Raw genomic sequence first — 72,089 nt, 5'->3', positions numbered from 1 at the left:
TGTTGACCTGGAGCATGGAGTTGGAAAAAATTCTGAGATCTAAGGTTGGTATCAACATTTTCTGCAATGGAAACATATCTATTTTATATAGATATTTGTATATCTATATACATAAATATGCATATAAATAGGTATATCTGCTGTCATTTCAGACGTGTCCAACTCTGTGTGACCCCACAGACGGCAGCCCACCAGGCTCCTTTGTCCCAGGATTCTCCAGGCAAGAACATTCGAGTGGGTTGCTATGTCCTTCTCCAATGCATGAAAGTGAAAAGTGAAAGGGAAGTCACTCAGTTGTACTGATCTATTTGTGACACCATGGACTGCAGCCTACCAGGCTCCTCTATCCATGGGATTGGCCAGGCAAGAGTAATGGAGTGGGGTGCTGTCACCTTCTCATATATAAATATATATATATATATATATATATATATATATATATATATATATATATAAAATATATATATATATATTTTCTATATGAGTATTTTTTCATTAAACCTGGGCAAACTTTTGAAAATTGGTAGGTATTTATTAAAAGGAGAGAGGGGAGTGGTATAAAAGAGTCCTTATATGTTAGATGTAGCCAATAAAACATATTTTGAAGTATTTCCACTTACATATATTTAATAACTGAGTAGAGTCTTGAGTCATTCTGCATTTGGGTTTTAATTTTTCCATGTTGTTATACCTAATGGGAATTAAAAGTCAATGTGATTTTTTTATACCCAAACTCATACACACATGGGTATGTATGTGGATATGTCAAAATAAAATTTTAGGCAACATTATTCAGGTGGCCAAACACTTTGCTTGCTCCCAAGATCTTAAATGAACTGTTTGGGAAGCCCAACATTGCTTAATAAATTACTGGCTGAATGCTTTAGATACTGTTGCTGAAAGGCTCTCCTTTAATCTAGTTCGTCTTCCACTATTGTTTCTGTAATAAGAGATGGCGTTCTTACATATGAGGAAACCTTGAGGCCATACAATTGTTACTCTCATTTGCTTAGAGATATTGTTTGAAGAAAGCTGTTGTTCTCCCCACATTGGATACAATTTTAAACATTCAAGTCTGTAATAACATAGGAACATGTTGGAACCACATGCACAATGGTCAACTAGCTGGATTTAGGATAACAGCTACCCACTTAATGGCTAAAAGAGATGCCAAGGGCATTGTGCATAGATCATAGACAGGCTCTTCTGACTAGCTGAACACTGAAATTATATGAGGTGTACATCAAAATTACTTCTCCATAATTCAGTATGTAAAGTTTTCTTTCATCACTTTCAACTTCTGGTAACAAATATTTCAATAGAAATCACTGATGATCAAAATTTATCTTGCTTCATGCCACCGGGGTTCAGCTTCCTGCCCCCATCCACATCATTTATCTTGTTCCTTGTCCTGCTTTGTATTTTTGAGGTAGCCACATTAGAGAAAATCTAACTAGATAACAAAAATAGTCTCAATATATTATGTTAATGGAAAAATATATTATAGGCTGTGTATTTTGCAATATTTTACCCAGTTGTCACAGAAGTATGGCACAAATGCTCTAACAGGCAACTTAAAACCAGCAGTATAATATATAATAGGTAACTATCATAGAATATTCTCAGAAAACAATTTCTTATTCAAAACATTGAGGGAAAACAAAGGTATGAGAATACAGTAATTCTCAGTGTTCATAGGAAAACATAGGGTAAACAGTACATTTGAATTCTCTGCTGCTGCTGCTAAGTTGCTTCACTTGTGTCTGACTCTGTGTGACCCCAGAGATGGCAACCCACCAGGCTCACCAATCCCTGGGATTATCCAGGCAAGAACACTGGAGTGGGTTGCCATTTCCTTCTCAGTATTACACAAAGTAAGATCATGACATCCGGTCCCACACTTTCATGGGAAATGGAAGTGGAAAAGACAGAAGCAGTGACAGATTAGCTCTTTTGGCTCTAAATTCACTGCAGATGGTGATGGAAGCTATAAAATTAGAAGACAATTTCTTCCTGGAAGAAAAGCTGTCACAAATTTAGAAAGCATGTTAAAAAGTGAAGACATGACTTGATTAATGGAGGCACTTTGAGTCACATCTATGGTCTTTCCAGTAGACATGTACAGATGTGAGAACACCAAACTGCTCTGCTAGGAATGACTTGTGTGTATCCATTGAATTGCAAGGACATAAATCCAGTCAAACATAAAGGAAATCAACTCTGAAGAAGAATTAGAATCACTGATGCTGAAGATGAGTCTTCAAAGCTTTGGCCACCTGAGCAAAGAAATGACTCAGTGGGAAAAAAAAAAAAAACCCACTGATTCTTAGGAAACGATGAAATCAGGAGAAGACATGGGTGAGAACGAAGGAGAAGGTTGTATACCTTCACCCATTCAATGGATATGATTTCAGGCAGACCCTGGGTGATGCAGAGGGCAGAAAGCCCTTGTGTGCAGTCCAAGGGTTCACAGAGAGTAAGACATGGCTTTGTGACTGAATAACAACAAGATTTCAGTTAATAAAATGGATCTTCCAGGGTCATGGTGGAGGTCTCATAATGTTAGAGGAATAGGAGGCACAGTCCACTTTCTCCCCCACAAATCCATCAAAGGATCGACTGCACATGCACCACCTTCCAGAAATCAACTTGAACGATGTTGATGGTCCCTAGAAACCAAGAAATGAAAACCCATCTCTTAAAAAGGAGGTAGGACAAAATAAGCGATGGACATGAAGAAAAGGTTTTAGGGAACGAGACTCCCCTTGGAGAGGGAGTCGTAAAGGAGGAAAATTAAAACAAGATAGGAAACCCTCTCTCAAAAGTGTCAGTGGGAGGAAAAAGAAAAAAACAGAACCAGGGGAAAAAGAACAAAAACACAGATTATGCCAATAAATGCAATTACTAGCCAAAAAGTCACTCAGATTCTTCTGTCCACAGTCATACATGAGGTCTGGGAGGAGACCTGTGGTGTATCAAACACAGTATTGTTAGAACCAGGATTTAGTGCCCTGAGGACAATCTGATGGATCTAATGTGACAAAGAACATAAACCATGGGAAAACTAGAGACAGCCATTTTAGAAAGGACTTTTCCTACAAGAAGGCTCTAAGTCCACATAGTGAACCATGGAACACTCACAGACCAGAAAACTAGAAAATACCAAAGAAGACCAAGCCAGCTTCCATTGAAGACCCTTTCTTCCATGGAGGTAGAGAGGAATGTATATGACTGCCAGAGGCAGAAGCAAATAGGTTACTAGTAACTTGGTCCTACAGACATCCCCTACCAAGCTCTAAGCTGGTTGAAATTTGCTAATGATGAATTCCTGAGTTCATGGACAGTTCACATAGGCCGGGATCATGACAGCCTGGGGTCAGCTACCCTGAAGAGACACATGGAACACCTGAGGCTGTGGGCTCTGGCACAGGTAGCAAACTGTGTGGTTGAGACCAGAGAGCTGCATAAGGAATGGGCCACCTAGGACTGTGTCTTGTCCTCCAACCAGCCACCTGAGATTTTTGACTTGTGAAGAGCAAAAAGCACCAAGCCAATCATGGTCATTGCCCTTGCTGAGCACCTAAGTGCCTGACTGGCTGGGAAGTGCATGAAACACACGACCCACTTGGGACCATGCCCTCACGTATCAACAGGGAGGCTGAGCAATGTGGACCCAGGAAGAACATGTCACATTTGTCAGTGGCAAGCCCAATGTGGTCAATCCACCTCAAGCACCCGCATATCCCAGAGGTATTTGTTTTCAGTGTCCCACCTCACCACCAAAACACCGAGCAAGTGAGATCAAATAAGAGGCTACCACACCCTCGTTTCATGTTGAAAGCCAGATATGGAGAGGCTTTCAAATAAAAGAAGGAAATATAAACAAAGGAGCATAAACCAACCCAGAAGTGATAGGTTCAACAGCATAAATCTTCAATTAATTCCAATTAATTCAATTAATGTTCAACTGAGGTACAATAGTAGAATTTTACAACAAGTACAAGCTTCAACTAGGGACCATCTGACACTGTACTGACACCAAAAAGCAAATTTTTTTTTTAATTCTGAGATCTATTTCTATATGATTTCTTTAACTTTTAACAATGCTAGGCCTTTTTAATACCCTAAAATTTTATTTCTGTTAACTATTATTACCTTTCAAATAAAAACAACACGTCTGTGTTTTAAACACTTGTTATATATATAAGAATGAATTCGACCTCCGTTTTCTTTTCTTGTACTATTTAAATGAGTTTAATTTTTATTCTTGGTTCTTAACTTTTGCTTTCCAAAAATGGTTATCAATGTTGTAACTTTAGGAATACAATTTTTAGGATCAGATTTCACTTATGAGGGCATCAGATTTCAGACACGCTGAAACCATAATCTCAAAAACCTAGCCAATCTTGTCACATGGACTGCAGCCTTGTCTAACTCAATGAAAGTAAGCCATGCCCTGTGGTGCCACCCAGGATGGGCGAGTAATGGTGGAGAGTTCTGACAGAATGTGGTCTATGGAGAAGGGAATGGCAAACTACATCAGTATTCTTGTCTTGAGAACACCATGAACAGTATGAAACACATGATAGGATACTGAAAGAGGAAATCCCCGGGTCGGTTGGTAGGTATCCAATATGCTACTGGAGATCAGTGGAGACATAACTGCAGAAAGAAAGAAGGGATGAAGACAAAGCAAAACTAATATCCAGATATGGGTGTGACTGGTAATAGAGGCAAGGTCTGATGCTGTAAAGAGCAATATTACATAGGAAATTGGAATGTCAGTTCCATGAATCAAGGCAAACTGGAAGTGATCAAACCGGAGATGATAAAAGTGAACGTCAACATTCTAGGTATCAGCGAACTAAAAGGGACTGGAATGGGTGAATTTAACTCAGATGACCATTATATCTACTACTGTGAACGGGAATACCTTAGAAGAAATGGAGGAGCCAGCATGGTCAACAAAAGAGTCTTACATGCAGTACTTAGATGCAATCTCAAAGATGAAAGAATGATCCCTGTTCATTTCCAAGGCAAACCATTCAATATCACGGTAATCCAAGCCTTTGCCCCAATGAGAAATGCTGAAGAAGCTGAAGTTGAATGGTACTGTGAAGACCTGCAAGACCTTTTAGAACTAATATCCAAAAAAGATGTCCTTTTCATTAAAGGGGACTGGAATGTAAAGGTAGGAAGTCAAGAAATACTTGGAGTAACAGGCAAATTTGGCCTTGGAATACTGAATGAAGCAGGGCAAAGGCTAATAGAGTTTTTCCAAGAGAACACACTGGTCATAGCAAACACCCTCTTCCAACAACACAAGAGAAGATGGTCAACACCAAAATCACCAAAATCAGATTAATTCTACCTTTGCAGCCAAAGATAGAGAAACTCTATAAAGTCAGCAAAAACAAGACCGGGAGCTGACTGTAGCTCAGATCATGAACTCCTTTTTTGCCAAATTCAGACTTGAATTAAAGAAAGTAGGGAAAACCACTAGACCATTCAGGTATGACCTAAGTCAAATCCCTTATCATTATACAGTGAAATATAGATTTAAGGGACTAGATCTAATAGACAAAGTTCCTGATGACCAATGGATGGGTATTTATGACACTGTACAGGAGACAGGGACTAAGACCATCCGTGTAGACACGAAATGCAAAAATGCAAAATGGCTGCCTGAGGAGGCCTTAAAAATAGCTGTGAAAAAAAGAGAAGCAAAAAGCAAAGCAAAGAAAAGATAAATGTATCTGAAAGCAGAGATCCAAAAGAATAGCAAACAGAGATAAGAAAGCCTTCCTCAGAGATCAATTCAAAGAAATAGAAGAAAACAACATAATGGGAAAGACTAGAGTTCTCTTCAAGAAAATTAGATACAAAGGGAATATTTCATGCAAAGATGGGTTCAATAAAGGGAAGAAATGGTAAGGATCAAACAGAAGCAGAAGATATTATGGAGAGGTGGCAAGAATACACAGGGAAATTGTACAAAAATGACTTTCAAGACCCAGATAATCACAATGGTGTGATCACTCACCTAGAGCCAAACATCCTGGAATGTGAAATCGAGAGGGCCTTAGAAAGCCTCACTATGAACAAAGCTAGTGGAGGTGATAGAATTCCAGTTGAACTATCTCAAATGTTGAAAGATAATGCTGTGAAAGTGCTGCACTCAATATGCCAGCAAATGTGGAAAACTCAGCAGTGGCCACAGGACTGGAAAAGGTCAGTTTTCACTCCAATTCCAAAGAAAGGCAATGACAAAGAATCCTCGAACTTCTTCACAGTTGCACTTATTTCACACGCTAGTAAAGCAATGCTCAAAATTCTCCAAGCCAGGCTTCAGCAATACGTGAACTGTGAACTTCCAGATGTTCAAGCTGGTTTTAGGAAAGGCAGAGGAACCAGAGATCGCATTGCCAATATCCGATGGATCATCAAAAAAGCAAGCGAGTTCCAGATAAACACCTATTTCTGCTTTATTGACTATGCCAAATCCTTTGACTGTGTGAATCACAATAAACCGGGGAAGATTCTGAAAGAGACAGGTATACCAGACCACCTGACCTGCCTTGGAGGAACCTATATACAGGTCAGGAAGCAACAGTTAGACCTAGGCATGGAACAACAGACTGGTTTTGTATATGAAAAGGAGGACATCAGGCTTTGTATTATCACCTGCTTATTTAACTTGTAGGCAGAGTACATCACGAGAAACGCTGGGCTGAAAGAAGCACAAGCTGGAATTCAGATTACCGGGAGAAATATCAATAACCTCAGATTTGCAGATGACACCAACCTTATTGCAGAAAGTGAAGAGGAACTAAAACGTCTCCTGATGAAAGTCAAAGAGAAGACTGGAAAATTTGGCTTAAAGCTCAACATTCTGAAAACGAAGACCATGGCATCTGGTCCCATCACTTCATGGGAAATAGATGGGGAAACAGTGGAAAGATTGTCAGACTTTACTTTTTTGCGGCTCCAAAACCACTGCAGACGGTAATTGCAGCCTTGAAATTTAAACACGCTTACCCCTTGGAAGGAAAGTTATGCCCAACCTAGATAGCATATTAAAAATCAGTGGCATTACATTGCCAACAAAGTTTGTCTAGTCAAGGATCCGGTTTTTCTAGTGATCATGTATGAATGTGAGAGTTGGACTGTGAAGAAAGCTGAGTGCTGAAGAATTGATGCTTTTGAACTGCGGTGATGGATAAAATTTTTGAGAGTCCCTTGTACTACAAGGAAATCCAGCCTGTCCATCCTAAAGGAGATCAGTCCTGGGTGTTCATTGGAAGGACTGATGCTAAAGCTGAAATTCCAATACTTTGCTCACTCACGCAAAGTGTTGACTCATTGAGAAAGACCCACATGCTCGGAGGGAATGGGGTCAAGACGAGAATGGGACTACAGAGGATGGAAGGCTGTATGGCATCACCAAATCAATAGACATGAGCGTGAGTGAACTCAGTGAACAGGTAGCCCTGGTGTGCTGCGATTCATGGGGTTGCAAAGAGTCGGTGATGAAGGACCAACTGAACTTAACTGAGAAAGGAGGATATAAATGAAACAGAGTGTGGTGCGGGGAAAAAAAATGAAAGAAAGAAGGAAACCAGGAAAAGGTCTGATGTAGCAATGATAGATGCCCCACAATGAGAAATGTAGGTGTCTAGATGGAGAACACCAAAACTAAAAGGGTTGGGGTACATGGGAAATCTTGAGGAAATAAAAGTTGGAATCACCCTTAAATGAGTCAAGACGCAAGAATTGGATCGGGCATGGACAAATTGACCACTTCAAAAGTGAAAGAAGAGTGACAAATCTCTTTACTGTCACTTGCTTACGTGAATCATATGCAGAATATACTATTTAAATACCAGTTGAGTGAATCAAAAGCTGGCATCAAAGTGGCTGGGAGAAACAGCAAAACACTCACATATATAGATGTTAACGCAAAAAACAAAGAGAAAGTGAAGAGGAAATAAAGAGCCTTTTCATGAGGGTGAATGATTAGAGTGAAAAACCGTGCTGAAAACTCTACATTCATAAAAACAAAGATAAGGGCATCTGGTCCAATCACTACTTGCAAAATAGAAGGGGTAAACATGTGGAAACAGTGACAAGCTTAATTTTCTTGAGCTTCAAAATTACTAGGAATGGTGACTGCAGTTATCAAATTAAATGTCACTTGCTTTTGGATGTAAAAGTTATGACAAACCTAAGCATTGCATTATAAAGAAAACACACCACTTTACTAAATTGTCAGTAAATAAAAAATGTCAATTATGGTAAGAGTGGAGACTCTCGGATGTTTTTGAGTAACTTATATGGCTTTTGATTGCTAATTTATTTAGCATCTTTTCATTGTTAATTCAGTAAGTACTTAAAATACATCATTTGGCAGGCACTATGTCTTAGCTGATGTGCAAGATACATAAGGAAACTTGTGTAGACATGAAACACATAGAAGAATTGAATATCTGTGATTAACTTGGTAGGAAGGAAGACAGTTTCTTTCCAATCCCAAACAATGCTTAGGAAAAATTGTGAAAAGTGGCTTATTATGACTGAAAATATTTTGCCTAATGTATCTCTAGAAATTCAATAAAAACATAGATAATGAAGCTACGAAGGGAAACACAACATATGTCTTCCAAGAACTGATTACCGTGCTGAGATGCTGCATTCGCCACAAGGATTTAAGTCTGTCTTTGGAGGAGCAGGAAAGCAACATCAAAATATCCACTAAGAAATATAGGTGGTGTCTTGGTGGGAGAAAATAAAGGCATAATATAAAGAGAGTAGAGCAAGAATGACCTTTTATAATACTACTTGTAAAATGCCTAACTTTTGCTGACTTTGGTGTAATCTTTGAATATATCAGTCATGTTATGATAGTGATCGTGATTTCTGAGTAGGCTGCATCTATACTGTCAAGTATGAAACATATATTTATATATATTTTCAATGAATAAAACCTGCTGTTTAAACTCTTAGCTTTCTTCCCAATAATGGACATAAAATAATAAAACTGAAAAAGCACTAAAGTATATACTGTTCATTTGCTTTCTCTAAATGGGATTTGTATTGTTCCTTCTCCCATATCATCCTATCAGCCTTTGGCTGATCTCCACATTTCCTTGCCCCAGCCATTTATGAGATAACTATTCCAAACAACCTCGGAGAAGAACAGGCCCACTTAAGACAGTGGCTTTCCAAATATATGCCTATATATATATTTACTCTTGTCTTGGGTTAGTGCAGCAGCTCACTAATCTGACTGCTGCCCTTTCTCACCTTATTAAAGGTGATCTGTTCCTGTAAAGTGCTGGTCTCATTCTTTTTCTGAACCTTGCCTTCTCTGACTCCCTTATGCTACAGACAAACTGAGTGGTTGACAGGTACATAAGATGCATGACCTACCCTGGAGGTGCCTTTCCTGCCATCCAGATGCCTGAGCAGTTTGGAACAGGGAAGGAAACAATGCACATAGCCAATGGAGTTCAGTGCCCTTGAAGATCACCTAGGAGCCTGAGTGGCTTAGACTTGGGATGTGCATGAAACACAGGGAACACTTTGGGCAGTGCCATCGCAGATTACCCAGGAACCTGAGCTGGGTGGACTGAGGAAGTACATGTCACCTATGACAGTGGCAAGCCCACTGTGCTCCATTCACCTTAAGCACCCTCACCCACATATTCTTCAGGTGTTTTTTGTTTTTGTGTTTTTTTTTTGAGTGTGCTCCTCCTCATCATTGTACCACTGATACAAATAAGGGCCTGCTGTCCCCTTGTGTTATGGTGCAAACTGGTCTTGTGTAAACATGTCACAGAAGAGAATTGCAAAATGAGGAAGTAAAAATAAGCAAAGAAGGGTGAACTAGCCCAGAAGTGACAGAAGCTACAGATTGAAACTCTGAAGCTAATGTAGAAACTGTGCAATTCAAGGACAGCAATAGTATTGGACAACAAGTAGAAGCAGGAAAAAGAGATTGTCTGACACTGATCTGGCACCACTAAACTCACAACAATTTCTCTAGAGAAATTGGTAGATTATTCTTTACTGTTTTCATGTTTTTTAATTAAACACTCTTTTGTTCCTTATCATTCCCTTTAATCTCATTTCTATATACCACAATATAAATGTTTGATAATTATTTTGACTTCTAAATTTTCTCCAGTAATCATAGGAGTTTAAATCCTATTCTAGGTTCTTAATCTTTGATTTTGAAACTTTTTATTAATAAATGTTTATCCTTTAGGAATTCTGTATTTAGAATCTATTTTCACTTATTAATTTAATTCCCAGTTGATCGCACTCTTGCCTTTTTACTCTCCCTTTACTCCTCCTAGAAACCTTTATCTCCCTCCTCAGTTTGCTCTGATCCATATAACTCTGTCAATTCCTTTAACTGTTTTTGATTATGGAAAATTGCTTCACCATCAACCTTGGGTTTTCTCCTCTGTTCTGAGGATGCAGAATTCTTAATGTGACTGTAACTCAGCGCCAAAATGCAGAGGCCATGAAGTTAATCCAGAGCTTTAGATCATTGTTGAACTCCTGACACCAATGAACTTTAAAAAAGAAGCAAAGTCAAAAGGTTCCATGCCTACATGGAAATGAAGCCCCAAGCTGAAACCAGCAGTTTCAGTGCAAGACAACTCACACCTATTCTCCAGCAAAGCAGCAACACAAAAATGAACATTATAAAAGGTACTACCTGAAGCCGTACCAAACCCACAGACACCACAATGCACATTACAGGACAATTCATTGCATTTCATAGAGAAGTGATCCAGCACCACCTGACAGACCACAGGCACACAATATCCCAAACATTAAAGCTTGAAAACTTACAGGTTCAGTCCCACCCACAAAGATCAGATTCCACCACAAACTGGATCCAAAATGCTGTGGCCTGCAGAAAGGGGACCAAAACCACTGCGATCTAAACCAAATGAAGCTTTTAAGTTTAATAAGGTCCCATTTGCTTATTTTTGCTTTTATTTCCAATATTCCGGGAGGTGGGTCATAGAGGATCCTGCCGTGATGTATGTCGGAGAATGTTTTGCCTATGTTCTCCTCTAGGAGTTTTATAGTTTCTGGTCTTACGTTTAGATCTTTAATCCATTTTGAGGGGCCTAATTAAACTTAAAATATTCTGCACAACAAAGGAAACTATAAGCAAGGTGAAAAGACAGCCTTCAGAATGGGAGAAAATAATAGCAAATGAAGCAACTGACAAACAACTAATCTCAAAAATATACAAGCAACTCCTACAGCTAATTCCAGAAAAATAAACGGCCCAATCAAAAAATGGGCCAAAGAACTAAATAGACATTTCTCCAAAGAAGACATACAAATGGCTAACAAACACATGAAAAGATGCTCAACATCACTCATTATCCGAAAAATGCAAATCAAAACCATAATGAGGTACCATTTCATGCCAGTCAGAATGGCTGTGATCCAAAAGTCTACAAGCAATAAATGCTGGAGAGGGTGTAGAGAAAAGGGAACCCCCTTACACTGTTGGTGGGAATGCAAACTAGTACAGCCACTGTGGAGAACAGTGTGGAGATTCCTTAAAAAGCTGGAAATAGAACTGCCTTATGATCCAGCAATCCCACTGCTAGGCATACACACCCAGGAAACCAGAATTGAAAGAGACACGTGTACCCCAATGTTCATAGCAACACTGTTTCTAATAGCCAGGACATGGAAGCAACCTAGATGCCCATCAGCAGATGAATGGATAAGCAAGCTGTGGTACATATACACAATGGAGTATTACTCAGCCATTAAAAAGTACATTTTTTTTCTCAGTTTTCTGAATGTTGAGCTTTATTTATTTTTTTTAAACTTTACAATATTGTATTAGTTTTGCCAAATATCAAAATGAATCCACCACAGGTATACCTGAGTTCCCCATCCTGAACCCTCCTCCCTCCTTCCTCCCCTACCCTCCCTCTGGGTCATCCCAGTGCACCAGCCCCAAGCATCCAGTACCATGCATCGAACCTGGACTGGCGACTCGTTTCATACATGATATTATACAGGTTTCAATGCCATTCTCCCAAATCATCCCACCCACTCCCTCTCCCACAGAGTCCAAAAGACTGTTCTATACATCTGTGTCTCTTTTGCTGTCTCGTACACAGGGTTATTGTTACCATCTTTCTAAATTCCATATATATGTGTTAGTATACTCTATTGGTGTTTTTCTTTCTGGCTTACTTCACTCTGTATAATAGGTTCCAGTTTCATCCATAATCAGTTCTAATGAGATGGAAAATACATGGGGAAACAGTGGAAACAGTGTCAGACTTTATTTTTTGGAGGGCTGCAAAATCAATACAGTTGGTGATTTGCAGCCATGAAATTAAAAGACGCTTACTCCTTGGAAGGAAAATTGTGCACCACCTAGATAACATATTCAAAAGCAGAGACATTACTTTGCCAACAAATATCCGACTAGTCAAGGCTATGGTTTTTAAAGTGGTCATGTATGGATGTGAGAGTTGGGCTGTGAACAAAGCTGAGCACCAAAAAAATCGATGTTTTTGAACTGTGGTGTTCAAATGACTCTTGAGACTCCCTTGGACTGCAATGAGGTCCAACCAGTTCATTCTAAAGGAGATCAGTCTTGGGTGCTCATTGAAAGGACTGATGCTAAAGCTGAAATTCCAATACTTTGGCCACCTCGTGCGAAGAGTTGACTCATTGGAAAAGACTCTGATGCTGGGAGGGATTAGGGGCAGGAGGAGTAGGTGATAACAGAGGATGACATGGCTGGATGGCATCACTGACTCGATGGACATGAGTTTGAGTGAACTCCAGGAGTTGGGGATGGATAGGGAGGCCTAAAATGCTGTGATTCATGGGGTCAGACACAACTGACTGAACTGAACCGAACTGAGAAAGGAGGGAATAAAGAAAACACAGTGGCGTGTGTAAATATATATTTTTTTAGAGAAGGAAAACATTAAAAGCTCTGATAATTCTTAGACAGTATCAAATGCCATACTGTGAGGATATCCACATGGAAAAGACCACAAAAAAAAAAAAGAAAGAAAGAAAGAAAGAAAGAAAGAAAGGAAAAAAGAAAAAAAAAAGGTGTTTGTGTGCTTGAGAAAATTCTTCAAGAGATAAAAGTTGAAAACCTCCATTAAATGGGCAAGGAAATAGCTCCTTGAGTCCCAACACAGCATGTCCCAACAAACAGGATGAACCCAAAGTGAAATATCCCACAACAATATTTTAACCAAACACTGAAAATTTAAACACAAAAAAACAAACATTAAGAGCAGCGAGAGTAAAGACATAAATATACTGTCAGATCCCCATAAAGATAGCAGCTGAACTTTCAATAGAAACTCTTCAGGCCAGTAGAGCATGGTAGAACATTCTCAAAATTATGAACAAGCCAAAACCAACACCAACACGGATCTTATTCAGATATGAAGGAGAAATCAAATGGTTTAGGCAAAAGTTTTAAGCAGTCATTAACATGAAACTGCTAGACTCTTAATGATATGGTGAAACTGGGACACTGAGTTCATATGTCATCAGATTTGCAAAACTCATCAGTGGACATGAGTTTGGAAAAAGACAGTTTTCATTCACACCAAAGGTAGGTAAGGCCAAAGAATGTTTAAACAAGCATGCGCGGTTGCTCTTTTCACATGTTAGCTGGGTAAAACTCAAAATTCTACAGCAGTACATAAACTAAGAACTTTCAAGGGGAAAGCTCGACTTGGAAACAATACATGAACCAGGGAACAATTTGGAAACATTCATTGGATCCTAGAGGGAACCAGGACTTTCAGAAAATCATTTACTTCTGCTTCAGTGACTCCACTAAAGACATTGACTGTGTATATCACAGTAAACTGTGAACAGTTTGAAAGAGACAGGAATCATGGACCTTCTAACCTGTCACATGAGAAATGTGTATGCCATTCAAGATGTAAGAGTTGGAACAAGACATGGAAAAATTGATCAGTATAAACCTGGGAAAGGTGAGTGAAAAGACTGCATATTATCAGTCTTCTTATGTGAAATATATGCAGACTATACTATTCAAAAGGCCAGGCTGGGTGGATAATAAACTAGAATCAATGTTTCTGGGATAAACTTCAACAACCTTAGACAGACAGATAGAAACACTGTAAAAAGAGAAAGTGAAGAGGAGCTAAAGAGGGTCTTGCTAAGGATGAATGAGGAGTGTAGAAACCTCGTTGAGAACTCAATAGTCAAATGAACAACACAAGGTGTCTGGTCCCATCACGACTTGGCAAATAGAAGGGGAAAACATGGAATAAGTGATTAACTTAATTTTCTTGGGCTCCAAAATCACTGTGAATGGTGACTGCAGGCATGAAATGAAGAGACACTTTCTTCTTGGAGAAAAAACGATGGAAAAACCTTGACCTTGTATTAAAAAGAAGAAAGACGAGCTTATTAACAAAGGTCTCCTCAGTCACACACCCCTATCGTTTATCCATTAGTCATGTAAAGGTGTGAGAATTGGAATCTAAAGAAGGCTGAGAGCTCGAGAACTGATGCCTTCAAACAGTGATGTTGGAGAAAACTCTTAGGGGTCCCTTGAACTGCAAACAGATCCCGCCAATCAATCCACAAGGAAACCAACCCTGGATATACATCTGAAGCACTCATACTGAAGCTGAAAGTCGAGGATTTTGCTAAACTAATTCAAAGAACCAACTCTGGAAAACACCATGACACTGGGAAAGACTGAGGACAGGAGGAGAAGGTGCTGATAGAGGATGAGATGTTTGGAGGGCATCACCAGTTCAATGGACATGTGTTTGAGCAAACTATGGGAAACACTGAAAGAGAGGGAGGCCTGCTGTGCTACAGTCACAAAGGGTTGGACATGACTCAATGAATGAAGAACAGCAATTAAAATATCTAGAACTACTTCTAGGCTAACAGAGTTTGGCCAGGAGAATGCACTGGTCATAGCAAACACCCTCTTTCAACAACACAAGTGAAGACTCTAACATGAACATCACCAGATGGTCAACACCAAAATCAAATTGATTCTATTCTTTCCAGTCAGAGATGGAGAAGCTCTATACAGTCAGCAAAAACAAGATCAGGAGCTGACTGTGGCTCAGATCATGAACTCCTTATTACCTAATTCAGACTTAAATTCAAGAAAGTAGGGAAAACCAAACTCTGATAGCCTTTTCCCTGCTTTATTCTGTATTAAAGGCTAAATTTGCCTGTTATCACAGGTGTTTCTTGACTTCCTACTTTTGCATTCCAGTCCCTTATAATGAAAAGAATTTCTTTTCGGTTGTTAGTTCTAAAAGGTCTTGTGGTTCTTCATAGAACCATTCAACTTCAGCGTCTTCAGCATTTCTGGCTGGTGCATAGGCTTGGGTTACTGTGATTTTGAATGGTTTGCCTTGGACAAACAGAAATCATTCTGTCGTTTTTGAGATTGCATCCAAGTACTGCATTTTGGACTCTTTTGTTGACCATGATGGCTACTCCATTTCTTCTAAGGGATTCCTGCCCACAGTAGTAGATATCATGGTCATCTGAGTTACATTCACCCATTCCAGTCCATTTTAATTTGCTGATTCCTAGAATGTCGATGATCACTCTTGCCATCTCCTGTTTAACAACTTCCAATTTGCCTTCATTCATGGACCCCATATTCCAGGTTTCTATGCAATATTGCTCTTTGATGCATCGGACCTTGCTTCTGTCACCAGTCACATGCACAACTGGGTATTGTTTTTGCATTGGCTCCATGTCTTCATTATTTCTGGAGTTCTTTCTCCACTCATCTCCAATAGCATATTGGGCACCTACCGACCTGAATAGTACAGGTTTAAAAGAAACTGGTCCTAAGGGCTTATTTACAAACAATGGGATAACCAATTCAACTTCTTCTTCTTCTTTTTTTTTATTAATCTGTTCGTTGTTTTTTTTTTTTTTTTTTCCCAGTATATAAAATTGTTTTAGTCACTCTGTTATTCTAGCAATTTGACTGCTTCACATAGTTTGAGACATTTATTAACAGATATTCCTGTTGTAAATACCCAAATTCCTCCTTTTTTAGTATGTTTAGTAGCAATGGCATCTTATTCATTCTCATTTCAGTAACTAAATCTGCTCTTTTCGTTTTTTAGTTTACCTAATATTCTTTTTACTATCTTTGTTTCATGTTCAATTTTCTGTATTCTTTTTCTATTAACTTAAAACCATACTAATATTTGTTCATTTCCTCTTTCTTCTTTCTGTGAAATTAGATTTTTTTTCCAGCTTTTAAAGAAGGCATTACCTTCTCCCCAGAATTGAAGAGCTTTCTTTTTATGTAACCTTAAATATATATGGGTTCTTCTTCTGCTGTATCTGATGACTTTCTACATTGGGTTTTCATTTTAAATCACCTTAGAATATGTTCCCATTTCCCGTGTGAGTTATTCTTCGCCTCATCGAGCCCTTCAGAATGTGTTGTTTAATTTTCCATGCATTCAGTTCAGTCGCTCAGTCATGTCCGACTCTTTGTGACCCCATGGATTGCAGCACACCAGGCCTCCCTGTCCATCAAAAACTCCCAGAGTTCACTCAAACTCACATCCATTGAGTCATTGATGCCATCCAGCCATCTCATCCTCTGTCGTCCCCTTTCCTTTGTGCCCCCAATTTATCTCAGCTTCAGTAGTTTCCAGAGTCAACTCTCGAATGAGATGGCCAAATTACTGGAGTTTCAGCTTTAGCATCATTCCTTCCAAAGAACACCAAGGTCTGATCTCCTTTAGAGTGGACTGATTGGACTCCTTGCAGTCTATGGTACTCTCAGGAGTCTTCTCCAATGCCACAGTTCAAAAGTGTCAATTCTTTGGCACTAAGCTTTCTTCACAGCACAGCTCTCACATCCATACATAACTACTGGAAAAACCGCAGTTTTGACTAGACGGTCCTTTGTTGGCAAAGTAATGTTTCTGCTTTTGAATATGCTATCGAGGATGGCCATAACTTTCCTTCCAAGGAGTAAGCGTCTTTTAATTTCATGGCTGCAATCACCATCTGCGGTGATTTTGCAGCACCCTCCCCCCCCCCCCAAATGAAGTATGACTCTGTTTCCACTGTTTTCCCATCTATTTCCCATGAAGTGATGAAAACCGATGCCATGATCTTAGTTTTCTGAATGTTGGCTTTTAAGTCAACTTTTTGAGGTATGACCTAAATCCAATCCTTTATGATTATATAGTAGAAGTGAGAAATAAATTTAAGGGACTAGATCGGATAGAGTGCATGATGAACTATGGACAGAGGTTTGTGACATTGTACAGGAGACAGGTATCACGACTATCCTCATGGAAAAGAAATGCAAAACAGCAAAATAGGTGTCTGTGGAGGCCTTAAAAATAGCTGTGAAAAGAAGAGAAGTGAAAAAGAAAGGAGAAAAGGAGTGATATAAGCATCTGAATGCAGTGTTCTCAAGAGTAGCAAGGAGAGATAAGAAAGCCTTCCTCAGCGATCAATGCAAAGAAATAGAGGAAAGCAAAAGAATGGGAAAGACCATCCCCTCAAGAAAATTAGCAATACTGAAGGAACATTTCATGCAAAGATGGGTTCTATAGAGGACAGAAACTTTACGGACCTAAAAGACTCAGAAAATATTAAGACAAGTGGCAGGAATACAGACTAGAACTGTACAAAATAGATCTTCAAGACCCAGATATTCACGATGGTGTGATCGCTCACCTAGAGCCAGACATCCTGGAATGTCAAGTCAAATGGGCCATAGAAAGAATCACTCCGAATAAAGCTAGTGGAGGTTATGGAATTCTAGCTGAGCTATTACACATCCTGAAAGATGATGCTGTGAAAGTGCTGAACTCAATATGCCAGCAAATTGGAAAACATAGCAGTGGCCATGGGACTGAAAAAGATCGGTTTTCATTCCAACCCCAAAGAAACACAGTGCCCAATAATGCTCAGATTACCACACAATTACACTCATCTCACGTTCTAGTGAAGTAATGCTCAAAGTTCTCCAAGCCAGGTTTCATTAATACATGAACCGTGAACTTCCAGATGTTCAAACTAGTTTTAGAAAATGCAGAGGAACCAGAGATCCAAATGCCAACAATCTTGCATCATTGAAAAAGCAAGAACGTTCCAGAAAATTAAAAACAAACAAACCAAAAAACACCTATTTCTGCTTTATTGACTATGCCAAAGCTTGAATTGTGTGGATCACTAGAAACTGTGGAAGATTCTGAAAGAGATGGAAATACCAGACCACCTGGCCTGCCTCTGGAGAAACCTATATGCAAGTCAGGAAGCAACAATTAGAAATGGACATGGAACAACAGGTGGGTTCCAAATAGAAAGAGGAGGATGTCAAGGTTGTATATTGCCACCCTGCTTATTTGACATGAATGCAGAGTACATCATGAGAAACTCTAGGCTGGAAGAAGCAGAAGCTGGAGTCCAGATTGCCAGGAGAAATGTCAATAACCTCAGATATGCAGATAATACCACACTTATGGCAGAAAATGAAGAGGAAGTGTCAAGCCTCTTGATGAAAGTGAAACAGGAAAGTGAAAAACTGGGCTTAAAGCACAACATTCTGCAACGAAGATCATGGCATCTGGTCCCATCACATCATGGGAAATAGATGGGGAAACAGTGGAAACTATGTCAGGCTTTATTTTTGGAGCTCCAGAATCACTGCAGATGGTGATTGTAGCCATGAAATTAAAAGACATTTACTCCTTGGAGGGAAAGTTATGTCCAACTTAGATCTCATTTTAAAAAGCAGAGACATTACTTTGCCAACGAAAATCCATCTAGTCAAGGCTATGTTTTTTCCAGTGGTCATATATTGATATGAGAGTTGGACTGTGAAGAAAGCTGAGTACCAAAAAATTGATGCTTTTGAACTGTGGTGTTGGAGGAGACTCTTGAGAGTCCCTTGGACTGCAAGCAGATCCCACCAGTCCATCCTTAAGGAGACCAGTCTTGGGTGTTCTTTGGAAAGACTGATGCTAAAGCTGAAATTCCAGTATTTTGGCCACCTCACGTGTAGAGTTGACACATAAAAATCTCTGATGATGGGAGGGATTTGGATCAGGAGGAGAAGGGAATGACAGAGGAAGAGATGGCTGGATGGCATCATCGTCTCGATGAACTTATGTTTGCCTGAACTCCAGGAGTTAGTAATGGACAGGGAGGCCTGGTGTGGTGTGATTCATGGGGTGACAAAGATTCGGACACGGGCCTGTGACTGAAATGAAATGAGTAAATTAACTGTTTTGTTGTTGTTGTTGTTGTTGAGCATGTCATTGGTAATATATGAAAGGAACAAGTGTAATACATACATACATACCCGTTCAAGTGATATTTCATGTGTTACGTCACTACATTCCTGTCTGACACTCTGTATCACACAGACTGTCACCATAATGTATCCTCAATGCATGGGATTCTCAAGGTGAAAAAGTAGGAATGGGTTGCCATCCTTAGTTCCAGGAGATCTTCCCAACTCAGATTGAACCTGCCTGTCTTATGACCTCTATGTTAGAAGACAGGTTCCTTAGTACTAATACTACCTGGGCAACCATTAGCTTATATATGGCTACACATATACATGCATATGTATATGTTGAAAGTTTGGGTATATAATTTTGCTGTCTACAGGTAGCAGTATATATTTTGCAGGAGGTATATAACTGCAGGTATGTCCTTTTGCAGGATCTAATGATTTGCTAAAAGTGGTTTCACTTACATTCATGTCAGAGAATTATATAATTTCCCTTGTGACTTACCCTTTGAAATATTGGTTCTTTAGGAATATCTTGTATAATTTTTCATACATTGACAAATTTGCAAACACATATCCCATTTTTAAATTTTAGCTTCACATCTTGGTTTTCAGAGAATATACTTGGTATTATGTAAAATACTAAGACTTGTTTTATGCCTTAATGTGAAGCATATTTTTGAGAATATTTCAAAGAAAGTTCAGGTACAATTGAAAATATGACATACACACACACACACACACACACACACACACACACACACAGTATGTGTTTATATGCCTATTTGAACATATTAGTGTAGGTACATAATTTTAAATATATATATATATATATATATTTTTTTTTTTTTTTAACCCTTCTTTGATCTTGAAGTGTTTTGGGTCATGTTCCTCAGATTTATAGTTTGCTTTCAGTCTCCTCTCTTTTGGGGATTTATATTAAACCTGTATTAGGTATTTTCACATTACTTTAGGTCCTCTGACTCTGATGCTGGGAGGGATTGGAGGCAGGAGGAGAATGGGGTGACAGATGATAAGATGGATGGATGGCATCACCGACTCGATGAACGTGAGAGATGGTGATGGACAGGGAGGCCTGGCGTGCTGCGATTCATGGGGTCGCAAAGAGTTGGACATGACTGAGCGACTGAATTGAACTGAACTGAACTAATGTCCTATTCAGGCAGAAGCCCACAGTCAACTTCTTTGAGAGTGTAAGAATCTTTCTAGAGACAGTATCTTTCTGAGGTGGTAGAGAATAGAGCACACTGTGAACCAAGAAATTTGCCAGCCATATCAGTAAACAAATGATGCTGCAGGCATCAAGTCATAAGCCCTTGAATCTATCCATAAACGTAAAACCTGGGGGAACTCTTGATGAAATCAGTTTGCCCACTATCAAGTCCTTAGTTACTGCACTTGAAGCTGGCGTGGCCTGAAGAACTGACTTGAGACAGAAAGAATAGATACTAGCCCTAGTTAAGGTGATTATCAAAGGAATTATTTCAAGGAGCCCAGATTCTTGCATCTACCATAGGTAGAAAATATTTAAATCCATTCACTTGAGGTGTCCAGTTTTTCTTTCGTTAACCATAATATTCAGACATTCTCCATACCTGATCATTGTACCAAAATTTCTGTAAAACTTGGATCCTCCTATCCTTCGTTAGAGCAGTCTTTTTGCGATACTTGAGAAGTCGCTTCTCATGATTAAATCCTTCTTAGAATGAAAGGCTTGATGAAGAAAACATAATTCTCCACTTTTGAGCTATGCATTTTTCCCATTAGGTAGCACACATTCTAGAACTGCAATATAAGGGATTCTTGTGCAGCACCTCACTGTTAACTTATGTTTACTAATTCCTACTTCCCAAAGTTTTGAAAGTCAAAGGTCAGCTATTACTTGGGGCTGGTGCACTGGGACGACCCAGAGGGATGGTATGGGGAGGGAGGTGGGAGGAGGGTTCAGGATGGGGAATACATGTATACCTGTGGTGGGTTCATTTTGATATATGGCAAAGCCAATACAATATTGTAAAGTTAAAAAATAAAATTAAATTTAAAAAAATAAAATTAAACTTGAGGGGATTCATGGTTTCATAAACCGGTGACATCAGTTTATGAAAATATATAACCATATATGTTTACTTTACTTTTAGAAAGCCGTTCTTTACTTTTGGAAACAATGGAAAATTAGGGAAGTGAAGGGACACAAGTATAGAGTCTGAATTTATTCTGCCCAACATAGCTCTGCATTTAAGTTTGTCTTTTTTTTTTTTTTGCTTTTTCTTTGCCTATACATACTAAAGCCATCCTGGGTACACATTTTAATTGACATGCAGTGATGCTTTACTTGTCACTAGCACAAATTAGACAAAGACTGATTTTCTTTCCTTACAATGTTGTGTTAGTGTCTGCTGCCCAGCAAAATAAATCAGTTATTAGTAAATACAGGTGAGCCTCCCTTTTGAGCAGTCCTCCGATCTCCCACTTGGGCCTCCTCTCCTACTCCAAAACCAATTCCACTAGAGCACTGCATAGCAATAGCTATCTACTACATACTTGGTATGTCCTTCCTGCACTGTGTCCACAAGTCTGTTTTCCATGACTGCATCTCTTCCTACACTCCAAATGGTTTACTCAGCATCTGTTTTCTGGATTCCACTTAAATGCATTAATATGCACACACATATATTTATTACTTCTTTATTTGGTTGCCACAAACCTCAATCGCTCTGTGTGGAATTCAATTCCATGACCAGGGATCAAACCTGGGACCCCTGCATAGGGATCATGGTGTCTTAGCCACTGACCAACAGGGCATTCCCCTGTTGTTGTGTTTTCTTTAAATGATGGCCATTTGGAATGGTGTGAGGTGATATGTTGTTGTACTTTTGATCTGTGTGCCTTTGTTAAGTTGAGGTCGTTTTTTCTATGTTCAGTTTTTGAAGAGCTTCTATCACAAACACTTGTTGAATTATTTCAAAAACTTTCACCAACTATTGAGGTAATCATATGGTTTTAAACCTTGACTATACATTGATATGCAACTATTGAAGAATGTTTCCATATCTTGAATAAACCCCACACTTAATTATGGTGTCCAATCCTTTTATGGTATTGGTGGAATTTTTTGCTCATATTTTGGTAAGGATGTTTGCCTCTGTTCATCTATGAGATATTAGTCTCTAACTTTCTTTTTCTGTGTTATCTCGGGGTTGATATCAGGGTGATGGTGAACTTGTAAGATGACTTCTGGGTTTTCCTTCCACTCTAGAGTTTTGGAAGCGTTTCAGAAGTGCATGTGCCAGCAGTTCTCTGACTGGTTCATAAAATTTCCCTGTGAAGCTTTCTGGAGTTTAAGTTTGCCAACTGGAAATTTTTTCATCACAGTTTCAATCTTAGTGCTTGTAATTGCTCTGTTCATATTTTCTGTTTTTTTTTTTTTTTTTTCAGCTAAAAAAAATTTAGCTGAATTTCTTAGTATTTGTCCATGGCTCAAATTCTAAATTTTATTGACTTATAGTTGTTTGCTGTAGTCCCTTATGACTCTTTGTTATTTCTGTTATATCAGTCATAATGTCATCCTTTGTCATGTCAAATTGATGGATTTGTTGTCCTCTTTGTCTTGATAAGTCTGTATCATGATTTGTCTATTTTACTTCTCCTCTCCAAGAGACCCTTTTTAGTGATACTGATTTTGGCTATTGTTTTTATCATTTCTTTTTTTTAAATTTCTGCTTTGATTTTTATCATTTTTTCCCCTTCTATTCACTTTGGGGAATTTTGCCTGATTTTTCTTCTTTCTCTAAATGCTTTAGATTGTAGGTTATGTTGATTACTTGAGATGTGTAGAATTTATCAACTTCACTCTTTTACTGCTTTAGCATGCTCCATAACTTTTGGATAATCATGTTTTAAATATTATTTTCTTTTAAGATTTTTCTTTCATTTTCTCTCACATTTCATGAGTGATCTCTTGGCCATGTACAGGTGTATTTATTCATCTACATGGATTCATGTTTCTCACAGTCCTCACCTGCAAATTCTGCTATGTAAATCAAAACATTGTGGTTAAAAAAAAAAAAAAGATTAATACCATTACCACTATCTCAAATTTATCAAGGCTTGATTTGAGATCCATTTTGTGATATATCTTGAAGATATTTTATTTTCACTTTAGAAAAAATGTGTATTCTGCTCTGCTTCAGTGAAATGTACTATACGTATCAATTTACTTTGTCTGGTCTTGTGTGCCTTTGAACACTTGTGTTTCATTTTAAACTTTATTTCTAAATTGGAGGATAGTTTCTTTCCAGTGTTGTGTTGGCTTCTGCTGTACAACAGTGTGTATTAGCATATAGGAGGCCAAAGTCTTTTTGTGTGTGTGTGTTGTTGATTGTCTGTTACTTATTCATTTTTCTAGTCCCTATAGAAATGTTTATCGTCTTTTCCCCATTCCGTTTCTAGAATGTTTTATCACCTTTACTACCACAACATCCAAGTTATTTTCAAGGAGCCTGCCTACTTTTTCTTTCATTATGTTTTGAGTTTTTACCACATTCCTTTGCCTACAACATATTTCTCTGGCTTCACATTTCCCTACTGCGTTCCTCATCATTTCTTCCCAAACTTCTGCGTAATAGTTATTGCTCCTCGTCTCCACTCCAAGTTGATAAAATTAGTTGAGTGTCTAGTGTGGGCTTTGCAGTTGGAGAGACTGACAACTATGTTCTTGAATCTGCAGTTGAGTCTTCCGTCTCTAATGGTGATACCATATCTGTTCATGTCATTTGTAGATGTCTATAGAATTAGTCTGACATGAGGCAGTCTATTTGCTGAAGATTGGTTGCGTTTTTCTGTCTTGCTTGTTGTGTAGTGTGAGGCATCAGCCCTGGGTTGTGTAGGCAGTTGGGTGCAGTACATCTGAGATTAAGAAAGAGGCCTTCAACGAGACTGTCACCAGTTAATAATCAGTGTAGACAGGAATTCTCTAGTGTCCCATGATCCTGGTCTCAGTGTGAAAGGTTGTAATGGAATGCAAAGAGCTGGGATTCTTGGCCTCCAGAGGAGAGGAATTCAATCTGGGGCCAGAGATAAGGCTGGATCACTCAGAGCTTTGTATAATAAAATTTTATTAAAATATCAATGAGATAGAGAAAACTTCTCATATAGGCATCAGAATGGGGCAGAAAGAGTACCCTCCTGCTAGTCTTCAGCTGGATATTATATAGTCACTAGTAGTCTGTTAATGAAAGAAAGGAATGTTTTAAAACTCAGAGTGGTACCAGGCCCCCTCACACATAAGATGCATTTTGGGATAATCTTGGCATCAGATGATTCATCCAGGGCCATAAAATGATTGTCTTGAAGAAGGATAGATTACCATACAAATGATTCATTTACATAGATTAGGGAAATACTATCTGAGTATGACATACTGGTTTGTCAAGTAGGTTCTGAGCCATTAGGAGGAACTGACTTAAGAACAGAGTTTGGGGTAAAAGCATAGTACATTAGCATAGTTTAAGACAAACATTTCCATAAGAAAAATGCATTGGTTATCTCAAGGTTTGAGAATAGTTAACTTCAGATGAAACCAGGTGTCATTCTGGCAATATAACATTTTAAGAGAAACCTCCTTTTAAATTTGTATAAAGACAGAAAAAAAAAAATATTGCTAGTTTGTTTCCTCCTGCTACTTAAGAGAGATAAAAATGTCTGATACTTTCAGGCCAAATCCTTCATTTGGAGACCCCAGCCTTCCTGCCTGTTACCCTCTCAGATGATGACAGCAGAAAATATCAGGCCCAACTTATGCCCAGAGAACTACAATACCATAGTGATAGATTGAGGAGATTAAAAAAGTAACATAGATAAATGGTAAATAAATAAGTAAAAGGTGCCACAAGCAATAAACACTACAGAGAAGACAACAGATTCATAATGAGAGCCAATCAAGTAAATCTCAAGGCAAAAAACACCACCAGAGTAGAGTGCCAACTGAAAAATAAAGAAAGCAAATCTGACAAGAAGAGCAGGACAGCCCCCACAGAATAACAGGAAACCACAGTTAATATAGAAATGCATACCCATGTTAAAGAATGAAGTGATGCAACAGCAATTAAAGGCACAGAAAATAGGAAACCAAAGTAAAAGTAGAAATAGCTATACAAAAAATAAAAATATAGTTGAAATAATCTTCAAGATCAAATCAATGTGTAGTAACAAAGAAACATACAACTGAGAAAAATAGTGCACAAACAACACAACAATTCAATACATCAAAAGAATAATACATATTTCCTTGTGTCTCATCTGTGAGTGTCCTAGTGCTCAACATGGGCCAGAGGACAATTACACCTCTTTGGGAAGTTCTCCAAAGATGGAGAGAACTGGATTCTGGATATCTCTAAGGGCACCTCAGACTCAAAACTGCTATAATTCCTGTGCGTTCTTATAGCTGCCTGAGCCTGGGCATTTTTTTTTTTTTTTTTTTTACCTCTTCTCAGCTTTGGATGTAATCCGTAGACACAGGGTCTGCATCATTAATCCTGTGTATTTAATCTGCAGCATGCACAACTGGATGGAAGATTCATAATCCTCTTTCTTAATGGCTCTGTCCCTGGGCCTCAGGTGTAAATTTCATCCTTGCTCACATGTGGTCACCAAATGTGTCTGACTTGAGACACTTGTGGTGCACTGGGGTCTGCCATGATGAGCACAGAAGGTTAAGGTACAGCTGCTTGGAATTCTGGAAACATGGTGGTGCTAGTTATGAATAGGAGCCAGCAGCCATAGGCAGAAGAGGTTTTGCCTGAATGGGATCCTTTTCTAGCCTGTGTTTGCAGGAGCATGAGTGGTACTTCTGCTGGTCTTTCTCTATTGCCTTATAGTAGGTGTTAACAGGTGGGAAGGTGAGGCGCTACCAAGGTATCTCTGCCTCCTGAGTGTGACACAGTACAGTCGCTTTGGCAGTTTGGGAATTCTCAAAAGGTATTCCCTGCTACACAACGACTTGTACCTGCTCCGTCAGGCCATTTCCACATAGTCAACAGCAGTCCTCTCCCAGGATCCCTCTAAATCCCTTCTTAATTCCTTTTCACTCAGGTATGTCTGGAACCCACATGGGACACTCTGGTGAGCAGGGCATTCTGCTATTTGATGCTGTGGGAGAACTATTGCCCTTGCAGAAGTATTATTTGTGATCCATTTATTGAGAGAGTTGCATTTCACATCTGCCTACATTTCTGCCTTCTTGGAACTTCTCAGTTTTTCCTGGAAAGCTCAATTATTATTTTTTCCTTGACAGAAAAACATGAAACATTAGTTGCCATGAATCAATCTGTTTGATGGGACATTGCTTACGTACACACGTAACTGGTACTACTTTGACTTTCAATATGCAATCAAGCATATTGTGTTGTCTTTTTTTCTTTCCCCCTTGGAAATTTCTCTTAATGAGGAATTGTCATCAGCATGAAGAAATGCAGAACTTTCCACATAAAATATAATAGCAAAATTGGGCTCAAAAAGGCAGCACTTGAATATCTCTAGCTATTTTTTGAACGTTCCTGACATTTTCCCAGCGTACAAATGTCTAACTTCAGATCTCAAAGCGCAATTCCATTCAGTAGATATCAAAGGTGAGACTTCCATGGGCATAATTTAATTATTGTATAATAAGACGGCAAGTTCATAGGAAATTACCAGTTGGTACTTGACTACTTGAAAAAAGAGAGAAAACGACAGCAATGACCAAAAAATAAAATTGAAAAAAAAAAAAAACAAAACAAAACAGGAATGTGTAGTTAGTTATTTAATTATAAGAGGTACACATGAATTGATGTTTGTATCACAGAATAAGCAAGGAGATAGCATACAATCATCTATATCTGCTTAACTGTCTCTGCTAATGACTTGGACACTGTGGATCACACACAAACCAAAAAAAAGAAATAAAGAAAGAAAGAAACATAATTTTGTAAAATTCTTAGAGATAAGAATACAAGAATACCTTATATGTCTCCTGGGAATCGTGTATGCTAGTAAAGGTGCAGCAGTTAGAATTGGACAGGGGACAATGAACTAATTCAAAATTGGGAAAGGAACAAGTCAAAGCTATATATTGTTGTCCTGATTATTTAACTTCTGTGCAGAGAACACCATGAAAAAATAAAAATCTAGATGAATCTCAAGTTAGAAACCGAATTTATGTGGGAGATATGAATAACCTTAGTTATCCCAGTGACAACACCAAAATGACAGAAGAAATATAATAATTAAGGTGCCTCTTGATGAAAGTATTATCTGTTTCAAATATAGACATCTGAAATGAGATAGTCCTACATAAAAGATGAAATTCTCAGTTTCACATATGAAAACCTAGATAAAGATTTCAGGGTGTGAAACATGAAATTCTCCATTATTCACATATACAAATCTGGAGAAAGATTTTCCAACATAAAGTACGAATTCTCTGTACATCATACATGAATGTACGGACACGAAATATTCTGCAGAAAATGTGGAATTTTTTTACATTAGAGTTATGAAAATATGGATGCAGATTCTTTGACAGGAAATACAAAAATGTCTGTTTCACATATCCACACATGGTCACATGAAACATGAATTTTTTCATATTTGTCATTTGAAAATATTTGTGAGGTCTTTCCTTCATGAAATATTGAATACTGTCTATTTCACATTTGAAAAACCTGTGTTAATTTTCCTACAAGAAATATAGAATTTTCCCACAGATTTTCATGCTTGGGCTCTGAAATTCTCTATCTTTTCATCAAGAATGTTTGGAAGGTATTCTGATATGAGATTCGGAATTCTGTGTATTTCCCATTTGACAATCTGGGGAGAAATGTTCTCATATGAAATATAAATTCTCAATTGTTCACATGTGAAATATTTTCCAGATTTGTACACATGAAAGAGAATTTCCCGTCATTCAGAAATTAAGATCTGAGCTAAACCGCAAACATCAAACAGCTATATTTCATGTATATCCTGAATACCATATAGAGTTTTCTGTATTTCTTTGATAAAAATCTGGGTGAAGATTTCCCTATAAGAAATAGGGAATAATATATTTTACACATGTAAAATCAAAACCCTTATGATTAGACAGTGGAATTGATAAATAGATGCAGGGGATTCTATCTGACAGATGAGTGCCTGAAGACCTATGGATGGAGGTTAGTGATATCGTATAGGAAAAAGTGATCAAGACCATCCACATGAAAAAGAAATGAAAAATGGTAAAGTTACGAGGCCTCACAAAGAGCTGAGAAGAGGAGCGAAGCTAAACAAAAAGGGGAAAAAGAAAACAATAACCCTGTATCAGATCAGATCAGATCAGTCACTCAGTCGTGTCCGACTCTTTGTGACCCCATGAATTGTAGCATGGCAGGCCTCTCTGTCCACCACCAATTCCCGGAGTTCACTGAGAGGAGACAGCAAAAGAGACACAGATGTATATAACTGTCTTTTGGACTCTGTGGGAGAGGGAGAGGGTGGGATGATTTGGGAGAATGGCATTGAAACATGTATAATATCATATATGAAATGAGTCACCAGTCCAGGTTCCATGCACAATACTGGATGCTTGGGGCTGGTGCACTGGGATGACCCAGAGGGATGGTATGGGGATGGAGGAGGGAGGAGGTTTCAGGATGGGGAACACATGTATACCTGTGGAAGATTCATTTTGATATATGGCAAAACTAATATGATATTGTAAAATTAAAAAATAAAATAAAATAAAGCAAACCTTAGAGGGAAAAATGAACATTCACAGTGTTGTGTAACTATTGACACTATTTCTGGAATGTTTTCATCATTCTTCCTGCCAGCCATGTTAAAGGACAATTTTGCAACACCTATAAATGTTTTTATTTTATTTTAAAATGCAAAATATTTTGATTCATTGTTTTAATCAATTTGGAACATGTGTTCAAATAGAAAATAAATGTTAACTGCTTCCTCTCAATCTGTATTTATATAATAATAAATCTGGATAGCACATAAAAAGAAAAGAAAAGAAAATTATACACATTTGGATGAAGATCCCCAAAGAATTGCAAGGAGAGGTAAAACCACCCTCAGTTATCAATGTCAATAAATAAAGCAAATCAATAGAACTGGAAAGTCTACTGATCTCTTCAAGAAAATCACAGATACCAAGGGAAAATGTCATGCAATCATGGGCACAATAAAGGACAGAAATGGTATGGATGTAGCCAAAACAGAAACTATTAAGAAGAGGTGGGAAGAATACATGGATGAAATGTGCACAAAAGATCTTCATGACCCAGTTAAGCACGATGGTGTGATCGTTCACCTGAGGACCCGATGTCCTGGAATGTGAAGTCTAGTGGGACTTAGGAAGCATAACGACAAACAAAGCTTGTGGAGGTGATGGAATTCAGTTGAGATATTTCAAATTCTAAAAGATGATGATATGAATGTGCTGCCCTCCATATGCCAGCAAATTTGGGAGACTCAGCAGTGGCCAGAGGACTGGAAATGGTCAGTTTTCATTCCAACCACAAAGAAAGGCAATCCAAAGAATGTCCAAACTACCACTTAATTGCACATGTCTGACACACTTGCCCAGAACTGCTCAGAATTCCCCAAGCCAGGCTTCAACAGAATGTGAACCATGAGCTCCCAGATGTTCAAGCTGGATTTATAAAGGGCAGAGGAACCCGAGATTCAATTGTCAACACCCGTTGGGTCCTCCAAAAGGCAAGAGAACTCCAGGAAAGCAGCTACTCTTATTTGACTATGCCAAAGACTTTGACTGACACAACAAAACGACACACACACAAAAAGTCACATCAAAACGTGGAATATTCTTCCAAACATCGGAATACATGCCTCCTGAGAATTCTTACATCCATGTAAATAAAATAAATATTTATCAACTTGGAAAATTTTCTCAGTCAATAGGAAAGGTGAATTATGACAGTAGTGCAGGTTATAGAATGTTGTTGAGTAATGTGTAGAGCATTTGATTGGTTATTACATTTCTTTATTGATAATTCAGTAAGCACTTAAAATGTGTCATTTTCAGGCTCTATGTTTCAGCTGTTGTGAAAGATACATAAAGAGGGTAGACCCAAAACACATTGAAGATATCTGTACTCTCCTTCGTAGGAGGGCAAACAGTAGTTCCTTCCAACCGCAAGAAATAGTTGAGACAAAGTTGTTAGAAGGGGCTTAGCATAAGGTAAGGTAAGGTTAGGTAAGTCACTTCAGTTGTGTTTGACTCTAGGCGACCCCATAGACGGCAGCCCAACAGGCCCCCACATCCCTGGGATTCTCCAGGCAAGAACACTGGAGTGGGTTGCCATTTTCTTCTCCAATGCATGAAAGTGAAAAGTGAAAGTGAAGTCGCTGAGTCGTGTCCGACTCTTAGCGACCCCATGGACTGCAGCCTACCTGGCTCCTCTGACCATAGGATTTTCCAGGCAAGAGTACTGGAGCGTGGTGTCATTGCCCTCTCCGAGGGCTTAGCATGACTGAAAATAATTTGTGATTGTAGCTTCAGAAGAGAAAGATAATGAAATGACTAAGGAAAACAGATATCATGTCTTCCAAGAACTTTGTAACCATGCTGATGTGCTGCAGTAATGACCAGGAATTTATTCTGTCTCTATGGGGACAGATAAGCAACATCTAAACATGCATTTGAAATTATAGGGTGGAATCTTGGTGTCAGGAAATAGAGACATGGCTTAAGGACAGCAGCGCAAAAATGACCCTATAGAATACCACTTGTAAAGTACATAACTTGTGCTGACCATGGGCCAGTCACTGATTATATCATGCTATCTTTTCTATCACAGTGATGGTATAATTGTGATCATGATTTTGGATGTACTACAATATCTATATTTTCAGGGACAAAATTAATTTCTATAATGAAAACAATCTGCTGTCTAATCTTTAAGACTCTACCAGTAACTAATAGAATATAATATGTGAATGTGCTGAAGATCATACTGTGTATTTTTATTTATCTAATTTTATTTGCATCTCTTTCTTCACCCATACCATCCTAATTTAGACACCCCTTCATTTCAGCAGGGATGATTTCAGAAATCACTTTACATCCATTACCTCTTTTCCCTTGCTTCTCATTTTCTTGCTTACAAATATTATATCAGGTGTCATTTACCTAGGATGCATAACGAATGCTTTCTTGAACTGAAGAGTTTGGAATACCATGCAGTAAAATAGTAAACCAATGAACTAAAGCCTCATTTTCTCTTCTTTGTTTAAAAATTGAAAATGAAACTATGAAGATGAACATGTAAATTTATTGTTCAAATACAGGAATGGTAGGTATTTGTTGACATCTCCCAAAGTAACGTTCAATCTTCCTTAGGCTCCATAATCTGACACGTATTTGGTAGGTCAGTTTTAATTAGCATGGTTTCCATATAATGGTGATTGTTGATGAGTTGACTTGAAAGAGAGGAAGCAGATGTGTAAGTGCTTGTTGGCACTGAGAACCACGAGTTGCCTGTCTCTTGCAGGTTAGGAAAAGGATTGTCATGGCCTGACATATCGCTATGCCTGACTGGAAATTTAGAAGGCTCCACCATCAGTCCAGAATAAGTGCTCTGTAATGGGGATACAATGTGGTTCTGAGAAGTAGATGTAGTTGTAGTAGCAAAGTCCTCAATGGGGCCATTTACTTGAGTGTAGCTGCTATGTGAATGCCAATTAAAAATGCTCAACTTTTTTAAAACAGCAGGTTGATTTACCAAAATCTGTTCTGTTTGTCTAACCGATATTGGTGATGGGTGGTTAGGTAAGTCACATGGAGATAGGGCATTTGTATTAGTGACAATCTGGATGGTATGAGGCTTTTGTATGAAAGGCACAGGTAAACGTGTGGAGGCTGAAAATGCGCTCTCTCTACTAATTTCTGGAATAAATTCAGAGTTACGATCATCTTCGTTGACACTTGCTTTAACATGCTTCTTGTTATCTTGCACTAATGAAGATATTTGAGACACATTATTAATCCCAACTCTTCTTTCTCTTCTTTGCACTCTTAATAAAAGTTGAGGATGACCTCTTTTGAAATTTGGATTATAGTAGGTCTGTAACTAAAATCAAAGGATTACATTATTTAGTTTCTTTATAAACCAAGGTAAAACTGACAAGCAAAGCTAAGTTATAAAAATGTATTCCTTTAATGAAACCAACTAAATAGCATCAAATAAAACACCTCCATTAGTAGTTTAACAGGTAACATGTTAGAAAGAATATGATCCTCAATGAAAAATATATTTTATATATACAGTAAATACCACTTTAAGTTGCTTCAGGACTTATATCTGGTTTCACAGTGCTAGGAAAGTTTGTCAAACATCCAATATTTTAACATATCCAGCTGTTCTCAACTTCAAAAAATAAAACTTTTTAACGATTTGTTAGCTCAAGTTTAAATTCGGTTTTAGCTACATATGTAAATGCGCTTTCTAGGTCACATGATTTCATCTTACGTATTGCCAATAAGTGAAAATGTTGGAATACCTTACTCAAAAGAGAGATGTTGTTTTCTTCTTCCAGAAAGACAGGTAGTGAAGCAGATCTTTGAAAAGTTTGTCGCTTTTTACTAAATCCATAAAGGTTAAGCTGTCGAATTAAACTCTTCATACTCTTGGTTTCAAATATTCTGAAAGGTGCCTTTCTTTCCAAGACTTCTTTCTTAAAGAGTTCTTCGTGGATCACTATACATGTGCCTCTCTCATCCCACCAAATAGATTCAAACTGATCACTTTCAACTATATTCCAAAGTTTTTGTGGAAAGGTGAGTGAAAGAAAATTAGTCACCTCATCTGTTTCAGATACAGAATATTTGTAGCATGGCCTTTTTATCACAAGATCCTCAGACAAAGCCTGAAAAGCATATTCTTCAATCATAGATCTCAAAACTGAGTCCCTAGTAAGTGTATAATCATACAAAGATCTAATGGAGGTTTCTGAATCAGTTGATTCATCCTTAGGAGGCCCATCTTGAATTTCTGAAGGTATATGTGCCATCTCAGAGAAATCTTTCTTCAGATCCTTTACTCATTTGTCTGATTTTACTGACCACTACTTCAAAAATTGCTTGGCTGGCCAACAGAGAGAAACTCTCTAGACCATCGCAGAGGTCCTCAAAGTCAAAAGGCTGTGACATCACAAAATCACTTGTCTCCTAGCAATCAAAGGGTAGCTGTGACATCACAAAATCACTGGTCTCCTAGCCATTGAAAGGTGATGTTCAGCTAGGCTTTACTTCAGCATCAACTTAAAAATACAGCCTGCTTACAGAAATAGTAACCCAAACCATGAAGCATGCAAAATCTCATTCCTAAAGAATTTTTACACAGAAAAATCACATCAATAAATCTACTTGGTTTCTGAAATACAAGTGATTTATCACCCTTCTATACACACATTTTTCATATTCAGTACTGTTACCCAAGCAAAATTGGTCTACTGGCCTCTGCAATAAAATCTTTTAACTGTCTGGTTTCAACTACTCTGTGGTCTCTGTACTTAACTTTCAGGCTGGCTGGGGCTTTGGCATCTCTAAAACTGTTCATAGGATAATGCTCAGGATGTTATTGATGGCCCTTGAGGAGGAACTAAAGACCCTTGAATTTGACTAATGGCTAAATCATTATTATTCTCTATCACTTGATTATTATCCTTAGATTCTGTCTTTTCTAGCCTCACTGTTTAAAATTACTTTTTTTTATTGTTTTGTGTGTATTTTATTTTATTATTTTTTATTTGATTTTTTAACTTTACAATATTGTCCTGGTTTTGCCATACATCAACATGAATCCGCCACAGGTATACATGTGTTCCCCATCCTGAAACCTCCTCCCTCCTCCCTCCCCATACCATCCCTCTGGGTCGTCCCAGCACACCAGCCCCAAACATCCAGTATCGTGCATCGAACCTGAACTGGTGACTCGTTCATACATGATATTATACATGCTTCAATGTCATTCTACCAAATCATCTCACCCTCTACCTCTCCCAAGAGTCCAAAAGACTGTTCTATACATCAGTGTCTCTTTTGCTGTCTCATATACAGAGTTATTGTTACCATCTTTTAAATTCCATATATATGTGTTAGTATACTGTATTGGTGTTTTTCTTTCTGGCTTACTTCACTCTGTATAATAGGTTCCGGTTTCATCCACCTCATTAGAACTGATTGAAATTTATTCTTTTTAATGGCTGAGTAACACTCCATTGTATATATGCACCACAGCTTTCTCATTCATTCATCTGCTGATGGACATCTAGGTTGCTTCCATGTCCTGGCTACTAGAAACAGTGCTGCGATGAACACTGGGGTACATGTGTCTCTTTCAATTCTGGTTTTCTCAGTGTGTATGCCCAGCAGTGGGACTGCTGGATTATAAGGCAGTTCTATTTCCAGTTTTTTAAGGAATCTCCACACTGTTCTCCATAGTGGCTGTACTACTTTGCATTCCCAGCAACAGTGTAAGAGGGTTCCCTTTTCTCCACATCCTCTCCAACATTGATTGCTTGTGGACTTTTCGCACCCATTCTGACTGGTGTGAAATTGAACACCAGGAGGTCTACAATCTCCTACCTCTTTCTCTCGGTTTTCATACTTTTCAGTCTTCAGAAGGGACTGCTTAGAACACGAAAGGAAATAAAGTGTTGGACTTAGAACTCAATCATAAATGTGACAGAAAATCTCAGTTGCAGGTTCGATTTCTTTTTCAGGTTTTCCAGCTCTTGGAGTGTTTCAATCAGCAACAACTTTGGCTATTTCCTGCTGAGATGGAGCCTGGAGTTGGAAATAATTCTGAAATCTAAGCTTGGCATCAATATTTTCTCTTATGAAAATATACTTCTATATTTTATATATGATATATATGTATATATAAGTCTATATCTGTCTATTTTTGTCAAAACTGGACAAAAATTTGAAAATTGGTAGATCTTTATTAAAAGCAGAGAGGTGAGTGATATAAAAGAGTCCTCATATTTTACATTCAGCCAAGAAAACATATTTTGAAGTATTTCTGCTTACATATATTCAACAACCGAGTCGACTTTTTAATCATTCTTCATTTGGGTTTTAATTTTTTTCCATTTCTATTAAATCTAACAGGAGTTAAAAGCCATTGCACCTTTTTTATACACACACTCATACACACAGGTGTATATATGTCAAAATATAATTTTATGCAACACTATTTAGGTGGCCAAACTCATTGCTTGCTCCCAAGATCTTAAATAAACTGTTTGGGAAGCCTTACATTACTTAATAATTTTCTGGCTGAACAATTCAGATCCTGTTGCTGAAAAGCTCTCCTTTAATCTCGCTCATCTTCCACAATTCTTTCTGTAATAAGAGGTAGGGCTCATACTTATGGGGACACCTTGAACGCATAAAATCACAACTCTCATTTACTTAGATATATTGTTCAAAGAACGCTGTTGCTCTCCTCACATTGGACACAACTTTATTTTATTTATTTTCAATATAAATATATGTATTTTAATTGGAGTCTAATTGCTTTACAATATTGTACTGGTTTTGCCATACATAAATATGAATCTGCCACAGGTATACATGTGTGCCACCTCCCTCCTCATATCATCCCTCCTGGTTATCCCAGTGCACCAGCCCCAAGCATCCTGTATCATGCATTGAACCTGGACTGCCAGTTTGGTGACCTATGTTATTATACATGTGTCAGTGCCATTCTCCCAAATCATACCACCCTAGCCGTCTCCCAGAGCTCAAAAGACTGTTTTATACATCTGTGTCTTTTTTGCATTCTCGCATACATGGTTATCATTATCATCTTTCTAAATTCCACATATATGTGTTAGTTTATTCTATTGGTGTTTTTCTTTCTGGCTAACTTCATTCTGTATAATAGGCTCCAGTTTCATCCACCCCATTAGAACTGACTGAAATGTATTCCTTTTAATGGCTGAGTAATACTCCATTATGTATATATCCCACAGCTTTCTTATCCATTCATCCACTAATGGACATCTAGGTTGCTTCCATGTCCTGGCTATTAGAAACAGTGCTGTGATGAACATCGGGGTACACATGTCTCTTTCAATTCTGGTTTCCTTGGTGTGTATGCACAGCAGTGGGATTGTTGTGTCTTATGGCAGTTCTATTTGAAGGTTGTTTTTTTTTTTTTTTAAAGAATCTAAACAGTGTTCTCCATAGTGGCTGTACTAGTTTGCATTCCCACCAACAGTGTAAGAGGGTTCCTTTTTCTCCACACCTTATCCAGCATTTATTGCTTGTAGACTTTTGGAGCACAACCAATCTGACTGGCATGAAAAGGTACCTCATTGTGGTTTTGATTTTCATTTCTCTGATAATGAGTGATGTTGAGCATCTTTTCATGTGTTTGTTAGCTATCTGTATGTCTTCTTTGAAGAAATGTCTGTTTAGTTCTTTGGCCAATTTTTTCATTGAGTCGTTTATTTTCCTGGAATTGAGCTTCAGGAGTTGCTTGTATATTTTTGACATTAATTCTTTGTCAGTTGCTTCAGTTCAGTTCAGTTGTTCAGTCATGTTCGACTCTTTGCGACCCCATGAATTGCAGCACAACAGGCCTCCCTATCCATCTCCAACTCCTGGAGTTCAACAAACTCACGTCCATCGACTCGGTGATGCCAACCACCATCTCATCCTCTCTCGTCCTCTTCTCCTCCTGACCTCAATCCCTCCCAGCATCAGAGTCTTTACCAGTGAGTCAAATCGTCACAGGAGGTGGCCAAAGTACTGGAGTTTCAGCTTTAGCATCATTCCTTCCAAGGAACACCCAGGACTAAACTCCTGTAGGATGGACTGGATGGATCTCTTACATCAAGAGTCTTTTCCAGCACTACAGTTCAAAAGCATCAATTCTTCCATGCTCAGCTTTCTTCACAGTCCTACTCTCACATCCATACATGACTACAGGAAAAACCATAGCCCTGACTAGATGGACCATTGTTGGCAACGTAATGTCTCTGCTTTTGAATATGCTATCAAGGTGGGTCACAACGTTCCTTCCAAGGAGTGTCTTTTAATTTCATGGCTGCAGACACCAACTGCAGTGATTTTGGAGCCCCCCAAAATAAAGTTTGACACTGTTTCCCCATCTATTTCCCATGACATGATGGGACCAGTTGCCATGATTTTCATTTTCTGAATGTTGAGCTTGAAGCCAACTTTTTCACTCTCCTCTTTCACTTTGATCAAGAGTCATTTTAGTTCCTCTTCACTTTCTGCCAGAAGGATGGTATCATCTGCATATCTGAGGTTATTGATATTTCTCTTGGCAATCTTGATTCCACCTTGTGCTTCCTCCAGCCCTGTGTTTCTCATGATGTACTCTGCATATAAGTTCAATAAGCAGGGTGACAATATACAGCCTAGACATACTCCTTTTCCTATTTGAAACCAGTATGTGTTCCATGTACAGTTCTAACTGTTGCTTCCTGACCTGCATATAGGTTTCTCAAGAGTCAGGTCAGGTGGTCTGGTATTCCCATCTCTTTCAGAATTTTCCACAGTTTATTGTGATCCACACACTCAAAGGCTTCCACATAGACAATAAAGCAGAAAGAGATGAATTTCTGGAACTCTCTTGCTTTTTCAATGATCCAGCAGATGTTGGCAACTTGATCTCTGGTTCCTCTGCCTTTTGTAAAACCAGCTTGAACATCTGGAAGTTCACAATTCACATATTGCTGAAGCCTGGCTTGGAGAATTTTGAGCATTTCTTTACTAGCATGTGAGATGAGTGCAATTGCATGGTGATGTGAGAATTCTTTGGCATTGCCTTTCTTTGGGATTGGAATGAAAACTGACCTTTTCGAGTCCTTTGGCCACTGCTGAGTTTTCCAAATATGCTGCCATATTGAGTGCAGCACTTTCACAGCATCATTAAAAGGGGCCAATAGCTCTAAATAGACATTTCTTTAAAGAAGACATATGGATGTCTAATAAACACATGAAATATGCTTAACATCATTCATCATTAGATAAATGAAAATTAAAATTGTAATGAGCAGTCATCTCACACTGTTCAGAGTGGCCATCACCAGAAATTCTACAATCAAGAAATCCTGGAAAGGCTGTGGAGAAAAGTTAACCCTAATACACTGTTGCCCGTAACACAAACTGGTACAACCTGTATTCAGAACAGTTTGGAGATTCCTTGAGAAACTTGGACTAGACCTGTCATATGACCCAGAAACCCCACTTCTTTGCATATACCCAGAGGGAATTAGGATGGAACATAACACATGTACCCCAATGTTTATTGAAATTGCCTTTACAATAGCTATGGCATGGAAGTAATCTAGATGCACATCAGCAGATGAATATATAAGGAAGTTGTGGTATATATACAAACGAAATATTACTCAGCTACAGAAAGGCATATATTTGTGTCACTTTTAATGAGGCAGTTCAACCTACAGCCTATTATTCAGAGTGAAAAAAGTTAGAGAGAGGCAAATATTGCACATTAATGCATATAAATTGGATTTAGGAAGACAGTAACAATAACCCTACCCACGTGGAGGCTAGTAAAGAAGACCCACATATAAATAACACTTAGACTGGGATGATTTGAGAACATAGCATTGGAACAGGTATATTACCATATATAAAAGAGATGATCAGTGCAAGTTCAGCATATGAAAGATGCACCCAACTCTTGTGCTGTGGAAGAACCCAGAATCATGGTGTAATAAGGAAGGTTTGAGTTGTGTTCAGGATAGGGAGATACATATTTTCATGTGGCTGGTTCATGTTGATCTATATGTCAAAAACCATCACAGTAATACATAGTAATTCTATTCCAATTAAATAAATCATTTTTGTAAAAAGAAATTAGAAGAAATTTTAAAAAATGCATTTAGAAGTAGCATGGACATAATCCAGAATACAACCTCAACAGTTGTTTTATACCTACTCAAGAAAGTGCTGTGATGAACATTGGGGCAGCACTGTTTATAATAGCCAGGACATGGAAGCAACCTAGGTGTCCATCAGCAGATGAATGGATAAGAAAGCTGTGGTACATATACACAATGGAGTATTACTCAGCCATTAGAAAGAATAAATTTCAATCAGTTCTAATGAGGTGGACGAAACTGGAGCCTATTATACAGAGTGAAGTAAGCCAGAAGGAAAAACACCAATACAGTATACTAATGCATATATATGGAATTTAGAAAGATGATAACAATAACCCTGTGTACGAGACAGCAAAAGAGACACTGATGTATAGAACAGTCTTATGGACTTTGTGGGAGAGGGAGAGGGTGGGAAGATTTGGGAGAATGGCATTGAAACATGTAAAATATCCTGTAAGAAATGAGATGCCAGTCCAGGTTTGATGCACGATACTGGATGCTTGTGGCTAGTGCACTGGGACGACCCAGAGGGATGGTATGGGGAGGGAGGAGGGAGGAGGGTTCAGGATGGGGAACACATGTATACCTGTAGTGGATTCATTTTGATATTTGGCAAAACTAATACAATTATGTAAAGTTTAAAAATAAAATAAAATTAAAAAAAAAAAAAAAAGAAAGTGGACTTAGGGCCCTTCCCCCCAGCCCATGACCCGCCTCCGGCCCCCGCCCTCCAAGTCCAACCTCCTATCTGTTTAATAAGAAGGCGCCTGTGTCTGGCAGAGCTGGTGTGAGACGAAGAGTCAATCCTTCCCAGCCACCGGGATAATCAAGAGTTTGGCGGGACCTTCAAGCACACACCGAAATAGTGAGGAGCCAGATGAAAAGCACAGACTCTGGCGCTGAAATGGATTAATAAGGAACTTAGTGATTTGGCCCGTGACCCTCCAGCACAATGTTCTGCAGGTCCAGTTGGGGATGATATGTTTCATTGGCAAGCCACAATTATGGGACCTAATGACAGCCCTTATCAAGGCGGTGTATTCTTTTTGACAATTCATTTTCCTACAGACTACCCCTTCAAACTACCTAAGGTTGCATTTACAACAAGAATTTATCATCCAAATATTAACAGTAATGGCAGCATTTGTCTCGATATTCTAAGATCACAGTGGTCTCCTGCTTTAATTATTTCTAAAGTTCTTTTATCCATTTGTTCACTGCTATGTGATCCAATCCCAGATGACCCCCTAGTACCAGAGATTGCACGGATGTATAAAACAGACAGAGATAAGTACAACAGAGTATCTCGGGAATGGACTCAGAAGTATGCCATGTGATGCTTAAAGTCAGACTAACCTGCATTATAGCTGGAATAAACTTTAAATTACTGTTTTTTTTTTTTTCTTATCTGGCTGCTCCCCTATCAGACCTCATCTTTTTTAATTTTATTTTTTGTTTACCTCCCTCCATTCATTCACATGCTCATCTGAGAAGACTTAAGTTCTTCCAGCTTTGGACAATAACTGCTTTTAGAAACTGTAAAGTAGTTACAAGAGAACAGTTGCCCAAGATTCAAAATTTAAAAAAAAAAAAAAAAAAATGGAGCATGTGTATTATGTGGCCAATGTCTTCACTCTAACTTGCTTATGAGACTAAAACCATTCCTCACTGCTCTAACATGCTGAAGAATCATCTGAGAGGGATGGAGATGGATGCTGAGTTGTCACATCAAAGGAAGCAGCATTATTCTAACAGCGTCCATTCTTTTTTAAGCCTTCCACTGTTAGAGATTTGAGGTTACATGATATACTTTATGCTCATAACTGATATGGCTGGAGAATTGGTATTGAATTTATAGCATTAGCAGAACAGAAAATGTGATGTATTTTATGCATGTCAATAAAGGAATGACCTGTTCTTGTTCTACAGAGAATGGAAATTGGAAGTCAAACACCCTTTGTATTCCAAAATAGGGTCTCAAAACATTTTGTAATTTTCCTTTAAATTGTTAGGAGGCTTGGAGCTATTAGTTAATCTATCTTCCAATACACTGTTTAATATAGCACTGAATAAATGATGCAAGTTGTCAATGGATGAATGACCAACTAATAGCTCTGCTAGTAATTGATTTATTTTTCTTCATTAAAGTTGCATAAACCAAAAAACAAAACAATAAAGAAAGAAAGAAAGAAAGTGGACATAGGAGGGGCAGACCATGTGTGCTGGTATAGAGGCTGAAAGTCAAAGAAGATAAGCTTGAGATTGCAACTATGTTTTTGCAGCATGACCTCAGTATCATAGTCTAAGTAGTGGAAGATGCATGTGGCAGAATGCAAGCTTAGTAGATCGGCATGCCTACTCTGGAACAGAGGTTCAGTAGGAGTTAAATGCATGCACTTGAGCGTCGTTTCAGGAGTGACGGTATATGTGTTTCAGAGTGAAGATAAATAGGTGCAGCAAAAGTGCTCTAAAATGTTGGGAAATACTTGTAAGAAGGCAGGTTCAGAGTGGAAGCTCAGTATTTGTGTGACTAATGTTATAGACTTAGACTTAAATTGAAGAAAGTAGAGAAGACCACTAGATGATTCAGTTCAGTTCAGTCGCTTAGTTGTGTCCGACTCTTTGTGACCCCATGAATCGCAGTATGCCAGGCCTTCCTGTCCATCACAAACTCCCGGAGTTCACTCAGACTTATGTCTATCGAGTCAGTGATGCCATTCAGCCATCTCATCATCTGTCGTCCCCTTCTCCTCCTGCCCCCAATCCCTCCCAGCATCAGAGTCTTTTCCAATGAGTCAGCTCTTCACATGAGGTGGCCAAAGTACTGGAGTTTCAGCTTCAGCATCATTCCCTCCAAAGAAATCCCAGGGCTGATCTCACTCAGAATGGATTGGTTGGATCTCCTTGTAGTCCAAGGGATTTTCAAGAGTCTTCTCCAACACCAGAGTTCAAAAGCATCCATTCTTTGGTGCTCAGCCTTCTTCACAGTCCAAGTCTCACATCCATACATGACTACTGGAAAAAGCATAGCCTTGACTAGATGGACCTTTGTTGGCAAAGTAATATCTCTGCTTTTGAATATGCTATCAAGTTTGGTCATAACTTTCCTTCCAAGGAGTAAGCATCTTTTAATTTCATGGCTGCAATCACCCTCTGCAGTGATTTTGGAGCCCCCCCCCCCCCCCCCCCAAATAAAGTCTGACACTGTTTCCATTGTTTCCCCATCTATTTCCCATGAAGTGATGGGACTGGAGGCCATGATCTTTTTTTTTTTTTTTTCTTTGAATGTTGAGCTTTAAGCAAACTTTTTCACTCTCTACTTATGATTCAGGTATGACCTAAATCAGATCCCTTATGATTATATAGTGGACATGACAAAAGATTTAAGGGAATAGATTTGATAGAGTGCCTGAAGAACTACAGATGGAGGTTCATGAAATTGTACAGGAGGCAGTGACCAAGAACATCCCCAAGAAAAGTAATGCCAAAAGGCGAAATGGTTGTCTGAGGAGGCCTTACAAATAGTTAAGTAAAGAAGAGAAGCAAAAGGCAAAGGAGAAAAGGGAAGATATACCCATATGACTGCAGATTACCAAAGAATAGCAAGGAGAGATAAAAAAGCCTTCCTCAGTGATCAATGCAAAGAAATAGAGGAAAACAATAGTTGGGAAAGACTAGCGATCTCTTCAAGGAAATTAGCGATACCAAGGGAATATTTCATGCCAAGATGGACACAATAAAGGACAGAAATTGTATGGACCTAAAAGAAGCAGAAGATATTAAGAAGAGGTAGCGAGAATCTATACAGAAAAGATTGAAGAACTATACAGAAAAAATCTTCATGATCCAGATAATCATGATGATGTGATCACTCACCTAGAGCCAGACATCCTGAAACATAAAGTCAAGTCAGCCTTAGGAAGCATCAATACAAACAAAGCTCGTGGAGATATGGAACCCCAGTTGAGCGATTTCAAATCCTAAAAGATAGTTCTGTGAAATTGCTGAATTCAATGTGCCAGCAAATTTGGAAAATTCAGCAGTGGCAACAAGACTGGAAAAGGTCAGTTGTTCCCGTATATGTATTTTAGAGCTTGTTCTCTGTAGTGGTGAAATGTGTCCCACAAAGTGTTAGACAGGACTGAAGCAAACGAGTGCAAAATGTTGCAAGTTTTTTTTGTTTGTTTTGTTTTCACCTGTGGCAGCTTTTCTCCAGTGAGAGTTAATTGTGAAAGTGGAGCAGGTGCTTGGCTTTCAAGGACCCTGGTGGTGCCAAGTGTACAGGGTTCAGGGACACAGAACTGACTAGACCACAGGAGTTATGACCCTATCAGAGTCTTTTTTTGAGCTTCTTGTAGCTGGCGATCAGAAGGCCTCTTTTGCCAGTCTTTCTCCCTAGTTCCACCCATTGAGGCACTTAGAAGGCTTCGTTGCCTGGAATCCTTCCCTGTTGTTCAATGTGTCAGCACATAGAGATACCTCCCTGGCTGGGGTCCTACTCTGTAGATCAGTGCATCAGGCACTTAAAGAAGCATCGTGAGTAGGGTTCGACTCTAGTTTTGTGCATCAGGCACTTAAAGGAGCACCTGGGTGGTGTCCTGCTCTGTATTTCAGTGTGTTCAGCATTTGATGGGTCAGCCTCACTATTGTAGTAACTGCTGATGCTATCATGTGGAGAGAGAGAGGCTATGGTGATTGCTCCACCCGCATACATGTGACTCAGTGATATCGCCTTGCTTCCTTGGCTGCCTGGCTTTCCTCCACAGGCGTATCCTAGCACAGTTTCCTCCCTCACAGCCCCTCTCTCCATCTCGCCACAGTAAACAGCAGCCTTCGCCCAGGAATCGCTCCAGAATCCCTCAATTGCAGCTCCCAGCCACTGTGCCTTTCAGGAGACACATATCCTTGGCTGGGGTATGTACAGCTGTAGCAAGGACTCACTGATTCTCATTACATCTAGTTATCCACAGATCAGTGGTCTCACTCTCAGCTTTAAATGTTTATTCTATGATTCAGACAAGCCCCCCAATATGGGATTAGACCCCTCCTTCACCCACTCAGGGCTGATTCAGTCCTAATAAGACTCATGATTTTCCCCCCAGTTCTTTCATCCTACTGAGTTTTGCGTGGTTCTATATATTCTTTTCCACTGGTCAGGCACTCCTGTCTGCTTTCAGCTGATGTTTTGATTACTTGTCTGTGTCTGAAGGTGTATGCCTGATGTATCCACAGAGAGATGTATTCCACATCTACCTACAGCTCCACCATCTTGTTCTCTCATCTCAAGATAGTTTTAGAGCACAGAATCCACAGTGGCAGTAGGTGTGCTATAAAATGTGAGTTCAGACATACACCTGAGGGCAAGCTTAGTGATTTTAGCACAGCTGATCTAAAGCATTGATTTACTATTGGCCAGACACATGGCTCAAATATTATGAAAATTATTTATGGTGTGCCAATTCTAGAGCACAAGATCAGTCGTTGTGTAACATTTGCTGTAGAATGCAAGTTCAGTTGTGGAAAGAGGTATGCTCCACAATGCAACTGAGACGTTTTAGTCATCTTGTGGTAGAGTACATGCTCAGTAATGGTAGGAACTGTGCTCTAGTGTTCATTCAGTAGTGGCTGGAGGCATGTTGCCATTGCCAATGGGATAGCTTCAGACAGCCTGTTCTAAAATGCAAGCACACTAGTGGCAGAATGTATGCTCCAGATTGCAAGCTAAGTAGTTTCAGTACTTCTATGCTAGAGCTCAGACACAGTAGTGATGTATGCAGGCTGCAAACTGCCATCCTACTATTTGTGTCATGTCCGCTCTGGAATACAGTCTTAGTACTGGTGGGGAGAATCCTCAAAAGTACAATCTCACGAGACAAAGAACAAGTTCTCTAAAGCAAAGATTCAGTATTCGAACCATACTTGCTCTAGATCATGGTTCTGTATTACCAGGGGTGTGTCTAAAGTGTGCTTCAATGTTGAGATGCATGCTGAAGAGCTAAGTTCAGCAGATGAAGCATGCCTGCATTACATGTGCTTCAGAGTGTTGTCTCAGGAGTTGCAGTACACTTGCTTAAGAGTGCACACTCAGTAAGTGAGGGACATATTCTCTTGAACGCTGGGTTTTTATTTTTGGATGCATATCCAGAGATCAAACTGAGAAAATGTGATATGCCTGTTCTGCCACACAAGCTCAGTAGTGGGAAGATAAGTCCTCAACAGTGCAAGCACATGGGTTGTGGCATATGTGTGTTGTGACACATGATCAATTGAGGCAGGAAATATGAAGTATACACCAAGTCTCTAGTTGTGGAAGATCATCCATAGATGTAGCTGTGGAACACAGGTACACTACTCACAACTTATACAGTCTAGAGTGCTGGATGGCTAGCAGCATAATGGCTGATATAAAATGCCACTGGAGTGATGGTTGCACACACCTTCTAGAGCAATACTTCAGGGAAGTGACTTTAATGCTTCAGAATTCAAAGTCACTAGTGGTGACACAGTTGATCTAGAATGACGGTTCACTCGTGGGTAGGATATGTGTTTTATAATGCAACCTCCACTTTCCTGGAATAGGTCCTCCAGAGTGCAAATTCAGTAGCTGGGACACATGCTCTAGAGTACAGGAAGAAGAGTTTGGGGAAATATGCAACAGCGGGCAAGCCAAGTCATTGGCAAATTTCAGCTGCAGAGTGTGGGATCACTACTTTAAGCTCACAGGCCATGGGGCAAGATTAGTAGTAGTGGAACTCATGGTCTATAAGGCAGGCTCAGCAGTGATTAAATAGTGTAACAGGGTGCAAAATCAGTAGCTGAACCGCTTACAAGTGGCAAGACACATGCTTCAGAGTGCAAAATTAGTATTGGCCACACACATGCTCTAGGCCACATGCTCACTAGCTGTGCCATGCCTGCTTAGTGTAAGGACTCAGAAGTCACAGGTGTGCTATAGTACTAGGATTGATACTGCCGGGATGCATGATTCAGTGTGCAGGTGTGTAGCTCAGGCATTCTTACTCTACAGCATAGTCTCTGTAGTGTCAGAACATTGGCTCTTGAAGGCACACACAGTCATGATGGGAGATATGTTCCTGAGTAAACCGCAGTAGTGCAAAACCCATGATAAAATGTGTGCACTCTGTAGTCATGAGAGCTGTACTCCCAATTGCAAGTTCAGTTACTGTGGAATGTGTGAAACTAGAGCATGTTCTCTGCAGAGCCCGGATGCCTGCCCTTGAACTCATGCTCAGTAGAGGTGTACCATGTCCTCCAGTGTTCAAACTCACTATGTCCATAGGAGTGCTGGCTCAGGTGTGTCCAGAAGTAAACAAACATCAGAGTGCAAGTTCAGTAATTGTTTAGGCACACCTGAACTACAGCGCAGGTTGAGTAGTGGCCTGACTTACCTATAAAGCAACAAGCTAATTATTGTGATTTTTATTGTTTAGAGTGAATATTCAGCAGGCAATGAACTCTTGTTCTGGAAGGCAATTTCAGTAGTGCAGGGATGCAGAATCCAGAGTGTAATATACCAAAAGTGTATGTGTACTTCCAACAGGCATGTTTTAGGGACAGGCTCAGTAGTGGCAGGCCATATTCTCAATAACCCGGGTTCAGGAGTGATGGGATGTATGCTCTACTGTGCAGTCTCAGTGACAGCAAGGCACTTGTTCTAAATTTTGTCAATAATCTCAATAGTGGCAGAAAGGGTAATCCAGATTAGAAACTAAGTAGTTCTAGCGTGCGTCCTCTGATGGTGGTCTCAGTATTGACAAGCGCATATTCCAGAGTGCAAAAGTCATGTTTGTAGCATGTGTGCTTTGAAATCGGAGAAGGAAATCGCAACCCAGTCCAATATTCTTGCCTGGAGAATTCCATGGACAGAGGAACCTGCTGGGCTGCTCTCCATAGGTTCGCACGGAGTCGGACAAGACTAAAGCGACTTAGCATGCATACATGCATTGGAGAAGGAAGTGGCAACCCCCTCCAGTATTCTCGTCTGGAGAATCCCAGGGATATGGAATCCTGGTGGGCTGCTGTCTATGTGGTCACACAGAGTCGGACACTACTGAAGTGACTTGGCGGCAGCAGCAGCAGTGGTTTGAAATCAGGGGTCAGTAGTTGTGAAAAGCTTCTTGCATTTTCAGTTGTTACGGCATCCCAGGTCCAGAGTGCAGGCACACTTGGTTGTGATACTTATGCTCTAGAGTTGTAATGTATGTTCCAGAGTGCAAGCTAATTAGTATACCTGTTCTAATTCAATTCTCAGTAAAAGCAGAATGCAAAGTCCTGATTTCAACCTCAGTAGTTGCTGCATGCATAATCAGAAGTAGTGCTTCATACACTCATGAGTGCCAGATCATGAGCTGCAGCATAATTGTCACAGAGTGGGGCACAAGTAGTTGCTGGATGCATACTACAGAGGGTGAGCTCAGTAGCTTCGTTACATCCATGTTTCACACTGTGAGCTCAATAGTACTCGATGGTACTACATTGAGAGTATTCCTACTTTAGAGTACTTGCTTAACAGGGGCAGAATGCATACCTTTGAATATAAACTCGGTAGACTCGTCCTAAGGTGGCAGTGACATATGAGAAGGAGTTCAATTTTTCCCCAGTAAATACCTCAACGGATTGTCAGGATATGGAGTAACTTTCACTAAACCGTTTCTATATGCTGGCAGAGGACACCAGAAAGGCCAATCAATTTGCTCATAATGAGGGAGGAGAAGAGATAAACAAGAAAAGAGAGACAAAGGATTTAGGGATAGAGACTGATTCTAGAACCAGATACGCAACAATGGACTGGTTCTGAATTGTAACCCTGCTTATTTAAATTAGATGAAGAGCACATCGTGTGAAATGCCAGACTGGATGAAGCACAAGCTGGAATCAAAATTGCTGGGAGAAATAGCAGGTAACCTGAGATACATAGATGACAAAACCCATATAGCAGAAAGTGAAGAGGGACTAAAGAGCCTCTTGATGAAAGTGAAACAGGAGAGTGCAAAAGCCAGCTTAAAACTCAACATTCAAAAATTAAGATCATGGCTTCTGGCCCCATGATTGAGAGATTTCACTTTTCACTTTCCTGCATTGGAGACGGAAATGGCAGCCTCCAGTGTTCTTGCCTGGCGAACCCAAGGGGCAGGGGAGCCTGGTGGGCTGACGTCTATGGGGTCACACAGAGTCGGACACGACTGAAGTGACTTAGCAACAGTAGCAGCCGCAGATGGGGAAACAATGGAAAGGCTGAGAGACTTTATTGTCTTGGCTTCAAAATCACTGTAGATGGTGGCTGCAGCATAAAATTAAAAGATACTTGCTTCTTGGAAGAAAAGCTACGACCAACCTAGGCAGGATATTTAAAAACAGAGATATTACTTTGCCAACAAAAGTCTTTCTAGTCCAAGCTATAATTTGTCCAGTAGTCATATATGGATGTGAGAGTTGGACTATACAGAAAGCTGAGCCCTGAAAAATTGATGCTTTTGAAGTGTGGTGTTGGAGAAGACTCTTGAGAGTCCCTTGGACAGCAGGGAATAAAATTAGTCAGTAAGACATTCAGTCCTGAATATTTATTGGAAGCACTGATGCTAAAGCTGAATTTGGCCACCTGATGCAAATAACTGATTCTTGCAAATGACCCCAGTGTTGAGAAAGATTGAAGGCAGGAGGAGAAGCAGAAGACAGGATGAGATTGAGTCCATCACTAACTCAATGGAGATGAGTTTGAGCAAGCTATGGAAATTCGTGATGAACAGAGGAGTCTGGTGTGTCACAGTCCTTGGGGTTACAAATAGTTGGACACGACTGAGAAACTGAACTGAACTTGTGTTGGGGAGAGAGAGTCAATTCCTATGCAGATTGATAAGACGTTTGGCCTACCCAAAGAAGAGAAAAATATCTGGATTCTTGAGGAGGAGATAGGGTTCTGGAATTCTCAAGGAGGAGAATTGCTTGCTTGTTTGTTTTTCTCTATATTCATTAGTCTTAGTCACATAAAATGTTTTGTTTTGTTTTTTCTTTAAACCTTGAAATGATGATTACACAGCAAACAATTCAGTTTAAACTCTGTAATTAGAATTATATAGCAACAGTGTATCATGCTTGAGGACAGTTTCTCCTCCCTGAAAACCTTCTGACGAATCCTTATATTTTAGAAGCTATATTATGGGAGTGGGTCTGGTAGGATCTTTCTATTGTTAACTTCTAATCCTGTTATCCTAAAATATAAATTGTGGGAGTAGGTCTGGTAAAATTTTCACAAATTTCAGACATGCTTTTGATGTATTATAATAACTAAATTAAAATGTATGTAACTCCCTGGCTAACACTAGCAAGGGGGGCATTCTCTGGCCCCCTTCTGATGTCCATGTCAGAAGCTTTCTCTGTTCCTTTTCTTACTTTAATAAAACTCTGATATACAAGAACTCTTGAGTGATCAAGCCTGGTCCTTAGTCCTGAAGTTAAATCTTCTTCTCAGAGATCATGAATCCAGCACTATCCATCTTAAGCTTTTAGAGAAGGAGAAGTTTCCATACCACAGGAAACCCTCTCAGAGGTTGATTCAGTGGGCCTCTTTGGAATCTCAGAGGGTGGTATAGCCACCCCACACCACCCCAAATCCAGCACTATCCACCTTAAGCTTTTAGAGAAGGAAAAGTTTCCATACGACAGGAAACCCTCTCAGAGGTTGATTCAGTGGGCCTCTTTGGAATCTCAGAGGGTGGTATAACCACCCCACACCACCATCTCAGAATTCAAGCCAAAAAAGCAATTTTTAGTGGGGAATTGCCTCACAGTCTCATGTCCACCCACAGTGAGTGGGGGCTTTGTACAGGGGCGCCCTCTGCATCTTCAGTCCTTAGAATAAAGATGGGGTTTGAATGCTCTACAGACACTCTGAGAGAACTAATGTGATGTAGCAGGCGGAAGCACATAATGCCAGAGAGAGAAAAATAAACAAAGAAAAGGAATGTTCCCACGGGAAGGCTCTAAGACCACACTGCAACCCCTGACATGCTTACAGAACAGACTATGCCCTAGTATTTACTGAAGGAGAGCACACTAGCTTTCCTTATGGACCTCCCAGGAGGCAAAAATTCAGAATGTTGACAACCAGAGGCAGAAGGCCATAACCTTTTAGGCCCAGGAGACTGCATCTCCTGCCAAGCTGTGAGCAGACTCTATTCATGAGCAGCCACTAACCATGACTTCCTGAGATCTGGGACAGTTTATGGCTGCCAAGAGTGTCATAACCTGAGAGCAACTCCTCTGAGGAGATGCACAGCTCACCATGCATGGACTGTATCCTTGTGGAGTATCTGAGAAACTGACCAGAATGAACCTGAGCAGTGCACGAAAAACATGGTCCACCAGGAACTATGACATCACAGCTATCCTGAAAACCTGAGTGGCTCTCTGGAAGAGTGTACTCTGGAACATTCTGGAACCTGAGCAGCTTGGACCTGGAAAGTGCATTAGACAAAGGGCCCACCCGGGACTATGCTCTGGCAGAACACCAGGCCACTTTGGCCTGGGAATAGCAGGAGATGCATGGCTCAACTGGGACTGGGCATTCATAGAACACCCAGAAGTATGAGCAGCTTGGGCCTTGGAAGTGCAGGAGACAAAGAACCCACCTGGGACTGTGCCCCAAACAGAGAACTGGGGAGTCTGGACTGCTTGGGCCTGGGAAGAGCAAGAGATACATGGTTCAACTGGGGCTGAGCCTTCATACAACACCTGGGAATCTGAGCAGCTTGGACCTGGGAAGTGCAGGAGACACACAGCCAACCTGGGACTTCACGCCTAGCACAGGATGGACCCTAGGTAGCTTGGGCCTGGGAAGTGCGTGAGATCCATGGCCCTTCTGTAACTGTGCCCTCAAGGGACACCCAGGAGCTTGAGTGGCTGGATCTGAGAAGTGTACATCACCTTGGACTTTGGCAGACCCTGTGCTGTCCATTCACAACAAAGGCTACCCACAAATCCCAGTGGTATTTGTTTGCAGTGTTCCTGCCTCTCCACAGCAAAACAGAGCAAATGACCCTGAATAAGGGTCTATTGTCACCTCTTCCTATCAGGGCTCAGATTAGACATTGAAGAGACTTGCAAGCAGAGGAGGCCAGCCTAAGTAAAGATAAGACAGGGGAACCACTCAAGAAGTGGCAGGTGCAACAGATTAAAATTAAGCACTAAAATTGCATTTAAGGACAATCGTGGACTTTGAGAAAAAGTGCAAGCTAGAACAAGGGATAACCTGACACTGAACTGACCCCAGAATATTTTTTCTAATTTTTGTGTTCAATTATGTTTCAGTTTATTTTATATTGTACATTTGGGAGTTCAAATTCTAGTCTAGGTTTTTTAATTTTTGCTTTCTGGAATTTGTTATGCATTTTGTAGTATTAAGAGTCTATTTTTTAATATCCATTTTCACTCAGGGATTTGATTACAGGCTTAATTGCTCTCTTTCCTTTTGACTTTCTTTTCTCCTCCTGATCACCTCTATCTAGCTCTTCCCTCTTCTTTTCTATACATAATGCTGTGGATCTCTTTGACTGTCCAGGATGTGGAGTTATTTCACCACTAACATGGGGTTTTGTCTTCTGTGCAATGTTGAAAGTGTAGTCTTGAGGTTACTGCAAGAGGGGGACCAAAAACCAGAGGCAGGTAGCTCAGCTCCAGAACTTTGGATCATCATAGAACCCCTGGCCCGAGGGAAGAGTGATAGACAATATCCCATCCAAAAGGATACACGCCTACACTGAAAGCAAGCTCCATCCAAGAGCAGCAAGCTCCAGTGCAAGACAACCCATGCTAATCTTCCAGCAAAACAAGAACACACTCAAGAAAATTACAAGGCACTTCTAAATTCAGTCACTCAGTTGTGTCTGACTCTTGGCAACCCCATGGACTGCAGCACACCAGGCCTCCCTGTCAATCACCAACTCCCAAAGTTACTCAACTCATGTCCACTGAATCAGTGATGCCATCCAACCATCTCATCCTCTGTCATACCTTTCTCCTCTGGACCTCAATCTCTCCCAGCATCAGGGTCATTTTAAATGAGTCAGCTCTTTGCATCTGGTGGCCAAATTATTGGAGTTTCAGCGTCAGCATCAGTTCTTCCAATGAATATTCAGGACTGATCTCCTTTAGGATGGACTTGTCGGATCTCCTTGAAGTACAAGGGCCTCTCAAGAGACTTCTCCAACAATACAGTTCAAAAGCATCAATTCTTTGATGCTCAACTTTTTTTTTTTTTTCAAATTTTATTTTATTTTTAAACTTTACGTAATTGTATTAGTTTTGTCAAATATCAAAATGAATCCACCAGTGGTATACATGTGTTCCCCATCCTGAACCCTCCTCCCTCCTCCCTCCCCATTCCATCCCTCTGGGTCGTCCCAGTGCACTAGCTCCAAGCATCCAGTATAGTGCATCGAACCTGGACTGGCATCTCATTTCATAAATGATAGTCCAACTCTCACATCCATACATGACTACTAGAAAATCCATACCTTTGACTAGACAGACCTTTGTCGGCAAGATAATGTCTCTGTTTTTTAGTATGCTGTCTAGGTTGGTCATAACTTTCCTTCCCAGAAGTAAGCATCTTTGAATTTCATGGCTTCAATCACCATCTGCAGTGATTCTGGAGCCCTTCAAAAGAAAGTCAAACATTGATTGCCCTTCAATTTGCCATAAAGTGGTGGGATCAGATGCCATGATCTTAGTTTTCAGCTTTAAGCCAACGTTTCACTCTCCTCTTTTGATTTCATTAAATGACTCTTTAGTTCTTCCCTTTCTGCCATAAGGGTGGTGTCATCTGCATATCTGAGGTTATTTCTCCTGGAAAACTTGATTCCAGCTTGTGCTTCATCCAGCACAGTGTTTCTCATGAGGTACTCTGCATAGAAGTTAAATAAGCAGAGTGACAATATACAACTTTGACATATTCCTTATCCTATGTGAAGCTAGTCATTCCATGTCCCGTTCAAACTGCTGTTTTCCAGCCTGCATAGAGGCTTCTCAAGAGGCAGGTCAGCTGCTCTGGTATTCCCATCTCTTTCAGAATTTCCCAACATTTATTGTAATCCACACAGTCAAAGTCTTTGGAATAGTCAATAAAGCAAAAGTAGATCTTTTTCTGGAACTCCCTTGCTTGATTGATGATCCAGTGGATGTTGGCCATTTGATCTCTGTTTCCTCTGACTTTTCGAAAACCAGCTTGAACAGCTTGAAGTTTACGGTTCATGTATTGCTGAAGCATGGCTTGGAGAATTTTTAGCATTACTTTACTAGCATGTGAGATGAATGCAAATGTGCAGTAGTTTGAGCATTCTTTGGCATTGCCTTACTTTGGGATTGGAATGAAAACTAACCTTTTACAGTCCCGAGCCACTGCTGAGTTTTTCAAATTTGCTGACATATTGAGTGCAGCACTTCCATAGCATAATCTTTTCGGATTTTAAATAGCTCAACTGCAATTCTATCACTTCCACTAACTTTGTTCATAGTGATGCTTCTTAAGGCCCACTTGACTTCACATTCCAAGATGTCTGGACCTAGGTGAGAGATCAGATCATCATGATTATTTGGATTGTGAAGATCTTTTATGGACAGTTCTTCTGTGTAATCTTTGCCAACTCTTCTTAATATCTGCTGCTTCTGTTGGGTCCATACCATTTCTGTCCTTATTGTGCCTATCTTTGCATGAAATATTCCCTTGGAACCTCAAATTTTCTTGACGTGATCTCTAGTCTTTCCCATGCTATTACTTTCCTCAATTTCTTTGCACTGATCACTAAGGAAGGCTTTCTTATCTCTCCTTGCTATTCTTTGCAACTCTATATTCAAATGGCTATATCTTTCCTTCTCTCCTTTGCCTTTCCCTTCTCTTCATTTCACAGCTATTTGTAAGGCTTCCTCAGGCACCCATTTTGAGTTTTTGCATTTCTGTTTTCTTGGGGATGATCTTGATACCTGTCTCCATCCATGGTTCATCAGGCACTCTATCACACCTAGTCCCTTAAATTTATTTCTCACTTCCACTGTATAATCATAAGGGATTTGATATAGGTAATTCCTGAATGGTCTAATGGTTTTCCTTACTTTTTTCAATTTAAGTCAATATGTGGAAATAAGGATTTCCTGATCTGAGCCACAGTTAGCTCCTGGTCTTGTTTTATGCTCTCTAGGAGGAGTAAGCATCTTTTAATTTCATGGCTGTAGTCACTATCTGCAGTGATTTTGTAGCCCCCCACCTCCCCAAAATAAAGTCTGCCACCATTTCCTCTGTTTGTGCATATATTTTCCATGAAGTGATGGGGCAGGACGCCATGATTTCAGTTTTCCTAATGTAGAGCTTTAAGCCTACTTCTTCGCTTTCCTCTTTTATTTTCATCAAGAGATTGTTCAGTTTCTCTTCACTTTCTGCCATAAGGGTGGTTTCATCTGCATATCTGAAGTTATTGACATTTCTCCTGGCAATCTTGATTCCAGTTTTTGTTTCTTCCAGCCCAGCATTTCTCTGCATAGAAGGTAAATAAGCAGTGTGACAATATGTAGCCTTGAGGTACTCATTTTCCTATTTGGAACCGGTCTGTTATTCAATGTCCAGTCCTAACTGTTGCTTCCTGACCTGCATACAGGCTCCTCAAGAGGCAGGTCCGGTGGTCTGGTATTCCCATCTCTTTCAGAATTTTCCAGTTCATTTTGATCCACACAGTCAAAGGCTTTTGCAGAAGTAGATGTTTTCCTGGAACTTGCTTGTTTTTTCAAAGATCCAGCAGATATTGGGAATTTGATCTCTGGTTCCTCTGTATTTTCTAAAACAAGCTTGAACATCTGGAAGTTAACACTTGATGTATTGCTGAAGCCTGGCTTGGAGAATTTTGAGCATGACTTTGCTAGCATGTGAGATGACTGCAACTGTAGGGCAGTTTGAGCATTCTTTGGCATTCCCTTTCTTTGAGATTGGAATGAAAACTGACCTTTTCCAGTCCCGAGCCACTGCTGAGATTTTCAAATTTCCTGGCATATTGAGTGCATCACTTCCACAGCATCATCTTCTAGGATTTGAAATAGCTCAACTGGAATCAAAGCCATAATAGAACCCCCTAATTCTCTCATGAACACTGCATTGCCTCTCAGAAAAAAATGAGATCCACAGCCATCTTCTATAACAACAACAAAATAATTCCTTCAACTAGAAAACCTTCACAGTCCACTGGTCCCACCACATTCACTGGGAGGAGTCTAACCAATTAACAGCAACGATGACCCTCCCGTTTGCAGAAAATAGACCTCAAAGACAGCCATCTAAACAACATGAAAAGACAGAGACATATCCAGCAGGTGAAGGAACACAATAAAAATCAACAAATCAATGAAAGAGGAGGAGATAAGAAGTCTACAGGAAAAACAATTCAGCATAATAATAGTCAAAGTCTTGGAAATAAATGGAGCTACAGATAAATAGACTTTAGACATGTATTGAGAAGATCAAAGGGGTGTTTTAAATGGACCTAGAAGAAGTAATGAATAGTCAATCAATAATGAACAATGCAATAACTGAGATATAAATCACTCTGTACAACAAAAACAGTAGAGTAACTGAAGCAGAAGAAGGACTAAGTGAGCTGGAAGATAGAATGTTGGAAATAAATGAAGCAGAACAGGAAAAAAAAAATAGAGAAATGAAGACAGCCTCAGAAACTTTGGGGACAATGTTAAATGCCCCACATTTAAATCATAGGTTTCTTGGAGAAAGAAGACAAAAGGAAAGGGCATGAGAAAATATTTGAGGAGAAAATAGCTAAAAACTTCCCTGAAATAGGAAAGGGAATAGACATCTAAGATGAAAAACCCCAGAGTGTTCCACAGGGATAAATCCAAGACAAAACATATCAAAATACACATTAATCAAAATAAAAACAAACAAATAAATATACACAATGAACAAATATTCAAGGAAACAAAGGAATAACAACAAATAACATAGACGGGAATCCCCATAAGCATAACAGCTGATCTTACCCTAGAAACTCTTCAGCTTAGAAAGGAGTGGCAAGATATACTTAAAGTGATGAAAGGCAAAAACCTACAGCCAAGATGACTCTATTCAACAAGGATAGCATTCTAATTCAAAAGAGGAGTCAAAAGCTTAACAGACAAACAAAAGCAATTAGAATTCAGAACCACCAAACCAGCACTTCAGGAAATGCTGAAGGATCTTATCTAGATTGGAAACAGAAAAGCTTTACAAAATAAATCCACAAAAATATATAGTAAATGGTAACAAGATCATACTTAGCAACAACTACCTTAAACATAAATGGGCTAAAAGCTCCAATGAAAATACAAAGACTGGCTGAATGAATATAAGAATATACTGCCTGCAAGAAAACCACCTCATAATTAGGGACACGTACAGAGTGAAAGTGATGACCAGGAAAAAGCTATTTTGTGAAAATGGAGAGCAAAAGAAAGTGGGAGAAGCAATACTCATATCAGATAAATGGGCTTTAATCAAAGACCACTATAGGAGACAAAGAAGGTTGCATTACCTAATAATCAAGGTATCAATCCAAGAAGAAGCTATATGCACCCCATGTAGGAGCACCTCAATACAAGAGACAAATGCCAACAACTATTAGAGCAGAAATAGACACTAACCAATAGTATTGGGTGATTTTAATACTTCACTCATAACATGGACAGATCATCCGGACAGAAAATCAATAAGGAAAACTCATGTTTTAGATGATACATTAGACCAGTTTGACCTAATTGATATCTACAGGGCATCCCACCCCAAAAGAATAGATTTCACTATATTCTCCTTATTCTCAAGTGCAAATGGAACAGTATCTTAAGACAGATCACATCCAAGGTCACGTCTAACCTTGGTAAACTTCAAAAAATTATAATATTTTCAAGCATATTTTCTGATCACAATGTTGTTAGATCAGATATCAACTACAGGAGAAAAACATAGAGGAAACACAAACAATTTGGAGGCTAAACAGCTGCTGCTGCTAAGTCACTTCAGTCGTGCCTGATTCCGTGCGACCCCATAGACGGCAGCCCACCAGGCTTCCCCGTCCCTGGGATTCTCCAGGCAAGAACACTGGAGTGGGTTGCCATTTCCTTCTCCAATGCATGAAAGTGAGAAGTGAAAGTGAAGTCGCTCAGTCGTGTCCGACTCTTAGCAATGCCATGGACTGCAGCCTTCCAGGCTCCTCCGTCCATGGGATTTTCCAGGCAAGAGTACTGGAGTGGGGTGTCATTGCCTTCTCCAAAACAGAAGAAAATTCAAATTTGAATTCAATAAAATTCAGAGATTTTTATGAAAAAAAAAAAAAAAAACTCTGCCAAAGTAGTCATAGATGGAACATACCTCAACATAATGAAAGCCTAATATGACAAAACCACTTCAAACATTATTATCAATAATGAAAAACTTGAAACATTTCCTTTAAAATCAGCATTAAGACAAGGGTGCCCATACTCATCACTACTAGTTTTGGAAATTCTAGCCACACTTTTCAAAGAAGAAAAAGATATAAAAAGAATCATGATTGGAAAAGAAGAGGTAAAACTCTCTATATTTGCACATGATATTATCCTTTACACAGAAAACCCAAGAGATGCCACCAGAAAATTACTGGAGTTAATCAATGAATAGAGTAAATGTGCAGGGTATAAAATTAATACACAGAAACCCTTACATTCCTATACACTAACAATGAAAATTCAGAAAGATAAATTAAGGAATAATCCTGTTCATCATTGCAATGAAAGGAATAAAATAACTAGAAATAAATTTGCATAAAAAGACAAAGGGCTTCCCTGATAGCTCAATTGATAAAGAAGCTACCTTCAATGTAGGAGACTCCTGTTCAATTCCTGGGTCAGGAAGATCCCCTGAAGAAGGGATAGGCTACCCACTGTAGTATTCTTGGGCTTCCCTTGTGGCCTAGCACGTGAAGAATCCTCCTGCAATGTGTGAGACCTGCACACAATGTGTTTGAGCCTTGGGTTGAGAAGATCCTCTGGAGAAGGGAAAGGCTATCTATTCCAGTATTCTGGCCTGAAGAATTACAAATTCCATACACTGTATGATCCATGGGATTGCAAAAAGTCAGACATGACTAAGCAACTTTCACTTACCCAGAGAGATACAAAATAAGCATTGATGAAAGAAAGCAAAACACATATAGATGGAGAAACATACCATGTTCTTAGATTGGATTAATTGATATAGTTAAAATGAGTATACCACCCAAAACAATCAATAGATTCAATGCAATACCTACAATATTTTTCATAAAACTAGAACAAATTATTTTATGATTTGCATGGAAACACATAAGACTTTGAAGAGACAAAGCAATTTTGAGAAAGAAGAATGGAACTAGAAGAGTCAAACTTTCTGATAAGACTACACCACAAAGATATCAAGAGAGTATGAAACTTGCACAAACATAGAAATACAGACCAATGGAACAAAATATAAAGTCCAAAGATAAATTCATGCACCCATTATCTTTGACAATGGAGGCAAAAATATGCAACCAAAAAATATATTTTCTTCAAAAAGTGTTACTGGGAAAACTGGACAGCTATGTGTAGAAACTAGAACAGTATCTAACATCAAGTTCAAAATAATCTCAAAATGGATTACAGATGTAAATGTAAGACCAGAAAATATGAAACCCTTAGAGTAAAACATAGGTATAACCACTCTAAAATAAGACACAGCAAGATCCTCTATGACCCATTGCCTAGAGTAAAGGAAATAAAAACAAAATTTAAAAAAAGGAACCTAATTAAGCTCTATAGCTTGTGTACAACGAGGAAACTATAATTAAGGTGAATATGTAGCCTTCAGTTTTATGTGATTATGGTTTCAGTGTATCTGTCCTCTGATGCCCTCTTGCAACACGTACCATCTTTTTTGGGTTTCTCTTACCTTGGTCATGGGGTATCTCTTCACGGCTGCTCCAGCAAAGCGCAGCCATTGCTCCTTACCTTGGATGAGGGGTATCTCCTCACGGCACCTATCCTGAAATTGAACATGGAATAGCTCCTCTAGGCCCTCCTGAGCCCACGCAGCCACCGCTCCTTGGATCTGGGGTTACTCATCTCAGCTGCTGCCCCAACTTTGGGTGTGGGGTAGCTGCTCTTGGCTGCTCTTGTGCTGTCGCAGCCTTGCACTGTCCGCCACAGCCCCTGACCTCTGACACGGTTTAGCTCCTCCCTGCTGTGCCCCTGACCTTTGACACGGGTAAGCTTCTCTCGGCTACAGCCCCTGACCTCGGACGTGGGGTAGCTCCTCCCAGCCATCGCCCCTGACCTCAGACGTGGGGTAGCTCCTATGGGCTGCTCCAGCGCTGTTGTAGCCTTGCTCTCTCAGCTGCTGGCCCTGACCTCGGACATGGGGTAGCTCCTCTGGGCTGCTCCTGCGCTGTTGCAGCCTTGGAATCTTGGCCACCGTCCCTGACCTTGGACATGGGGTAGCTCCTCCCTGCCACCGCCCCTGACCTCAGACGTGGGGGAGCTCCTCTCAGCTATCCCTGCACCTTCGCAACCTGGCACTCTTGGCTGCTGTCCCTGACCTCGGGCGTGGGGTACCCTCTCCGCCATGCTCTGTGCGCCATTGCAACTGCCGGTGCTCTGTGCCATGCCCATGGGGCCGCCCAAGATGGACGGGTCATGGTGGAGAGGTTTGACAGAATGTGGTCCACTGGAAAAGGGAAAGGCAAACCACTTCAGTATTCTTTCTTTGAGAAACCCACGAACAGTATGAAAAGGCAAACTGATAGGATATTGAAAGAGAAACTCCCCAGGTCAGTAGGGGCCCAATATGCTACTGGAGAGATCAGTGGATTACTAACTCCAGAAAGAATGAAGGGATGGAGCCAAAGCAAAAAAAAAAAAAAAAATACCCAGTTGTGGATGTGACTGGTGATAGAAGCAAGATACAATGCTGTAAAGAGCAATATTGTATAGGAACCTGGAATGTCAGGTCCATGAATCAAGGCAAATTGGAAGCGGTCAAACAAGAGATGGCAAGAGTGAACATCAACATTCTAGGAATCAGCGAACTAAAATGGATTGGAATGGGTGAATTTAACTCAGATGACCACTATATCTACTACTGTGGGCAGGAATCCTTTAGAGGAAATGGAGTAGCTATCATGGTCAACAAAAGAGCCAAAAATGCAGTACTTGGATGCAATCTCAAAAACGACAGACTGTTCTCTGTTCATTTCCAAGACTAACCATTCAATATCACAGTAATCCAAGTCTAGGCCCCAATCAGTAATGCTGAAGAAGCTGAGGTTGAACGGTTCTATGAAGACCTATGAGACCTTTTAGAACTAATAATCAAAAAAGATGTCCTTTTCATTATAGGGGACTGGAATGCAAAAGTTGGAAGTCAAGAAACACCTGGAGGAATAGGCAAATTTGGCCTTGGAATACAGAATGAAGCAGGGCAAAGACTAATAGAGTTTTGCCAAGAAAATGCACTGGTCATAGCAAACACCTTCTTCCGTCAACACAAGAGAAGACTCTACACATGGACACCACCAAATGTTCAACACCGAAATCAGATTGATATTCTTTGTAGCCAAAGATGGAGAAGCTCTATACTGTCAACAAAAACAAGACCAGGAGCTGACTGTGGCTCAGATCATGAACTGCTTATTACCAAATTCAGACTTAAACTGAAGAAAGTAGGGAAAACCACTAGTTCATTCAGGTATGACCTATATCAAAATTACTTATGATTATACAGTGGAAGTGAGAAATAGATTTAATGGAGTAGATCTGATAGATAGAGTGCCTGAAGAACTATGGACAGAGGTTCATGACATTGTACAGAAGACAGGGATCAAGACCATCCCCATAGAAAAGAACTGCAGAAAAGCAAAATGAGTGTCTGAGTAGGCCTTACAAATAGCTGTGAAAAGAAGAGAAGCAAAAAGCAGAGGAGAAAAGGAAAGATAGAAACATCTGAATGCAGAGTTCCAAAGAATAGCAAGAAGAGATAAGAAAGCTTTCCTCAGCGATCAATGCAAATAAATAAGGAAAACAAGAGAATGGGAAAGACTAGAGATCTCTTCAAGAAAATTAGAGATACCAAGGGAACATTTCATGCAAAGATGGGCTCGATAAAGGACAGAAATATTATGGACCTAACAAAAACAGTACATATTAAGAAAAGGTGGCAGGAATACACAGAAGAACTGTAGAAAAAAAAAAAAAAGCTTCTGCACAACAAAGGAAACTATAAGCAAGGTGAAAAGACAACCTTCAGAATGGGAAAAATAATAGCAAATGAAGCAACTGAAAAACAACTAATATCAAAAATATAGAAGCAATTCCTATAGCACAATTTCAGAAAAATAAATGACCTAATCAAATAATGGGCCAAAGAACTAAATAGACATTTCTCCAAAGAAGACATACAGATGGCTAGCAAACACATGAAAAGATGCTCAACATCACACATTATCAGAGAAATGCAAATCAAAACGACAGTGAGGTACCATTTCATGCCAGTCAGAATGGTTGCGATCCAAAAGTCTGCAAGCAATACATACTGGAGACGGTGTGGAGAAAAGAGAACCCTCTTACACTGTTGGTGGGAATGCAAACTAGTATAGCCACTATGAAGAACAGTGTGGAGATTCCTTAAAAAACTGGAAACAGAACTTCCTTATGACCCAGCAATCCCACTGCTGGGCATACACACCAAGGAAACCAGACTTAAAAGAAACATGTGTTCCCAAATGTTCATCACTGCACTGTCTCTAATAGCCAGGGTATGGAAGCAACCTACATGACCATCAGCAGACAAATGGATAAGAAAGCTGTGGTACATATACACAATGGAGTATTACTCAGCCATTGAAAATAATACATTTGAATCAGTTCTAATGAGATGGATGGAACTGGAGCCTATTATACAGACTGAAGTAACCCAGAAACAAAAACACCAGTACAGTATACTAATGCATATATATGGAATTTAGAAAGATGGTAATGATAACCCTGTACGTGAGACAGCAAAAGAGACGCACATGTATAGAACAGTCTTTTGGACTCTGTGGGAGAGGGAGAGGGTTGGATGATTTGGAAGAAATACTATACATTGAAACATGTATAGTATCATATATGAAACAAATCACCAGTTCAAGTTCGATGCAGGATACTGGTTGCTTGGGACTGGTTGCACGATACTGGTACACGGGGACGACCCAGAGGGATGGTACATGGTGGGAGAAGGGAGAGGGGTACGGGATGGGAACACGCGTATACCTGTGGTGGATTCATGTTGGTGTATAGCAAAACCAATACAATATTGTAAAGTAATTTAACTCCAATTAAAATAAATATATTTATACTACAAATTAAAAGATCTTCACGACCAAGATAATGACTATGGTATGATCATTCACCTAGTGCCAGACATCCTGGAATGTGATGTCAAGTGGGCTTTAGAAAGCCCTAGTGCACATCATGCACGTTCTGAGCTTGCAGCCTGGAGCTCTCATTTTGCCCCTTCCAACCCCACGATCCAGGGTAGGCTCGTAGTAACTGCTGAATTTTCACTTTCGGGGAGGCATCACAAACTTATTAAACCCACATTCTAGTGCAAACATGCTGCATCTTGAACCTGAACTCTGGAGCAGGCATCTTGCCACTACTAATACTGTTTATCATCATCTACTCTTTCACTGTCATGACATGCTTCCGTTGCTTCTTCATCTCCTCTGGTCAACACACTGAGTTGTTTATCATCATCCAGTGTTTACTTCAGTCCTGTAACCTGTTTTGAGTGCTTGTTCAACCCACTCCAGGTCAAATATATCTAGTATTCAATGCTGCGACAGGTTATGTGTTTCTTCATCCTCCTCTGTTTAAACATACTGTAATTTACCACCCTTTGCATTTCAGTTCTGTGACATGCTTCTATCCACTCCAGGTCTAACAGAGTCAGTAGATTATCATCACCCAATGATTTAACTGTGGAACATTCCACAAGTCTTCTTCATGCACCCCATGTCAAACATACCCAGTAGCTTATCACCATCCCGTGTTTCAGTGCAGTGACATGATGTAAGTGTTTCTTCATTTTCTCCAGGTAAAGCACACTCAATAGTTTGTCACCAATGTTTCACCTGTGACATGATTCTTCTTAATTTATTTAGTTGGCTGTGTTGGGTCATAGTTGTGGCACGTAAGATAGTCCTTGAGACAAGCCAACTCTCACCATGGCATGCAGTCTCTGGAGTGTGAGAACTTCAGTGTTTGCAGCTGTGCAGGTTTAGTTACTCTGTAGCATATGGGATGTTAGTTTCCCAGTCAGCAATTGAACCTTCATCCCCTACACTTCAAGGTGGATGCTTAACCACTGAACCACCAGGAAAGGCCCTGTGACATGCTTTAAGTGCTTGCTTTTACACCCTATATCAAAAAGACACATTGTTTGATGGGATTATATCACCATCCAGGGTTGCAAAGCATTTGGCATGCTTCAAGAACTTCTTCATCCACATTGGTCAAACACAACCAGGTGTTTATCACCATGCAGCACCATTCCATGCAATGTGCTTCCTCATTGATTACTCGTTGAACACTTCCAATAGATTATCATGATCTACTGTTTCAGTGCAATGACACCTCAAGTTATTCTTCACGCACCCTGGGTCAAACACATCCAGTTGTATATCTCCATCCAGTGTTTCTTCATCCAGTGAAAGCTGTGACATGCTTTCAGTGTTTCTTTATCCACCCCAGGTCAAACGTACTCAGTAGCTTATCATTATCCACACTTTAAAGAGGTGATTCAGCCGCATCTTGGTCCACCTGACCTAAAATAGACTCATCAGCTTATCACCTTTTGTTTTTCACTGCTGTCACAAGTTCAAGTGCATCTTTATCAAACACACCAGTAGTTTATCACCATCCAGTATTTCCAAGCTCTGACACAACTGCTTTATCATCCAGACTATAAAAATACATCCAGTAGCTTATCAACGTCAGTGTTTCAGTGCTGTGATGTGATTCAAGTGCCTATTCATCCACACTCTGGAAATACACACTCTGTAGTTTATTACCATACAGTGCTCAGTGCCTTGACATGTGACATGCTCCAAATGTTTCTTTGTCCACCTGGTGTCAAATACTCAATAGTGTATCAACATCTATATTTCAGCATATGCTTCTTTGTCAATCCTGGCCCATCACTTCTAGGAGTTTACCACCTTCAGGGTTTCAGTGCTGTGATATACTTCATGTGCTTCATCCTCTCCTGTAAAACATACTCATTTGTGTATCATCATCCCGTATTCAGTAGAGTGATATGCTTCAAGTGCTTAATAGTCCATATCAGTCGAACGTTCCCAGCATTTTATCATTCGCCAAGGTTTCAGGGCTGTAACTTGTGGCATATATTAGGTGTTTGTTTGACTCCCAGAGGTCAAACTCAACAAGTGTTTTTTCACCATTCAGTCTATCAGTGCTGTGACATACACCAGTGATTCCTTATCTACTCTGGGTTAATACACACATCCATTCTTTCAGTGCTGATTAATTCACAAGGCTTCCTCATCTATCCTATTTCAAATACATACAGTCGTTTATCAACATCCAGTGTTTAAGTGCTGTGACACACTTCAGGTGCTTCCTTATTTACCCAAGACTGATGTTTTTCGGTCACACAGCCATGTCCAGCTCTTTGCAACCCCATGAACTACAGCACACCAGGCTTCCCTGTCCTTCACTATCTCCTGGAATTTGCTCAAATTCATGCCCATTGAGACAGTTATGCCAACATTCAACTATTTTATTCTCTGTCACACCCATCCCCACCTGCTTACAATCTTACCCAGCATTAGTGTCTTTTCTAATGATTTGGCTCTTTGCATCAGGTGGCCAAAGTATTGCAACTTCAACATCCGTCCTTCCAATTAGTAGTCAGTGTTGATTCTCTTTAGAACTGACTGGTTTGAACTCTTTGCAGTTCAAGGGACTCAAGAGTCTTCTCCAGCACCACAGTTCTAAAACATCAATTATTTGGCATTCAACCTTCTTTATGGTTCAGATCTCACATCCATGCATGACTACTGGGTAAAACCATACCTTGATTATATGGACCTTTGCCAGAAAAGCGATGTCTCTGGTTGCATATGCTGTCTAGGTTTGTCATAGCTTTTCGTCCAAGAAGCAAGTGTCTTTTAACTTCATGGCTTCAGTTACCATGCACAGTGATTTTGGAACTACAAAAATAAAAATCTGTCACAGTTTCCTTGTGTCTTAATCTATTTGCTATCAAATACTTTGGCCATCTCACATGAAGAGTTGACTCATTGGAAAAGACTCTAATGCTGAGAGGGATTGGGAGCAGGAGGAGAAAGGTACGACAGAGGATGAGATGGCTGGATGGCATCGCTGACCCGATGGACATGAGTCTGAGTAAACTCCGGGAGCTGGTGATGGACAGAGAGGCCTGGCATGCTGCAATTCATGGGGTCACAAAGAATTGGACATGACTGAGTGACTGAACTGAACTGGACTGATGGGACTGGACGACATGATCTTAGTTTATTGAATGTCGAGGTTTAAGCCAGCTTTTTTAATTCCCACTTTCATCTCAGCAAGGAGCTCTAATTCCTATTCTGCTTTCTGTCATCCGCATGTCTGAGTTTATTGATATTTCTCCCAGAAATTTTGATTCCAGCTTGTGCTTCTTCCAGTCTGACATTTTGCATGGTATACCTTGCAGGTAAGTTCAAGACAGTCTTGATGTACTCCTTTACCAATTCTGAACAAGTCCTTTGTTCCTGCCTGATTCTGTTACTTCTTGACCTGCATACAGGTTTCACAGGAACCAGGTAATGTGGTCAAGTATATACATCTCTTTAAGGATTTTCCACATTTTCAGTGACCCTCATATGCAAAGTCTTTAGCATAGTGAGTGAAGCAGAAGTAGATCATTTTCTGGAATTCCATGCTTTGTCTATGATCCAGTGAATGTTGGCAATTTGATCTCTGATTCCTCTGCGTTTCCTAACCCTATTTGTACATTTGAAAGTCCTCAGTTCACATATTGTTGAAAACTAGATTGAGGAATTTTGAGCATTACATTGCCAGCATATGAAATGAGCACGATTGTGCAGTAGTTTGAGCATTCCATCACAATTCCCCTCTTTGGGATCAGAGTGAAACTGACCTTTTCCTGTCCTGTGGTCATTGATGATTTTTCCAAATTTCCTGGCACATTGAGTGCAGCATTTTAACAGCATTATTGTTATTGTTTTAATTTGAAATAGATCAGATCAGTCGCTTAGTCGTGTCCAACTCTTTGCGACGCCATGAATCGCAGCACGCCAGGCCTCCTTGTCCGTCACCAACTTCCGGAGTTCACTGAGACTCTCGTCCATCAAGTCAGTGATGCCATCCAGCCATCTCATCCTCTGCTGTCCCCTTCTCCTCCTGCCCCCAATCCCTCCCAGCATCAGAGTCTTTTCCAGTGAGTCAACTCTTCGCATGAGGTGGCCAAAGTACTGGAGTTTCAGCTTTAGCATCATTCCTTCCAAAGAAATCCCAGGGCTGATCTCCTTCAGAATGGACTGGTTGGATCTCCTTGCAGTCCAAGGGATTCTCAAGAGTCTTCTCCAACACCACAATTCAAAAGGATCAATTCTTCGGTGCTCAGCCTTCTTCACAATCCAACTCTCACATCCATACATGACCACAGGTAAAACCATAGCCTTGACTAGAGGAACCTTTGTTGGCATAGGTAAGCTTCAATTCTATCACCTCGACTAGCATTGTTTCTGGTCATTCTTCCTAAGATCCACTTGACTTCACACTCCAGGTTGTCTGCTCTATGTGAGTGATCACACCATTATGGTTATCTAGATGATTAAGTGGAGAAGGCAATGGCACCCAGCAGCAGGTGATTAAGACCTTTCTTTGACACAGTTCTCTTATACTCTTGCCAACACTTCATCACATTTTCTGCTTCTGCTAGGCTCATACCACTTCTGTCCTTGATTGTGCCCATGTTTGCAAGAAATATTCCCTTTGTGTCTCTAAGTTCCTTGGCAAGATTTCTAGCCTTTCCTATTCTATTGTTTCCTCTATTTTTACTGGCCTTATACACACACAATATCATATCCCCATTCAGTGTTTACGTTCAGATATGCTTCAAGTGTTTTTTAATCCACTCCAGAAGAATGTAGTGTGATAGTTTATCAACATCCTTTTTTTCTGTATTGTGACATGTTTTGAGCCTCCTTCATTCCCTCCAGGTAAAACACACCCTATAAATTATCATCATTCATTGATGCTGTGCTATTACAGACTTGAAGTGTCCATTTGTCTGATTGAGTCAAACACTCCCTGTAGTTTACCACTATCCAGTGTTCCAGTACTGGGGCATGCCTCATGTACTTCGTTATCCTCTCCAAATAAAATATGGTCAGTAGCTTATCACAATTACTGTTTCGGTTCTACGATGAGTTTCAAGTCCTTCTTTAATTCATTCTAGATAAAACACATTCAGAAGTTTACCATGGTCCCAAGTTTTACTCTGTGTCATGCTTCCAGTTTCTCTTCATTCAACATGTATCAAACACACTCAATAGTTTATCACCATCCAGTGTTTCTGTGCTGTTTACTGCTTCAACTGTTTCTTCATTCTCTGAAGAAAATACACAACCAATAATTTATCACAATCCAGTGTGTTAATTCTGGTATATGTTTCAAAAGATCCTTTGTCCACCCAAGGTTGACCGCACTCTTAGTTTATCACCATCCCTGGATTCAGTGCTGTTACATACTTTCATCAATTTTTCAACTACCACAGGTCATCATACACAATGATTTATCACGATCCAGTTTCAGAGTTGTGACATGCTTCATGTGCTTCTTTCCCTATACAAGATCAAAGAAAGACCGCCTAAAGTGTGAACATAGAGTGTTTCAGTCGTGAAACATACTTCAAGTGGTTCTTGATTCACTCCACGTCAAATGCAGCATATAGGTTATCGACATTCGTTGTTTCAGTGCTATGACACATTTCACTGGCTGCTTCACTAACTCCCGGTCAAACACATTCAGCATTTTACCACTATCTAGGGTTTCAGATCTGTGACATGCTTCAAGTGCTCCTGAAACTACTCAAGGTCAAATGCATTCAGTAGCTTTGTTGTTGCTGGTTGTTATTTGTTGTTCAGTCACTCAGTCATCTCCAGCTCTTCGTAATCCCATGGACTGCAGCATATCTCGCCTTTTTGTCCTTCACCATCTCCCGGAGCTTGTTCAAACTCAAATTCAATGGGTCAGTAATGCCATCCAACCATTTTGTCCTCTTCCATCTCCTTCTCCTGCTCCAATCTTTTCCAGCATCAGAGTGTTTTCCAATGAGTTGGCTCTTCACATTAGATAGCCATAATATTAGGGCTTCTGCCTCAGCATCAGCCCCTCCAGTGAATTTTCAGGATTGATTTCCTTTAGGGTTGACTGGATTCATTTCCTTGCAGCCCAAGGGACTCACAGGAGTCTTCTCCAAGATTGCAGTTCAAAAGTATCAATTCCTTAATGTTCAGCCTCCTTTATGGTATGGCTTGCTTTGGCACATGACTACTGAAAAATACAAAAACATAGCTCTGACTATATGGGTCCTTGTTGGCAAAGGAATGCCTCTGCTTTTTTACATGCAGCATGGGTTTGTCACAGCTTTTACAAGAAATAAGTGTCATTTAATTTCATAGCTTCAGTCACCATCTGCCATGGTTTTGGAGTCCACAAAAACAGAAGTCTGTCACTGTTTCCATTGTTTTTCCATCTATTTGTATAAAGTGATAGCATTGGATGCCATGATCTAAGTATTTTGAATGTTGAGCTTTAAGCCAACTTATTCAATCTCCCATTTTACTTTCATCAAGAGGCTCTTTAGTTCTTTTTATCTTTCTGCCATAAGGGTGGTGTCCTCTGCATATTTGAAGTTATTGATATTTCTCCATCAATCTTGATTCCACCTTGTGATTCCTCCAGCACAATGTTTCTCATTATGTATTCTATGTAGAAGTTAAATAAGCAGGGTGACAATTATACAGCCTTGAGGTACGCCTTTTCCTATTTGGAACCAGTCTGTAGTTCTATTTCCAGTTCTAACTGTTGCTTCCTGACCTGCATACAGGTTTCTTAAGAGGCAGGTCAGGTGGTCTGGTATTCCCATCTGTTTCAGAATTTTCCAACATTTATTGTAATCCACACAGTCAAAGTCTCAATAAAACATAAACAGATTTCTTCTGGAACTGTCCTGGTTTTTCAGTGATCTGGTGGTTGTTGGCAATTTGATCTTGGTTCCTCTGCCTTTTCGAAAACCAACTTGTATATCTGGAAGTTCACGATTAATGTATCGCTGAAGCATGGCTTGGAGAATTTTGAGCATTAATTTAGTAGCGTGTGAGATGAGTGCAGTAGTTGGAGAATTCTTTGACATTGTCTTTCTTTGGGATTGGAGTGAAAACTGACATTTTTCTGTCCTGTGGTCAGTGCTGAATTTTCCAAATTTGGTGGCATGTTGAGTGCAGAACTTTCATAGCATCATCTTTTGGGATTTGAAAGAGCTCAACTGGAATTCTATCACCTCCACTACCTTTCTTTGTAGTGACGCTTCCTAAGGCCCACTTGAGTTCACATCCCAGGATGTCTGGCTCTAGGTGAATGATCACACCATTGTGATTATCTGGGTCATGAATATCTTTTTTGTACAGTTTTTTCTGTGTATTTTTGCCACCTCTTCTTAAAATCTTCTGCTTCTTTTAGGCCCATACCATTTCTGTCCTTTATTGAGCCCATTTTTGCATGAAATGTTTGTTTGGTATCTCTAATTTTTTTTGAGGAGATCTCTAGTCTTTTCCATTCTATTGTTTTCCTATATTTCCTTGCTTCAATGGGTTTGGCACAATTCAAATGCTTCTCTTTCCACTCTGGTCAGTCATAGCCAATATTTTGTACCAACCAGTGTCCAGTGCTGTGACATATGACTGATTTCAATTCATCAGTGAAGTGAGTAAAAATAAACAAACAAACAAACAAACAAAAAAAACCTCCAGGAGTATATCAACACAGTGTTTCATGGCTGCCACTGGATTCGAGTACTTCTTCACCCACTCCAGGTTAACATAGTCATTTATCACCATCCATTGCTTCACTACACTGACATGTTTCAAATGCTTCTATATTAATCCTGGTGCAAATTTTCTAGTAGTTATAAACAGCCAGTGTTTTAGTTTTGGAGCATGACCCAATGGCTTCTTCATTCTCACCCATAAGCCAAAGTCTAGTGTTTACATACTGTGACATGCTTAAAGAGCTTCATCATCCACCCTAGATCTAGACAGTCAGCATTTTATCATCATACCAGCATTTTAGTGGTGTTACATGATTTTAAATTTTGTTTGCCCACACTGAGGCATACACAGCCAGTACTTCATCATCCTCCAGTGTTTCAGGCTTTGATAAAATTAAATGTGTTCTTGGTCCCACTGACATCAATATACTTACCATTGATTACCATCTGGTTTCACTGCTGTGACATAATGTCAACTGCTTCTTCATCCATTCCTGTGTCAAACAAACCCAGTAGTTTTTTCCCCATCTAGTGATAGTGTTCAATACTATGAAATGATTTCTGGAGTCTCTGTGTCCATCCCACCTCAAACATAGTCAGTATTATCAATCAATGCTTCAGTGATGTCACATGCTTCAGGTGCTTTCTTCGTTCACTCCATATCAAGTACTTTCAGTCATTTATAAGCATCCAATGTTTCAGTTGTGTGACATGCTTCAACTATTTCTCTAAACCACTTGAGCTGAAACATACCCAATATCTTATGACCATCCAGTGTTTCAGTGCTGTGACATGCTTCAAGTGCTTCTTCTACTCCATGTTAAACACAAGCAATAGTTTATCACCATCAATTGTTTCAGTTCTGTAACATTCTTTAAGTCTTTTTCCATGTACTCTGCTTCAAATACACTGGGCAGTTGTTCACCATCAAGTATTTAGTTCTATGATATGTTTCAACGTTTTCTGTACCTACCAATTCATACACACTCATAAATTTATCACCATCCTGTGTTTTAGGGCTGTCATATGGTTAAATGAGTCCCCATCCCCACCCCAGGTCAAACACACCCAGTATTGATCAACATACAGCCTTTCAGCTATGTGATACATTTCGAGTGTTCTATGATCCAATCTTGGAAGATACATCCAATAATTTATCGAATTCCAGTGTTTCAGTGCTCTGAAGTTTTTAAGTGTTTCTGCATCCAAATAGCTCAGGCATGATTAATAGATTATAACCATCACTGTTTCAGTTTTATGACATGACTTGAGTACATCTTCATCTACTTTATACTCAATAATTACCACCATCCTGTAAATCAGAGGTAAAATATTCTTGGAATGCTTCTTTGTCTACTGTGGGTCAAACACACCTAGTAGTTTTTCACCATTCAGTGTTTCAGTGCTGTGACGACTTCCACTGCTTCTTCGTGTACTACAGGTCATCGCACCAAGTATCTTGTAACTACGAGCTTGCACTCTGGAGAACATATCTCTCCACTACTGAGACTGAATTGTAGAGCATGCATCTCACAACTACTAAGACCCCATTCTAAGTGCACATGACACTTCTGCAGTGCCTAAACTCTGGAGGAAATGTGATGACAGTATTGTCACACAGTATTGATCCTGTAT

General features: G+C 39.7%; 1 protein-coding gene across 1 annotated transcript; it reads right to left on the bottom strand.

Annotated features, from left to right (window-relative positions):
• Positions 1 to 32,794: 32,794 nt before the first annotated feature.
• LOC132344696 (heat shock transcription factor, Y-linked-like) lies at positions 32,795 to 33,517 on the bottom strand (the record flags this gene model as incomplete). The annotated part of the gene is made up of 1 exon (XM_059884338.1): positions 32,795 to 33,517. A coding segment is annotated over exon 1 (603 nt), but the record flags the coding sequence as incomplete, so codon positions are not given.
• Between the last annotated feature and the right edge of the window lie 38,572 nt (positions 33,518 to 72,089).

Source organism: Bos taurus, chromosome Y (genome assembly GCF_002263795.3).
Source record: "Bos taurus isolate L1 Dominette 01449 registration number 42190680 breed Hereford chromosome Y, ARS-UCD2.0, whole genome shotgun sequence".
NCBI lineage: Eukaryota > Metazoa > Chordata > Mammalia > Artiodactyla > Bovidae > Bos > Bos taurus.
This window is presented reverse-complemented; position numbering and strand designations above follow the sequence as displayed.